Source organism: Lathyrus oleraceus, chromosome 6 (assembly GCF_024323335.1).
Source record: "Lathyrus oleraceus cultivar Zhongwan6 chromosome 6, CAAS_Psat_ZW6_1.0, whole genome shotgun sequence".
Lineage (NCBI taxonomy): Eukaryota > Viridiplantae > Streptophyta > Magnoliopsida > Fabales > Fabaceae > Lathyrus > Lathyrus oleraceus.
The window spans coordinates 338,762,057-338,822,211 of NC_066584.1; the positions used below are offsets into that span (position 1 = coordinate 338,762,057).

The window sequence follows — 60,155 nt, forward strand, 5'->3', positions numbered from 1 at the left end:
ACTTAGGCTAACGACACAGTTTTAAAGGACTATATTGTAATATTCGTTAATTAAGAAACCAAAGCGAAACAATAAATTAAATTAAGGGATCAAAAGATGAATTAAGTCTATATATTCTAAGTACTAACACTAACATTCATGTTGGAAGACACACAATCACTTTGATATGGTATTATGAGTCCTTACAAAAGAAAAATGATTTGTAAAAGAAAAAAGGTTGATAGAATAAAAAACTTATTGATTCTTTAATTTGCAAGTGACACATCTTCGTAGTATATCATTTAAATTCAATTATTGTTGTATCTAACTATTAACATATAAGTTATTCTCTAAGTAACATTTTAAATTATATTTACAACAAATTCTCTAATTCATAGCATTACTTAGAGATAACATTCCAATCATGTTCTTTTTGCAACTTCAATATCTCACATGGCTCGGTAAGAATACCATCTACATACTCCTTGAATCTGTAATATTTTAACATCAATTTGCTATTGCTCACTTGATTTCTTATGAAATAGAATCTTATTGCTTCAGTCATGTTTCCAATGTAGCATCTTTATAAGCTCGAAGTTTTATGTTGTTATAGGTAGTGGAATCGCATCTCATATGTTATCTCTAATATATATAGTCAGTTGAATTGATCTGGATAAAATTGCATTTTGTTTCATATTCAATTTGTCTACACAAATTTTATCTATTTGTCATGTATACTTCCGGCGCCGAAGGAATTCTTGCATTTTAACTTCACATGCTTAATCATTAGGGATTGAATTTACATCTCATGCAAGGACGACTAAGAGTTAAGCGAGTATAAATTTAATGTATAATTCAATGGTTATGTCTTAAGAATAGAAGAGTGTGTTCATGGATTTGCATCATAATTGCATTTTAAAATACAATGATGTCCACAAAAAATGTTATATCAATTTACTACTTAACAATGTTTTTACATAATTTGATGATAAATATTGTGTAATCCAATATGGTATGCAAATTTTTCTTTGTATGCAACTAATGCAGTTTAATTTTAAATACAGAAATATCTTAACTACATTGACACACAATTCTGAACTCTAGGATAAGTATTGTATATTCCAATAGGATCAACATATTTTTCAAAAAATACAATTAATAAGGTTTAATTTTGAAAACTCTTATAAAGTTAACTACATCATTAAGATTTTGAAAACAAATAGACATTAAATGTGTCATCATTATGATACTTAATACATTGAGATATCTAATGATCCTATTGGAATGATATTGTGTTTTTCGAGCTCAACAAAGTGAAGACTAATCAATTTTGTCGTCTTAGACTATTTCCATGTCTTAATCATTCAACTCCAAATTATATATTTTCAATGTTACAATTTTATAAGCTGAAATATTATATTGTTATAGATAGTGAAATCACATATATCCTCTTATCTCTTATATATAAAGTCATTGTAGTTGATATGACCAAAATCATATTTTGTTTCATATTCAATTTGTATACACAAATTTTGTCTGTTCGTCATGTCAACCTCCAACGTTGAAGCAACTCTTGCACTTGAATTTTGCATGTTTAATCATTGGGGGATGAATTAACACCTCCTACAAGGATGGTTGAGAGCTAAGTAAGTATAAATACAGTGTATAATTTAATGGTTTTGTCTTACGAATGGATGAGTATGTTAATGGATTTACCGCATAGTTGCACAATAAAATACATTGATATTCACAAACAATCATACATAAATTTACTACTTAATATTGTATGTACACAATTCGAGGATAGATATTGTCATCCAATATGATATGCATATTTTTTTATGTATGTAATTAATAAGATTTAATTTTCAGTACGAATATATCTTAACTACATTGACACATAATTTTGAACTCTAGGATAGGCATTGTGCATTCCAATTGGGTCTACATATTTTCAAAAAAAATATAATTAATAAGGTTCAATTTTCAAAACTCATATAAACACGCCATTCAAGATTTTAAAAACAACCCTACACTTAAATATGTCATAATTATGATACTTAATGCATTGAGATAATTAATGACTTCATTGAAATAACATTATGTGCTTTTCGAGCTCAACAAAGTGGATACTAATAAACTTTTTTCGTCTTTTAGTTTTTCCATGTTTTAATCTTTCAATTCAAAATTGTTTGTTTCCAATGTTGCAACTTTATAAGCTCAAAATTCAATATTGTTATAGATAGTGAAATCACATCTCCCATGTTATCTCTTGAACATAAAATCGTTGTAGTTGTTCTGACCAAAATTGAATTTCGTTTCATATTCAATTTGTGCATAAAGCTTTTGTTTGTTCATCATGTCTACTTCCAGTGTTGAATAAACTCTTGCACTTCAATGCCTTGGAGGTTTGATTTCAAAACCTCATTCATTGGTATTATAGTTTGCTAATTTTCTGGTGTTATCTCATACATATTGCATCTAACTTATATATGAAATGTTTATTGTGTTTCAAAATCTTTGGATTCATGTCCAATATGTGATGGCCATGATCATATTATTTCAGTCAACATGGAGTTTAGAACATACTACATGAATTCTCATATCAATTTAATTAGTTTTAATTATATTATTTTTGGATTTCACATATCAAATATCTAATTTTTAAAATTTGGAACAATATTTATATTCAACTTTTCATTGTCAGATTTAAATGTTCTATTACAGGAATATGGGAGATTGTCTAGGATGTTTGTCTCAAATTTTGATCATAAGATAAGTCGCTTTGTTACATTGATTGATACATGAGAATTAATTCAAGATATTGATAGAGAATTTATGTTGGAAGTATGTTTTTTTACTAGAGGTTGGTATTTGTTGTGTGATTTCTATAACATATGTTTTGGTGCTTGGGTGACATTAACATACATTATCCCAAGCCGATTTGGAATAACATTAAGATATAGGTTTGGGGCCTCAATTTTGTCTTCTTCTCATGACATACCAATAATATTTATGTTGAAAAAATCTACAAGTTCATCATCATTTTTTCTTCTTCGGATAGTGGGTGTTCAATTTCTACCATAACATGTCATATTCGGATGATAAGTTTTGCTTATCCTTTGTGAAGACATTTTCAATAAATGATGTAATCAATGGTTATTTTGAGATTCCAATGATAGGGATATTACATGTGATATCCCACACGACTTTCCTGTTTCAACAAATAACAATCCTCTTGCAATAATTATTGAAAGCATATATCCTTATATTTTAGATGATATTAGTGAGGTATATTTTTTCTAAAGTAGAGCTACATTATCTCCCAAAACTTACATTGTTTATATGATTAATGATTATGTGTTGGATTTATTTTCGGACAAAGAAAAACATATTTGAGCTATAATAGTCTGTATTCATCCAACTCCGAGGTCGATGTAGTAGACGACATCACACACTAGAATTCTTGAACATAATTAATACTTATAGACTTCCAAACCACAAGTTGAAATTTAAAATTATTGATAATTCTTTAGGATTGTGCAATGGAACTCAGCTGATAATCACCAGGTGAGAACATATGTTTTTGGAGGAAATGTTATCTCAGGAACTTAGCTATTTTTTCCTCTTTCTTTGGCCTTTATTCTTCATTTTTTTCTCCTCTTTAACTTGTTTTGATCTGTTTCTTTGACCGAAATCATGCAATGGCAGAGTGTCATCACAACCCTAAATTTGAATTATTACTTGTCCTCGAGTAACTTGCATGCACTGCCAATTCCAAACAGAAAACAAGTTGCACAATAACAATTGAACATCACCATATAACTTTTCTTTACTCGGCCATCATTCTAGCTTCCAACTTCCATCCGGCAAATTCAAAAAACATCCTCAAATTTTGACAAGTACTCAACTTGTCTCTCATCTCACCTTGATCCACTCAATGGATAAGATAGTCTTTCAATCAACATGCAAAATAGTCTATACTGAGTTTGATCATGCTCTAATATAATTCATCAAAGAAATCAAAACACACATATTTGAGGTCTTTTTCGGTTGTATCTTGACTTATACTTTGGTATGATAGTTTTGGGAAAATAGGTTTAAACCTTTGGAGTTAGGTGTCTAGTTCTCCTTCTATTATCATACTCATTCGTTCCTTTTTTATGGTACTAGAGATATTCCAATTATGGTCCTTAATATGCATTTTGCATTCTTTTAATAATTTTTTTGAAGAAACTTCTTTTTTCCACTTCTTATTTTCTCAAAATTTTGAATTTTTGACCATTTCTCTCTAGTATCCCAAACCCAAATTTAATCTTTTTCATAGTACTTAAGAACTACAATTCTACCTAATTCCAAAGAGAGGGTGGAAATATAAGATCTCTGAATTCATCTGGCTAATAATTAAGGCTAAGTCACCAAAATAAAGGTTAGACTCAAAGTGGTTAGAAACGAATGTACCTATTACTACAGGGTGGTTTTAAAATGTTTAAAGTTAAAGAAAATAACTACCTCAGTGTATGTGAATCAAACTAGACAAATTTGAGAGGAATAGTTTAAACCTAATAAAACAATAATGTATGGATACACTCAACAAAAAAGAATAGTAAAAACTTAAATTTATTTGGCTCAAAACTTACTAGTTAAGGTATCTAAAGGTTGATTACAAGTCCTTTTATTCTTTTCTCATCCTTTGCCTTCAAGTTGTAAGTTGCTTTCCTGATGATCAAGTTTCCTTTTGGTGCATTTGTTCAATGCTATAGTTGCAAACTTTGTACATTTGAAAGAAACAACAACTACAAACTTGTTAGTTAAAGACAATATTCTGATTAATACATTGGGGGAAGAGTACTTATAGTTGCTATTACTATTCTCTAGGTATACATTTAAAAAATAAAAAGAAAGTCATTTAAGAAATAAAAATAAACTACATGTCTTTTCATATGTTAGCATTGCAGAAAAGATATGCATGTCATTCATCGTGTTGTTGAAATTGTTATTCTACCTATTCCATTATGCTCGCATATGGTGTCTCCTTCTTGGTTGTTATTGCTCTTGATTGGTGAAGTAATTCTCCATCTCTTCAGCTATTGCAAACCGCGCTCTTAAGCTCTGAGCCATCATATGGTTTTTTTGTTGGTTGTAAAAGTCTCAGAATACAAGAGTGAATCTCAGAGGTTCAACATACAAAGTGGGTGAAACTTCTGTTATCCACCTCGTAACCTCCACTGCATGAGCTTTCATTCTTCATTGAAACTCTAAAGCTTATTGACCTTGCATTTGCTCTGGTTGGTGTTGCACTTGCAGTTGGTAGAATCCTTTGTCATTTCCTGCTGGGTTTTCCTATGGATCATGATGAGAAGCTTCTGCATGATGCATATGTTCCAGGCTCCTTATAGCTAAAGCGTTGAGAGGTGCTTTTGGATTGATCATTTCATCATCGGGGTACACGAGCACACCTACTCTCCTGCATAGTTCATTAATATCACAAAAGTTCCCACAAGCTCTTTGTGCAGCGTTAGCCATGTATTTTATATTTTCAGAAATTAAACGCCCCAAATCAATATTGTCCCCCCTCAAAAGATCTAAAAGTCTTAAACTTTGCTTCACAATAAATTGTGATTAGTTAAACGCGGCTTCTAAAGACTGTACAAAAAATGAGGCCCAAGCCCTCAGAATTTGACGAAACTTTGTAGTTTTGAGTCACAACACTAAGCCACGCTCAACCACCCATTTTCCCCCTGGCCTATAAAAAGCTTCTATCATATCTTGGGCCATTGCCTCATTTGTTACTCTGTGCTCACTTTTATAGTTCCTAAGAGCACATACAAGGGCATGTTGCAAGTTAAAAAGAGAATTAATAGCACTAGGAGAATAATCAACATACTTACATCGCACATAATAAGTGTAGGTGCCTACCTCACCAAATGTTGCATTTGCATAAAATTCTAGGCCTATGTTTTTGTTTGCTTCACGAATCAAATTGTTGAAACATACCCAATGGCTTTGTTGCAGTACCTCCACTACTTCTCCAAAACCTTGAAGATCTTTGCAAGCAAATGCCTTCTACCCTACAATATGGTAATCCACTAATTTGAGGTACTTTTCAGCACGAGCCTCGAAAAGAAATTTGAGGTTGGGGGAAGGTAAGAGCATTTGGATCCGGGGAAACTCTTGAGGATGAACCTCTTGTAAATCTTCCTCTTTTTAAAGCCATTTGTACCTACAATAACACAACATAATACTACACAAAGAAAAAGAATTAAGCAGAAAGTAGGCTCATATGAGTTTGTCAGAAGCAGAATGAGAAGAAAAAGAATGATGGGAAAAGAGATTTCCCAAATCTCTATTTATATGCTACATATCCATTGCCATCACGCATATTATACATCTATCACGCGTACAATGGTAACGGTCTCCCCAATGTCTCTCTGTAACATCTGTATTGTGTGCGTTATGCTTAAATCATGTGAGATGCTAACAATATTCAGATTATCCCTAACGTCTTTATCACACGCATTAAGCATACATAGCACGTGTGACGGAGCCCTATCACGCGCGTGATATCCTGCATGATTATTCTAGGGGCTTAAGCTTTTTCTTCCTTTTTTTCTTCTTCTTTTCTTCTCCTTTGTTCTCTTTTCTTCTTTCCTTTTCCTTTATATTCTTTCATCTACTTACTTTTCTAGAAACATAACACACAAATTGGACATGTTTAAAAATCAAAATTAACTTAAAAATAAACTAAATACTTATTGATGGCTTTCCTCCCATCAAGCGCTTCTTTTTCGTCATTAGCTTGACGGTCCGTGCCTAAGGCACGTCAGGCGCAAGGGATACCCTCACACCGGTCAATTCATGTTCACTTTCTCCTTTGTGAACTTTGTTACCTTTTTCTTCAAATCGGTATCATGTCTCCAAATCCTCTACATGTGGTGTCCATTCATACACATCAAAAACCTCTTTTGTTGAATATCAAGCTAAGTTCACCAATTTTCACATCTATTAACGCCTTCCTGGTTGCCAAGAATGGGGGTACGAGAATAATTGGCCTTCCTGAATCTTATTTCATATCAATCACCACAAAATCTGCAGGAAAAACTAAACCATCAACATGTACTATCACATCTTGTAAGATACCAAGCAGATGAGTAATAGATAAATCAACCAAAGTGAGAGTCATATTACTCGGCATGATCTCTCCCAAGTTCAAATCCTTAACCTTATTCAGTGGCATTACATTAATACTTGATCCTAAATCACATAAAGCACGTGGGATCTTTACTCCACCAATGGTACAAGCGATTGTGAACTTACCTGGATCCTTCAGTTTTGGTGGCAATGTTGGAGGCATTATCGTCTCGTCTTTCTCGGTCATGTTTACCTGTTCTTTGACCAACTTCTGTTTTGTACTCTTTAAAAATACCTTCATAAATTTAGAAAACTTAGGCATTAATTTTAAAACTTTATGAAATGAAAAACTTACCTGAAGTGTAGCAAACATCTCTTTAAACTTCGCGAACAAACCCTGTTTCATCTTCATGTAACAATTTCTTTTTTATTATGGTATAAGGAACTTTGATATAACTAGGTAGTTCTTGATTAGGATCATTAAGAATCTACTTCTTAGTTCTTCTCCAAGGGGAGTGTTTATATATTAATTGTTCAGTGGTGAATCCTCTCTCCTCTTGGTCAACCTGATTTTTTACTTTCCTCTCTTTCAATTCTCACCTCTTCCTTTTCCATAAAATCCTCTTCCACAACCTTACAAGACTCATTTTTAGGATTATCTACTATTTTACTTATAAATCCTCTACTTGATCCATGTAAGGCAGTTATTTATCTAGATAGCGAATCAATTTGTACCTCCAAATTCTTTATGGATGCATCATGATTCTTGCTCATTGTTTCATGTTGTTTGTTTACCTGAGCAAAGCTATTATAAGTTGCTTGTATGAAGTTTTGCAGGGCCTCTTCCAGTTGAGACAATTTCCTTTAGATATGAGCTTGTTGACTTTGCTGAGTCCCTTGATTTGCACCTGAATTTTGGTTATTGCTCCATCTGAATTTTGGATGATCTTTCCATCTGAGATTGTAGGTTTTGGAATAAGGGTTATTTCTCTATAAATTATCAAATTGAGCCTCTTCACTTGCATGTATGACTCTTGAGACTTTTGATGAAAATTTGCATTGCTCCATATTGTTCATATTATGACTCGGGCACCTACACAATACAAGTTTAAACCTTTCTCATGAGTCATATAACGATTTAGTTTCCAACTGCTCAAAATTTGTAATTTTTTCATTTTGCTCAGAAAACTGAGTGGTGGTGAAAAATCTCTCTAAGAATTTATCCTCCAACTCTTTCCATGTCTAAATAATTCCATTTGAAAGACAAGCTAACCAATTTTTATCCCTTCCAATTAGCAAGAACCCAAACAACCTTAACTTGACTTGGTCTTCCATGATGTCGGTTGGTCTACACATCAAAGCTATTTCATAGAAGCGAGCGACATTTTCCATGGATCTCTAATTGGATTCTCGTCGAACGGATTGTCTCTTAGACCTGAAAGCACATAATTTTTTATATCAAAGTTAGATGGGTTTCCGGTACAAACCCTCTAGAAACATGTCCTTCGTTGGTCCTTTTACAATAATCTCCCATAGTGGGTAGTGGTACAACTGCCATGGTGATCTCTTCTTCAGCATCTGAAGAGATTAGTGGATTGTCTTTGACTAAGATCCTTTGAGCTAGAGTTGCTTCTCTAACTTATCTCATGATAACATGTGAAGTTCTTTCAATTTATGGATCAAACGGTGTTAATGTCGATCCTGGGATGCACATACACAAACAAGAAATAACCCAGAAGTACGGTAATTAATGAAAATAAAAACAAACACCAAAAACGAAATAAACAAACGTTGCCTTGTTGAAATTATCAATAGTCCCCGACAACGACGCCAAAAACTTGATGACTTCTCGGCAAGTGTACTGATAATGTTGCAGTAATAAAATAAGATCGAATTCGCATGGACTGCTATTTAACAAGATATATTATGCAATGCGTAAAAAATGATTAAATTGGGGGGGGGGGGAGGGGGTTTCGAGTTTGAATGCAAAAAGAAAATAAAGTTGTTTGACAATAAGAAGAAAGCGGTCAGGTTGTGTATAGAATCCCTTATTTATCTATTGTTGATGTTTGATGCAATACATGAATAATAATGGCACTATAATCCCACAGTGAGCTAACAAAACCGTTATAGCCAATCCCTTGCAGTATAGCTCACAAATCAATACTATGAGTTTTCCATCCCTAGTCCACCAACGTAAGCATGATTAGGCAATGCAACAAAGCGTTAATTCCCAAGCCACTACTCAGGGTCTCCTATCCCTATTCAACTAGCGTAAGCATAACAATTGCCCTAGGTCCAATACATAGACAAATGGTCAGTATTCCCTATGTTCCCAAAATCAGATCAAAAGAGTATCTCACATAAAAAATCATTAAGAACAAGGTACAATTGAATATAATTATAGATTAAATTACTCATGCAATATCAAATCAAACATATGTTCTAACAATATCAAAATAGGTTCATCAAACACATTCTAACCTAGAGAGAATTAGCTACTCATGATTCAAATTACAATACCAAAATAAGAATAAGAGATTTGCATAAGACCTCCCTTGAAGAATTGACCTCCAATGGCTTATGCTCTCCAAATATGACTTATAGTGCTGCAAATCGTCACTTTTGATGTAAAAATTTGTAACCCTTAAAAAAGTACCATCATTCCTCTTAAAAAGCATTCATAATGGATTAGAACGCTCCAGAAAAGCCCAAAAAAGGGGTCATCATGCGCGTGATGATCTGCGTCGTACGTGCGATGTAATTTTATTTCTCTATTGCATACGATGTAACTTTTACTTCCCTATCGTGCGCGTGATGTTGCGCGTGATTATTCCAGTAGCTACACGCTTCTGCTCCTTATTTCACCTGATTTTGACTAAGTCTCTATTTCTCCACACTTAGCTATTTTTTCCTCTTTCTTAGATCTTTATTCTTCATTTTTGCTGCTCTTTAACTTGTTTTGATCCATTTCTTCGAACGAAATCATAGAATGACAGAGTGTCATCATATAGCTATTCATTCAATACTCCATTTAGGGATGTAAAATTCACATCTAATTGAGATATCTTCATCCTTTATAACAATCCATAAAAACTACAAGTATCATTATCTTAATTCTTGCAGTTAGAGTAAATATGTCACCAAAGTCTAGACCAATTTCTTATAAGAAGTTTTTTTTGCCACAAGTATATCTTTGTACCAATTTCAACATAGGATTGCATCTCGATCTTGTAAATTCAATTTGCATAAGTTGAACTTCTTTTATGAGGAAATGACATTAGCTCTAGAGTATTTTTTTTAATTTTAATTAACTTGAATTAGTTAGATCCTCGTAAAATTTTACAAATTATGATTTATTAAGTAATACAAAATGTACATAAATCTCCAACTACATTAATTGTTATATCAAGCACCTCAAGTGTATTCAAACTCAATGTCCTCAAATTATGCCCTTACTACTAAGCTTCCACCTCAAATATATATCAAACAACACTTTTATAATTGTTTAACATTATAGAAGGTTGTATATCCTTTTTATATTTACTTAATTAGTTTGTAATTTATTGTGCCTCAAAATCTTCATTTTAGTGGATCCTAATCTAACCACTGCAATGTTAAGATTGATTGTAGCATCAAACTCCTAGTCTAATATTTTTCTTTCATCTACCAACACATCTTTACTTATTCCGTATTAGACAGATACTCAATCCACTATGGATCAAATAAAGAGATGGTCCAAAAGGAATAGCAAGCCCAACTACTTCACGGGATAAGTCAACTTTCGAATACAAAGGTCACACGTAGTGTAGAAACATTTGGCATATGAGACAAATATCCCTTTCAAACCATAGGACCTCACTATAAAGTCTAACGAAAGTCTCAAATCCGGGTACACATATTTTTAATTCTAAAATCTTGCAATTTCTATTATCACTAACTTGAGTGTCTAAGTGTTTATAAGTACCCCTGTCCCTGCCAGACCAAAGGAACATCAAAAAATTTCATCAAATCTTCGTTAATCAACTACTCTTAAAAAAGAAGGCATGTCACCATATCATTTGGTGTCAGCATGTAGGTATTGGTCTTTAACATTTATGTTCCTTTTTGCAAGGAAGTTTTTTCTCAAAGATGGTCAGGATTTGGACGTCATTGGTCTGAAGATTGATCCTGACATAAAGATGCACACCAGAGCCAGACACTTGTTCATCTTCAACCATCATATCGAATCCAACAACCTCCCGCGATCCACACCGCATCAACCGAGAGCATATTTAACCACAACTATTTTTAATTTTGGTTCCGTGTCATAACGGGTACAATTCTTCCACTCTTACAAAGTTATATTATTCTGATCTCGCTAACTTGGACGTTAAAGTATTAATCCTACATACGCCCCCCATTTCACTATACTGAAGACTCACATCGTTGTTACATAGAGAATTTCACATCAACACGCTATCAATCTTATGTTCACATTATAATATTTATGATATCGTTGTCCATTATATATTTTTTTTTATCAAACTCTTTATCTTATTATGCATATCAAATGAATCTTAGGAAAGAAGGAAAAAAATAAATAGTATATAAAAAATTCATTAATAATTCACAGATATTAAAAAGAAATTTATAACTTGTGACACTTTTAAAGATGGTTTACTATATTTGGGCAGAGCATGGACACATCTAACTAACAACAATTCATTTCAAATACTCACAAGAGAGGACTTATCATTACAACCTTCACACCAAAAATTTGTATATGAGATGACGTGCAATATAAACACACGTTCAAAAAAAGGCACACAAAGGTTAATGGTGAACCCCAACACCGAAATAAAACACACATATTTTTATCAATAAAAAAGAAAAAGATAGCATGAGTGAGTGAGTGGGTTCATTTCATTTCTTATGCGAGATCTAGAAGCACATGTGCAAGACACACCTAACTATCCCTCATCAAATCATCACCCCTATTTCCCACTTTAAATTCCTATCTATCTGTTTTCACTTTCCACAATATTATTCAACCATCGCCATCAACTTTATATTAAAATAACTACATTTCAACTATCATTAATTAGATACAACTTTAAAAATTAATTAATATGAAAGCTCATGTTATTTTATACTGATCTAAAGGAAGTCAAGGTAATTTAAAAAAATGTGACAAAAAACAGAATCCATGTACTGTTAATAATGAGTAGAAACCATCCAGATCTTGAAATCTAAATCGTACATATTTTATTCAACTCATTTGTTTTTCTTCTTCTTACTTTTATTATATCTTTTTATTTGTGTAACAAAGCTTGCATGTTTCTACACATGGTATGTTTCTTCACAAAATTCATATTGTATAAATAAGGGAATAAGGGAAAAAGGATGGGTATATCATGCAGCCATGCACGACAAGATTCCTCTCCTTTTTAGTATTTTGACCTATCTTTGGTACGTTGTAACGTTTCTCAAAAGAAACTCTAAAAATCACGAATGCAACTTCAACACAACACAATACAATGAACACTTGACAAGTTAACATTTTTTATTTAAGAGGATTTACAAAATTTTAATTAAGAGGAATTAGCCTTACCAATTAACAATGCATGGTATAATTTTTGTTGATGATCACGGTATTAGATTGTTTTGAGTATGCTATTCAATTGCATTCAAATATTTAACTGTATTTATTATGTAGTTTTGAGGTAAAATTTTGGCATGAAGTTTTTGAGTGGATGGGGTGGATGCTCAATTTTAAAATGGTATAGGGGTGCGAAAAGTGTTAATGGTGAGTTTCATGGTTTAAATATTTTTTGGTTGTTATATTTAGGCCTGGTTTTGGCCCATTGTTATAATATTATTTTGAATTGAGTTTTTATTTTGTCACTCTCAAAATTTTATCCGACACCCCTTGCCTGTTATACTATACTTAATAGTTCTGGATTTAGAAAATAAAAGGATTTTTTAAAAGAATACCAGTTTTTTTTTCCATTTATATGAAGAAATATTAGATATTATAAAAAAATATTAAATATTAAAATTTTCTTTTAAAGTATCAAAAATTTCAAAATATTTTATAGTTTTTCAGATTTTTGAAATTACCTATAGGACCGATATGAAAATTTGTTTTAACATTATCGAATTTTTCGAAATGTTTTATAATTTTCTGACATTTTTTGAAAAATGTAAAAGAACTACAAAAACATTTCAATAAATCCGATAGTTTTTCAAAAAATTTAGTAGTGTTAATTTTTTTCCCTATTGAATATGAACTATTAATTTTTTTTAAAATCTAGAAAATTATCAAAAAATAATATTCATCAAAAAATCTAGCATGTTAAATTTATTTATTCTTGAAAAAATCAGTACAAAATGCATATAAGACTTTTTAGATACACTATGACCATATTTCAATTTATATCGAATTTTAAACTTTTGAATTTTTTCGTGCGTATTTTTTTCTAAAATTTTATTAAAGATAATATAAAAATTATGGAATGTCAGATCAAATTTTAGGAGTGACAAGTATAAAAACTCATTTGAATACTACCTCAGAGAAATCTATCTCACACTTCTATAGCTACACTTAGTCGCCCACACCCATTAATGAAATGAACATGTTTTTTTCTAGGCAAAAAGGATCTATTAAATCAAGCATTAAAGTAGATAACGGACAAGAGAACCAAGCAAATCTACTTATCGACAAAGACCATTTGGCTCTTGCACATAACCAACTCTGAGAGAGGTTTTTAGAAAGCAACACAATATTCATTACACCTTTAACGCCTCCTTTGAAACATAAACAAGGGATAACCAAAAGAGAAGTTTTAGCCTTTTGGACAAACTCCCTTTAACCTGATCAACAAAATGCAACAAGTGGTCTTCTAAATTATCAAAAAGTACATTTGAATTCAAATTCAGTCAATCCAAGATGGTTCTTCAAACTGAACCAGCTACCAGACAAAGAAGAAAAAGATGAATATGAGATTCCTCCGGCCAAAAACAAAGTGAGCACGTCAAGTTATGTTGCCCCAATAAAATACCACGCTTAGCCAATTCGTCCCGTGTTTGCAATCTTTCAAGAAAAAAATCTCCAACCAAAGAAAAGAATGTTACTGGAAATGTTGGAATCCTAAAGAATCTTAAAAGAAAAATTCCTTATTGATATCAAAAGGAGTAGTAACCCGATGAATATTATGAATAATTTCGTAAAAATAAAATAAAACGGTCAAACATAATTAGGATATCTAGATTTTTAAAATCTTTTGTAAGTTTCAAACTTCTATAGACTAAGACAAATATTTACTAGTAAGTCTATTTTTGTATAGCTTTAATGGTCAAAGGTTTGACACACTAAATACAAATGCAATAATCATATGCATTCATATCGAATTTGTAATATATCATGTATAAAAAGGGTTAGTTTTCACCAAATGTTTGATCAATTCGATGTAATATGTGGGGTAACATTAAGTTTTAGAAAATCCAAAATAAATGCATGGACTTCTGCCAAATTATATATAATATCCAATTTAAATGCAAAGTTGATACCAACAATTTTAAAAAATTCGATATAGCATTTAGATTGGCACTGAACTTTACGATTTAATTTGTATATGTAGGGTGGCACCCAATTTTTTTAAAATATGGTAGGCTTTTTTTAATTACTAATAACTTTATTTGTTTGTTTATTAATGAGATAAAGAGGAAGAAATGGTAACATCAGCTTGAGTAACAAGTTTGTCACTGCTGCTGCAGAGAGATACGTCGATGATGCAAATGATGTTGGTGATGGTTCTTCGCCTACTAGGAAAAGTAGAATAGCTCCCATCACTTCTCACTATAGGGGGCAAAGAGATCCATGAACCACAAACCATTTGTCGTAAAGAAGGTAAAGGAGGCATTCCAAAGGCGGTGATGATGAGGCACATGATGAGGTGCCTGATCATATTGATAAAGGGACACGTGCTGAGGTGTTCGATCATATGGTGTTGCACAAGCACGACACAATTGATGGGTTGAGCCTTCCAACCTGACAGTATCGACATGGTACCTTGGTCATGTTATCTTCTATTTATGAGAATGATATGTATAAATACCTTACACCCATTTGTTAAGTGGACGACACTAATTTGCTGTCTCTAGTGTGATATTCACTCACCATCGACATCCATTTATTATTTGCTTTTATAGAGTGATGACATAAGAAAATATCTTCATTCCATATTTTTTCTTTTTAATGATTTTCTAACATCACAAGAAGCATATTTATATAAGTTTATTGTCGACCATACAAAAATGTATGTGCAGTCTCGGCCATAAAAAAGGTTAGCCTATCAGATTTTTAAGGGTGTTAAAAAAATTTGATGCACTAGATTTTATAGAAATCCAGTGTCCATGTAAATACGCATCGAATTTTAAAAATGATATAAACATGTATTGAAAGTTACATTTACCTTAAATTTTTGGTTTAATACGAACAATTTTTCAAAGTGTTATGCTTTCTACATGATATTTCCTAAAACTATCGAGTTTTTTTTAATGATACTTGGAGAGTAATTTAAAAACCAAAAACATGAAAAATTTGTAAGAGGTAAACTTTTGAGAAGGCCACAATTGACATTTTAAAAATACGTGAAGGTGTCAGGTATAATATCCTTACCAAATAATTGAAACTTTATTTATTTCATAAATTATTAAAAATAAATTGATAAAAGATAAAATGAAATTTTTTATCATATAAAGGTAATTGAGTAATTTTACAAGAATTGTTTCGACTAATTCAAGGGAAGGTAAAATGATCATTTTACCTTAAAGAGCATTTTAGTTATTTTTAAAAGATTATATGATATTTGGACTCAAATTAGACTAATATAGGTTTATGGAAAATCATTAATCATGAATTTAGAGCAAAGAATGAATTACGAGTTTCATTACGAAATGAGGGCATACATGTAATATCACATTTTGTTAATGAATGACATAAAGATAATTTGCAATGACATTATAAATAGAAGGAATTCAGCGGAAAACATAATTTTACTTCTTATCTTCCATCTCTTTCTCACTAAAATGTTAGATCACAAGCATATACAAATATATAATATTTTCTCTCCATTTGTCACTATCAAAAAGAAAGGATAAATATAATTGAAAGGTAAAAAAATAGAGAAAGTAGAAAATGATTAAAAAATTAGAGAAACTTCACAAAAACATATTGTCTTTCTCATTGTTGAGGACAAAACATTTTCATCCAAATATATGAAAGTGAGCAATGTTTGATTTTCCTTCTTTGAAGAGTTCATATGGAGTTATTGGTCTTATAATTACTCAATTACTTACATAGCATGTCGTGTTTACCGCATCCGACCAAAATTATTTTGGTAGATTTGAATCACTAAGCATTGTTCTTTCAAGTTCTACTAGAGATAGTTTTTTTCTTTCCACCACTCCATATTGTTGTGGAGTCTTTGGTGCTGAAAAATTATAAAAGATCCCACGCTTTTCATAAAACACTTCAAAAGGAGTATTTTGAAACTCTCCACCATAATCGTTTCTTATGGAGACAATTTTTTGTGATTTTTTCATTTTGAATTTGATGTGCATACTTCTTGAACGCCTTGGATGCATCAATTTTATGCACTAAAAAGAATATCTATGAATATCTAGAAAAATTATCAGCAATAACTAAAACATATGCATTACCTCTGAAGCTTCTCGTTCTTGATGGACCAAAAAAGTCCATATGCAACAATTATAGTGGCCTTGAAGTAGACACCACATTTTTGGGTTTGAAAGTTAATTTGGCTTGTTTTCCCTTTTGACAAGCCTCACATAATTTATCTTTGACAAACTTTATCTTAGGTACACCAATAACAAGATCATGCTTGACTAGTTTGTTTAAATATCCCATATGAATATGAGCAACTCTTCTATGCCATAGCCATGAGTCATTGTTGTTTACCATTAGACATTTTACTTTCAAAGATAAATCATCTAAGAAAATCATAAAAATATTATTAAACCTTTTACCTTTGAGTTTTACCTCATGAGTGGTTTCATCTTCAATCAACCATTCATCCTTGGTGAACTTGATCTTGAAGCCTTTGTCATAAAGTTGGCTTATGCTAAGAAGATTGTGCTTTCTTCCTTCAGCATAAAGAACATCTTCAATGGATGTGAAAGGTGGTGCTCCAACTTTTCATATGCCAATAATTGTTCCTTTGTTGTTGTCTCCATAAGTGACATATTCCTTAGCTTTAAGTACTAGATTTGAAAATTTGTTGATTTCTCCCGTCATATGCTTAGAACAACCACTATCAAGATACCAAATATTTTAAGTGGTCTTCAAGCAAACATACAAAACAAATTAAGTTTTGTTCGGTACCAAATGTACTTTAGGTCCTTCATAATCAGTACCTTTCTTAACCCACACATAATACTCACTTGCACCACCAAAGTTCCTTACATAGCAAGAATTAGGTGTGTGACCAACTATACCACAATAAAAGCATGTATGAATAAAGTTACTCTTATATCTAGGAACATAATTTTTCTTTTGAATATCCCTCTTCTTAGGATGAAGATGCACATGATGCACTTTGTTCACTTTCTCTTGTATTGGTTGATCACTAGCCTTAACAAAGATAGTTTTGCTAGAATTTGGTTTATGAAATTTAGAGTAACTAAGTCAACTTTTATCATTGGAGTATCTTTGATGGCTAAGAACATCATCCAATCCACTTTGTTCTTTTTCATATATTTCTAAAACTATTTTCAATTGGAAAATTTGGAAGGAAAGTAATTCACACTCTTTGCATATAATACTATTTTTTTCTTTTTCAAAATAATTTTCCTTTTCAATGACAAATTCTTTTTGCATGGTGTCAACTTATTCTTCAAGGGATGAAATTTGTTTCTTTTGAGATGACACCATTCTGTACAGAGTTTTACATTCACCAAGTAGAATATTTATAGCATTTTGAGCATTATCATCACAAGAAGGTGTTTCAATACATACCTCTTTGATGGCTTCTTAGAAAGTATATTGATAGTGTCGCAGTAATAAAAGATTGAATCCATAGGGACTACGTTCGAACAAGCCAATGATTGTGCAATATAAAGGAAAAACAGTAAATGGGGGGTTTCCGATTTTAGAACGGAAAAAACAAATTACAAGTTTAAAACATAATTATTAAGACGGTTAGGTTGTGTATTAGAATCCCCTTATCCTCTCTTGTTGATGTATGATGCCTTGTATGAATGGTCTAATCCTTATAATCTCACGGAAAACTAACAAAACCATTATAGTTGATCCCTCACAAAATAACTCACTAACCATTACTCAGAGCTTTCTATCCCCAGTTTGCCAATGTAAGTAGGATTAGGCGATGTACATAACGTTAATTCTCTAGGTCACTACTCGGGATCTCATATCCCTATTAAACCAGCATAAGTAGAACAGTTTCCCTAGGTCCAACACATAGGCTAAGGGTCAGTAATCCTTATGTGTCCAATATCAGATTAACAGAGTATCTCAAATAAAAAGCATTAAGATTAAGAAATAACTAAATAAGATTATAATTCAAAGAATTTATACAAATTCAAACCAACATATAATACCAATAAAATTGAATAAGGTTCATCATCACACAACCTAACCTATAGATGTTTAGTTACTCATAGTCAAAATTACAATAGCAATTGAATAAAGAAGAAGAGCATATGAATTCCCTTGAAGGATTAGCCTCCAATGACTTCCAATGCTCTCAAAATCACCCTTGATGTTGTAAAACCGTGCTCCCAATGCCAAATTTTGTATCCCCTTGTAAAAGTGCGGAACTTCCTCTTTTAAAGGCGTCGGAATGTACCATAATATGTCAGGAAAAGGCCCCGAAAAGTGACCATCGTGTGCAAGATACCCTGCATCACGCACGATGCAGCTTTTAATGCCCTATCGTGTGCGTGATGCTGCGTGATGATGGATGTGATTATTTTCGAAGCTTCACTCTTTTTTGCTCCTTTTTCACTCAAAATTTCACTAAGTCCTCAATTTACGCATTTAGCTATTTTTACCTCATTCTTTGGTCATTCCTTCTCATATTTGCCCGACTTTCACTTATTTTGCTCTGTTTCTTCAACTAAATATATGCAATGACGGACTGTCATCACAACCCCAAACTTGAATCGTTGCTTATCATCAAGTAACTCATATGTAACTGCGTATTTCAACAGACAACAAGTCGCATAATAACAATCGAACATCACCAAATTAAAATTTTCTTTTACCTGACCATGTTCTAGCTTCCAACTTCTATCCGAAGAATTTATAAAATCTCCTCAATATTGAAGAGTATTCAACATGTCTCTCAGCTTACTATAACTCACCCAATGGATGGGGTGATAACTCAATCAACATGAAAAAATAATTAAACTTAGCTTGATTATGTTTTTTAAAAGTTCATCAAAGAGATCACAACGCACGCATTAGAGGGATTTCTAAGTTGTAACATGGCTTATGTTAGGGTAGGATATATTTAGGAAAGTCGGGTTAAACCTTTTAAGTTAGGCTCTTAGTTCTCCTTCACTCATAATACATTTTTGTTAGTACTAGAGATTTGTGATCCTTCGTACAATGACATTCTTTTTCTTTACTCACACATTCTTTTTTTTTAAAGAAGTGACTTTTTCCACTTCTTTTTCACAACAATTTTTTTATATTTTGGATCATATTCTCTAGTACCACAACCTCAAACTTAAAATGTTGCTCACTTCCATGAGTAAACCCAAACTTAATTTTTTTTCATAAACTCTAAGAACAATATTTCTACCTAACTCCAAAGAGAGGGTGGAAAGAAAAGATCTTTCAAGTAATATGACTAAGAATTTAAGGCTACGTCACCGAAAGAAAGGCTTAGGCTCAAAGTGTTTAGCAAAGGATGCATGGTGGTTTAAAAAGGCTCAAAGTTATAAACAAAAAAATTGTCCTAGTGTGTGTTGATCAAACTTGATAACTTAATCAGAAATAAATCAAACCAGATAAAAAATAATGCATGGATACACGCATAAAGAAATAAAAATGAACAATGAAAATATTTGGCTCAAAACCTTACCATATAAGGTATTTGTAGGTTGAGTGCAAGTTCGTCGATTTTTTTCTCTTCCTTCGCCTTCAAGTGGCTAGTTGCTAATTTGATGATCAAGTCTATTTTGGATCATTTGCTCGATGCTAAAGTTAGAACTTGCAATATGAAAAAAAACATACGCAGCTACAAACAAATTTATTAAGAACAATATGGATCGTCATGACAGGGTTATTCTTGCGTATCTCATTTCTATTTATGATGGTATTGAATAGAAATAAAATAAATTATGTAAAATAAAGACTGATTAAAAATTGATGGATTATCTTCCATCCAACGTTTCTTTTATGTTAATAGCTTGACGCTCATTGCTCAAAACACATCAGGCGCAAGAGATACCCTCACGCTGGTAAAAACTCAATTTTCATCTTCTTGAGCATTTCACTACCTTTCTCTTTCAATTGATATCATGTCTCAAGATCCTCCACATGTCTTGTCCATTGATATGCATGAAACACCATTTTCTCCTTATTAAATTTCAAAATTAACTCACTGGTCTCCATATATATTTTTTCCTTCCCGGTTACCAGGACGCCCAAGAATCATCAATCCTTCCGAATCATTTTTCATGTCGATTACCTTAAAGTATGCAGTGAAGGTCAAACCATTGACATGAACTAGAACATTTTGTACAACACCAAGCACACAAGTCACATATGAGTCGGTTAAAGTTAGTGTCATGTTGCTCGGTACAATCTCATATATCTCCAATTCCTTAAATTTACTCAGGGACATGACCTTAATGCTCGATCATAAGTCACATAAAGCATGGAGAATTTTCACCCCCAAGAATCATCAATCCTTCCTAATCATTTTTCATGTCGATTACCTTAAAGTATGCAGTAAAGGTCAAACCATCTATATGAACTAGAACATCTTGTACAACACTAAGAGGACAAGTCACATATGAGTCGGCTAAAGTTAGTGTCATGTTGCTCGGTACAATCTCACATATATCCAATTCCTTAAATTTACTCAGGGACATGACCTTGATGCTCGATCATAAGTCACATAAAGCATGGGGAATTTTCACCCCCAAGGATCATCAATCCTTTCGAATCATTTTTCATGTCGATTACCTTAAAGTATGCAGTGAAGGTCAAACCATCGACATGAACTAGAACATATTGTACAACACCAAGCGGACGAGTCACATATGAGTCGGCTAAAGTTAGTGTCATGTTGCTCGGTACAATCTCACATATCTCCAATTCCTTAAATTTACTCAGGGACATGACATTGATGCTCGATCATAAGTCACATAAAGCATGGGGAATTTTCACCCCCACCCCCAATGGTGCAAATAATATTGAACTCTTTTGGATTGTTCGTCTTTGGTGGAACGTCTAACGGTTCTCCCACCTCCTCTTTTTCAACCATGTTGACCTGTTCTTGAGTCAACTTCTGCTTTCCACCTTTAAGCAATACTTGCATAAACTTATAAAACTTGGGAATTAATTCTAAAATTTCATGAAAAGAAAGACTCACCTAAAGTTGTTTCAACATATCTTTAAATCTCTCAAACATTCATGCATCATCCTCTTGTATCGGTTTCTTCTTAATGATGGGATATGGGAGTTTAATATAATCTAGTAACGATGGATTTGGTTCATTCAGAATTTGATCTTTTGTCATCTTCCAAGGAGAATTTTTATCAATGAAATAATTGTCATGTCCCAATTTTGATCCTGAATCACCGATTCAATTCATTCATCATAGTTGTTGTATCTCTACATAGCACAACATGCATTCCATACCGCATAATGCCTAGAATATCAGGTGAAATAAATTTTCAGATCTACAGGCAAACCGTTTAAATCAATTGTCAAATATGTGTCAAAACAGCAGGCGAAGAATTTCAAAATCAAGTTTGCAAACATCAGTTATATTAATCTACGTTTCGCGTAGTTTAACCTGGTGTGCTCGATTTATTTTTCGGCTAATTTTTCGGTCATATTTTGAGTCTCCCTTTAAGTTACGTGGTATATGTTGGAAAACAAGAAATGGATATTTAATGTTATATGCCTCATGTAGGAAGAGAAGGAATGTGTTGCAGACAATACATTGAATTTGGTTCAACCAAAAAAATATACTTACAACCACCATCTCAATCGGTAAAAAGGTGCTCAAAAGAAGCTCAAGCCTACACCGAGTGACAGTTCAATGGTGCAGTTTCCTTCGTATTTTTAACATGTTGGCAAAGTTTTTTCAGGCTCACCAACTCCAAAATCTCAAAAAAAGTATTTTCAAAGGAGCTCGCATTAGCAAACCACCTTCTTTGCAGCCTCTACCAAAGATTCCATTTTATGCATAAATACATCGAGCAGATCGTCAATGTTGAGAGTGACAATAATTGTGTTTATTGAGTTGTTTCGGCTTTACTCGGTAAAAGAGAAGATATTCATACACTTGTCTTTCATCAACTTATCCACGAGTTAAGGATTCATAAAGAATCATACACGTGTCTTTACGGAAAGAAAGAAAATTTTGATGTGATTTATGAGTCTCTTGTTCCTTGTATTAGTGGACTGACATCGGAGGCAAAATGGATGTGCTTCCCTAAAATGGTTCACCTCATAGCAAGTGCGTAAGATAGAGTGTGTATTGATCTTACATGATACGATTTTTAGGAAACCTTTTTCTTACTGCGCACCGCCCCACCTCAAAATCCAAATGATCGTATTATGTGTATTGAGTGGTTTTCAAAATCATGACACTTTGTTCAAGTTTACTCGAAACCGGGATTCCCTATACCACTTACATCACTGGATTGGGCATCTCATTCAATAATAAAAGTCAAAACTTGGTCGGACCAATTTGTGGAAAGTATGCAAGAGTTCAAGAAATTGAGCAACATTGAAAGAGAATCAAATGCACAAAAGTCAATGGGGGTACCACTCATAATTATATATTTAGCCGACGGCAGATCTTTTGATTCTTTTTAGTTTTCTGTTTAGTCAGACCAATAAATGTATGTAACTGTGTCTTAATATTAATGAAGTGTAATATATATATATATATATATATATATATATATATATATATATATATATATCTATATATATATCTATATATATATATATATATATATATATATATATATATATATATATATATATATATATATATAATTTCTAAATATTTTAATACATGTTTGATCTATGCCAAAAAAATTGTTCATTTTTCAAACAAAGTTATCGATTGGGTTATGTTTTCTGCCTGGTTCGTTATGCCTGGTTCAGGATAGGTTCGGAAGATGTATTTCTAAAACAAGATAATAGAGTGTCGTACCAGAGATATATCTCTAAAACCAACACTAATACACGTGATAGAATGTTTTAGGTCCACATTTGTCCACAACTACTATAAAATAATGGGCTCTTGTTTGTTTGTTTATTGCACACAAACAGAAAATCTCTCAAATGTCACAAATAAACATCATATGATATGTTACAAATGTCTCATTCTCCAACGCGACACTCGGATGAAAGTTTAAGCTCAATGAGTACAACTCTTTTGTAGATCTGAAATACAAAGTGCATAATCTCCTAACTTAGGAGACAATCTAAAAATTGTCAAACTCGAATACCATTCACCGCCGATTGACAACGAAGGAAATATTGAGTTCAACAACTTTGAGCTCAAGACGGATGCAGATGTAAGGGCTATGTGAGTACATTTTTCCGTTTCGAAACAAAAGTTATGCTCGAGTTGGAAGCAACGATTTCAATATTGGTCGAAGATATTGTGAAGATGTTGAAGTGTCCACATGGATATTAAAATATAATGTTTCATTTTATGTTGAAATCACCTATGTAATGCTTATTTTATGTTATGAGTGGTAATTATATTTTGTCAAAATACAAGTTTGTGGTTTCTGCTTCTGATTCTGTTGCATATATATTTCGGAGAAGCATCTACGGATAGGTTATGGAGATGCATCTCCGGGTTAAAAAACTAACTAATAGGGCGTCCTTCATAATGGCCTAAGTTATATGTGTATTGAGTGTATCGGTAGATGCATCTCCAAAATTTGTAAAAAAAAAAATTCTTCAAATGATGTCTAAGTAATATATAAAGTGTATTAAAAAAAAATCATTTTAAAAAGACTCAATATGTAACCATTAACTCTATCTTATTATTCTATTTAATGTTATTTTTCAAAAGTGTGTTCAGGCTCATTTAAATTTAGAAACCCAATTATTTAAGTATAATGTCGATGTATTAGATTTTAGTCAATGAAAAAAAAAAAATTTTCTTTATTTGCAACTTAGTTCTATTTTAGTATTACCTATAAAATATCAACTTTTATACCATCTTTATAATGGGATTAATGTCAATCTTCCTCATAAACGATGCATCACATGGTTGTTGCTATAGTTGTTGATGTTGAATCAGAGAAAACAAAAAACATTATCCCTTATGAAATGATCATTGAGAAATATCTTTCATCATTTCAATGTCTTTCTCGACAATGAACTCTATATTTCCACATACTCTAATTCCACATGGAAAAAATATGGTATCACCATATGAAAAAAGATCCATGAAAAATCAAAATCTACAAAGATTGTAAAACTTTCTCAATCGAAGTAATATTTTAAGAGTTTGTTTGCAAGTTAATTTTAAAGAGTTTTGGAAGGCGGTATTTTAAAGGATTATATCTATATTTTAATATGTATTTGATACTTTAAAAATATAAAAGATAATATGATATATTATCATATAATATCATCATTTTTTTAATACTAAATACATATTAAAACATATACATAGTCCTCCGAAGTCTTATTTTCAAAATCTTTGGATAATAAACCCTAGAAAGAAAAATAGAAGAAAAATTGCATGATTTGTTTAAAATTATAATGGAAAAAATCATATATTCTTAAAATTAAATGTTTCCGAAAACGATGTCTAAATTCTGAAATTCTTAAGAAAATTAAAGAAAATCTTAAACTTGATAATTGATATTTTTCATATTCTCTTACTTTATATACTTCTCAATACTTTGATTTCAATTTCCTATATCACTTTCATAAAACAAAAGATGTCAAAATCTTAGACGGCCTTTCTTTTAAGCCGTGTATGAAAACACCTACTATTAATGTTGGTTAAAAAATATACATTTTAAAGAAATCTCACATTATAGTATTTTGTTATAAGACCTGTCGGTCAAAAAGCTTTAAATATATATTTAATATTTTATTTTCTCTTATACTCTTATGTTAAAGTATTGTGATATGTTGTTAATATTTATTATAGAGAATGTGAGTGTATTGGGGATCATGACAATGATTTATGATAGTTCGTGTGTTGTTACACTTCACATATTGTTATCTTTTGGCAGTCATTTGACAACGACCGTAGTCTTTTTCTTCATATTTTAGAGTTGTCATATTATATATTTGTAATGTGATTGTGTTATTTATTTTTTTTATGTTGGATTTTCTCAACAATTAGTATCAGAGTTATGGTTTGACTTAGTGAAAAATCGGGAACTAAAACCTATATTGGATTTTGTTATAAGAAGCGAAAACTTATACTCATGAGAGTGATTATTATGAATGGTTAAGTCTTATATCACCTATAAATGAATGAAACGTTGGATTAATAAGATATACGATTCATATTCATAATGTGTTAATATTTTGATGATGTAACAATTCTCTCTCTTCTAATTTAGTTTCAGGTGATGTTTACTATTATGTTAGAGTATTACTTGTTTTGAGATATTAAATTAAGACGAAGATTGTTGATGTTAATTAAAAATATAAATGTTCAAAGATTTCATAATTATTACTATATCTTAAAAAGATAAATTGTTACAATCTGTCCGGATTGCAAATTAAAGATCTTGTAATGATTTTTTACATTGCACATTTTCATTTTACAACCACTGTAATTTTTTCTTCAATTTTAAAGTTTCTAAGTTACCTTCTTACGCTATGAACACCTATGAAATGTCTCTATCATTTGTCATTGCAATTGCAAAGACAAATTTAACGTCACAATTTTACTTTGCTCTTTTTTACTGTGCAATATTTATATTTTTAAATGATATATGTAATAAAAATTATATAAAAAATTTTAAAAAATAAACGGAAATACACTGGTTCATACTCTCTTTGATTTCAAATATAATTGAATATTGATAAAAGAAAATTGATATATTTAATTCAATTCAGATCAAATATATGAGTTAATAAATATGGTGTAAAACTTTGTGTGGTAAAAAAATGTGTAAATATTACAGCGATTTACGGTACACGTGTGTGTGGTAAAAATTTGAAATTAAATTGTCCTGTAAAGTGAAGCGATCCACAGTTTCAAACACAAAATCGAAACCCCACCACCAAATTCCAACTTCTACGCTGAAAAAACTGAAAGCAATAGTATTACTGTCGTGATGACTTTAATATAGCCTGGCAGATCTGGGAAGAAGAAATTTGAGGCACAACCAAGTCCATTTTTACCATGCTCGGGTCTACTATGATATTTTCATTGTAACATGTTTCTTTGGGGAGATATTGTTATAATTTTCATTTACTACTCTTTATCTTTTTGAATAACAATTATTAAATGACTTTTAGCCATGTTATTAAATGACCACTATAAGACTTCTTATTTCTATAGCTTCTTTTCAAAAGTGGTTTCTTTTCAAAAGTGGTTTTTAACCAATTTGAGGTTAACACTTTTTTTTTTACATGTGAAGTCTCTAACCAAAACCTTGCACGCAAGCTAAATAGGTTAATTTATGGTCTCAACCAAGATATTAGACAATTGAGTCATAATTTCACTCAAATTTTTATTGAATTAGTCTTTACGTAATCCAAATCAGATTATTCTTTTTTTGTTTACAGTAGTTAGACTATTCCTTATTCACTAAGAAAATTGACTTCATATTTACTACATTTTTAGTATGTGTTGGCGACTTGTTTCTTGCAAGAAATAATATGCCTGTAATTAATCACATGAGGAGTGTTTTGGATGTCACCATTCGAATCAAAGATCTAGAAAATCTCAAATATTCTTTAGTATTGAAGTTGCAAGATCTACCCATGGTATTTCTCTTTATCAATGCAAGTATATCTTGACCTTTTAGAAGACACATGCTAACTTGCAGCCAAATTTTCCTCCATGCTCATGGATCTTAATCGCAATTTATAATCTGATATTGTCATTCCTCTCCCTGATCCAACTTAATACAAAAGTATCATTGGTAAGGTCATATATTTAACTCATTTTCGCCTGAACATTAGCTTTTCTATTTGAAGGCTCAACCAACATCTTTCCAACCTGTCATACCCCAAAATTCACCATACCTTTCACAAGGTTCATCTAGGTCATTAATCCTAATCATATGCATATCTTCATATCATTCATTTCATCTACATATCCACGGTCTAATACAAGAGGATATGTATCTTGGATTTAAAACTTTGTGCTTGCACCTAGTGGAAACTAGGGTTTCTCTGCAGCTAGAGATAGCTCAAACTATCAAACCCTAATTGGAGGTGTCTCTTGAAGCTTGTGCATTATGCTTGACAGGGAAGATTCAACTGTGACTTCTTGATGAGGCAAAACCCTCATTTCAGATCCTCACGTGATGATGGCTCCATAAACCCTAATTATGTCTAGCATCCATTGTGTAGCCACCTAACCCTAATTTCATTTGATTCCCCATCATCCACTGTGTATGATGCATTGGTTTGGTTAAGATTCATCACATGGCCTTTTGTTTTTAGCCATTCATGTTATTTCCTTGGTTTTAATTCCATTCATTGTGTTCATGGCCATTGATTATAAGTTCTTAGCCCCACCACTTTCATCTACTTCCATTCACCCATGGCATTTCATCTGATCATTTCCCCGTGCTTAATCCAAGTTCATATCTTGCTTAGACCTAGTCCATTAGGCCATTTCAAGTGCCTAGCCTATGCTTTGCTATTTTATCTAGTCATTGTACTTCAAGTTCATCTTTTGCCATGGTCATGCCATTATTGTGTGGTTCATTGTATCTATGCTTAAGCCATACTTCACGTTACATCTAGGTTTGTCCATATGCTCATTGGTTCATACAACTTCATTGTACATTGACCCATGTTATCCTAAGTTCACCTATGCTTTGTACCATTCATCATTCCCATTGATGTGGTTTTGGCTTACTTATAATTCACTCATGCCCTTTGGTTCATGTTTAATGGTTCATTCAAGATTTGTCATGGTCCATTCTCTCATGTTCATTTCATTGGATCTTTATCTTGGATGCTAAGCCCATGGTACTGTCAAATTCCTAGGTCTTTGGTCACTGATTCATGTTTGCATTGATCTTTTAGTCCAGTGCTTGTCTTTGGTCCATTGTGATTCATAAGAGCATTTATTCTTGGATGATCTATGTATTTTAGTCCATTTGGTTTATGCATTATCATATGCTTATGATTCAATTGATCAAATTTATTTATTTCATACATATGTCAATTTGGTTTCTTTAAAATTCATTCATTACAATATCAAATTCGTACAAGATTCAATGTTCATGTTCAAATTCATCAATACATGCAAAACCAATGTCATTCAATTCAATATCCAATCTTACTTCATTCATAAATATCAATTTCCATTACAAAGTATAAAAGTGTTTGTTACATGAGGAATTACAAAAAGGTGGAAATGTTGACCAAATGTTGACTTTGGTCAACAATTGACCTTTTGGTCAACTTTGACCAAAATCAACCCAAATTTCCTAAGATCCCAATTTCTATAACCCTAATCCTAATTCCATGCCTAATCTTTATTATTTTATCCTTGACCTTTGGATTCTTGTCTTTTGTACATGATCCAATCTTTGTGTCATGTTGCATTGTTCAAATTACCTACATAAGCAAGAGGCAAAACATGAGCCAAATCAGAACATGAACTCTATAAATTGTGGCATGATGAATGGAGTTAGAATAAATGAAATGCACAAATGAGAACCATGGCCATGAACTAAAAGTAAATCCATGATCAAGACATGCACTCCATAACCATGCTACAAGCTGCTAGAACCAAGTCTACCCAACCATGGACCAAGGCAAGGCATGAAATAAACAAAGTCAGAATTGAAATGGATATGCCATCTGCAGAATGCACCACCAAAGTCAAAAGCTATAAAGCCATGACCAAGTCCACCAAGCTGCATTGACCCTACATGAGCTGCAAAAGAAGACCATTCAACAAGCAGCAATACAGACATGAGAAAAACAACAATGCAACACTTCACAAAACTGAACCAGCAAACATAACTCACTGAAATACCAAACTAAATCCGAATTGAATAACAAACTCGACATATTCAACCTTTAAATCAAAATCATAATAGAACGCTAACCAACTTCCAACTTCCAAAAACCACTCCCTTAACTGATAAGTCCCTGAACTGATAACTGGATCCACCATATAACAGAACCTTGAACTCAACAGAATTTCCAACTGTCAACAGCTCTCAAGAGCTTCCTAACTTAACAACCTTCAACAAATCATATTTCTCAACTCTCCATAACCCCTCAACTCATCACCCTCACAAAACTTCGATTTCACATTCAACCAACATCCTGCATAACACTCACTCTTCACTTCTAAAACCTTGAATCCACTTCTAACAGAAACGCATAATCCAATCTTCAACAAATCCAACTCAGAATACACACAAACCTTCAATCCATTACCAACCTTCAACCCGGCAGAACCACACACCCACATTCGAATCTCACTCATCCGCAACCTTCATACAACTCACAACAACAGCACAATTCACAAGAACGACAAAAACAGAATCCAAACAAAAAAAGGAAATCGAAGCAAGAAATGTAAATAGAAGAAGCGAAGAAGAACGGAAGAACAAATATCCAAGATGAACCACCTGGAGTTTACGTCAAATCCGGTATGTTATTCATTCTTCAACTGCTTCTACTTCGCGCGTGATTTGGTCCTTCAGTCTCGTTTCTTCGTGTGAGTTTGAATGAAGTTCTTGAGCGCATGTTTTGAAGACGAAGAAATCGAGCTCTGGCAAGTGGTGATTTGCGGCCATTTCATCATGTCGCGTTTCATGTTGAGGGAGACGAAATAGTTCTTCGAGTCTTTGGCTGGATCCGTTAGTTCATGGTGGGATCCGGGTTTGGAGACTTGGGCCTTTGGCCCAAGCAGTTTGTTCACACCCCTTGGCCCATTGAATGTTTATTAACCTTTTTCTTAATTCTCTCTTAATCCATAATTAGGGTTTTTTATTCATTTTAATTTTGTTTAATTGTTAATCTTGATGCTGATTAGAATCCATGTTAGAATTAGAAATTTTATTGATTTTAGATTTTAGATGTTAATTCATTTATTTATTTATTTATTTATTAACCCTTTAGGTTGTTTTGCATCCATTTCTAACTGTTTTCCCCCCGATTGATTCAGATGACCAAAGTTCACTTTGATAAATTAAATCCTTTGATTGTGCTTAATCCCCTAAGCCTATTTAAGTGATCAAAAGACCATTGATCACTTGATAGGAAAAGTCCTTTGTGCTTAAGTTGTACTGGATACTGGATCTCAAGACTTCAATACTTCAAGATTCAAAGATCAAGACTCAATATTCCATACAATTCAAATCAGTACAAGACAGGTTGGACTACTATTCAAGCACAACAACGATCAATTTCAACAGTCATCAGTTATGATGCAAATTGCACGTCATGAGCCTTAAGCAATAGAGAATGAGTGAAAATGGAGAATTCATATCCTCATTTTAAATATCTTTGGGTACGGGACGAATGACCCAGTTGCTCATCGTATTCGCCTCTATTCATAGACTTTAGTGTAATTTAAATTGAATAATTGATAAGTCCTTCTACACATATATAGGATACATACTGAAGATCAGATTTCAACCGTCCGGGGGTTTCTTCTCTTTCCTTTTTGTTCTCTCTCAGTAAAACTAAAACCATTTTGTGAATAAACTCAAAAACAATTAAGAATACAATTAGGATTGTACGCTACGAGCCTTAAGCAATGGAGAAGGGATGAGAGTGGAGAATTCCTATCCTCATTCTGAATATGTTTGGGTACGGGACGAATGACCTAGTTGCTCACTATATTCATCTCCATTCATAGACTTTAGTATGATCTAAATCATGACTCTCTTTTCAGAATAAAAACAAACTCACCTCATCAAACTCAGTTTTGTCTTTGGGCTTCATTTTCAGTTTAAAACCTTTTCAGAAAGGACGTTTTACTTCCGTTCTACCGTGAACGACGCTTAATGCTCCATGTGTGAGCAAACAATGTTTAACTATTAGAGTGCGATCAGAGTTCATCCATTCTACCGCTAACAGACAGGCGCTTAAGACTCCCATGCTTGAGCATACAAACAAGTTAACAGTAGAACGTGAACGTTAATGTTGTTCGTTAAAAACAACTAACGCATTCGTCTTAGTTCCACGAACTACGGACCTTTGATTTCCTCATTGCACTAATGAGGATACGTAGGCAAGAGGGCCCAAATCCTTGGCAAACACATTTATTTATATCCTTTTTTTTACATTAATTATTACCCTCATTCCCCTTTTCGCGAATAATCTTCAGATAGTAACACCTATTCTTGCAAAGAACATTCAAAATGGTTCCCATGGAGTACCATCGATGTTAGGGGTGTTAATACATTCCCCTTTCATAACAAACTTCCTTACTTTTTTCTCTTTCACCTGGGTTTTATCGATGTTTTCCCTTTCCTTCGGGAATAAATAAAGTTCAATAACAAATGTATTATATTTTTGAGCATGCAATACGCTTGGGTATAATTCGTGTAGCTTCAGCTAGCGACTCTGCTGGGGAACCTTTCCTAAGCAAGTCGAACCCAGTTTTGTTTGTTCTCTTTGCGTGTTTAGGTGTTTATCTTTGTTGCTTTACTCACTTTATTTATGTTATTTATTTCATTACTTTATTACTTTAAATATCCATATGTTGTTGTATTCTGGATATTATCTGCCATATTACCTTTTGGGATGGGATGATACTATATGAGAGAAGCTTTACACTCGATCTTGAATATATACACATGATAGATTCGTAGATAGTCGTGTCGGTCTACGTTTTACGTGTTGGGTTGTCACGAGAATCACACCCAGACTAGATTCACTTGGAAGTACTTTTGTCCTGCGAGAATTCTCTACGGCAGGGTATCTTCATTTGAGTCAATGACTATGAGAGACCTTTTAGAGACCACCTTTGAGGAGTAGTACACACCTGTAAGAGGGACTATTGGGTTTTTTCTGCAGGAAACCAAGACCCTTCATACCATTTATCTTTTATATACGTCAGACCTTTGATCCTATATTGAGTTACATGGACAATCTATATTATCCAGATTTCTTAGATTATATTAGACTTTTGATCCTGTACTGAGTTGCATGGACAGGTTACCCAGATTTTCTAGGTCATGTCGGACCTTTGATCTTATGTTATGTGATATGGTCAGATTATTCAGAATCTCCAGATTATACTGAACTATTGAATCTATGATGTTACATGCCATTTCATCACATAATTCTGATGCTCCAGATTATACTGAACTTATATCTCCAGACTATTCAGAATCTCCATATTATACTGAACTTATATCTTGATACTTCATGACAACTTCAGATGTTTTATTATAACAATTCTGATTCTTGAGATATAACCCTGCAAAACACTTAACAAACTCTTTTTTGAAGTAATTGTTAGCATAAAACATTAATCAATGTTTGGATTTTTAATTAAGGAATTTAGATATCAAAATAAACGCTAATTATTCACCTTAGGTGCATTATGTTTTCTCCCCCTTTGTCATCAATCAAAAAGACATAGACAAAATAGTAAAGTAAATGAAGAGAAACTAACATATTTTCATTGAAAATGCCAAAAAGATAGTGAAAGATACAATCAATAAAACAAAAGTTTTTAAGAAACTAAAAACAACTAGGGGTTCTGAGGAGGATGAGAAGGTGGAGGAAGTCTTGAGAGAATCAACTGAAACACGAGGTCCTGTTTGTCCATACGCTCATTGACTCTCACATTATCAACCTTGATTCTCTCAATAATCTTCAGAAGTGCAACATGAATAGGTTGAGAGGCAGAAGCTTCAAATTGATGAGTCTCAGAAATGACAACCTGAGCAACAGTTGCTTCCATAACAAGTCTTGAGGTTCAGAAACAACATCAGCTTCTGGAGCAGTCACAGCATGCTGAACAACTTCAGTTTCTGGAGCAGTTTCCTCTTCAACAACTTCATAAGTTGGTTTCCTTGACCTCTGGAGCAGGAAGACTTAGTTGGGAGTTTCTTAACTTTCAGATTTCCATTAAGGGAACGAACCCATAACGAAATTTTCTTTCAGCAAGTTTATACCCAAAATCTTTCAGCTTAGAGATCTTGGAAGCAACCTAGCTTCTATAAGCTTCCCATGCAGAACCACTCGCAATCGAATTTGCTGAAGAATGATTGATAGTCATTGCTTCATGGTCAGGTGAAATTGGTTATGGTTCAAAGTTGAACATACCATCAGGAGTTTCATCAAACAGATGTTCATCAGAAACTCTTAAGGGAGATGTTATGGGAGTTGTGATATTTTGGATTTGTTGGTTGGGGAGCAGAAATACATGGTGGTGGAGTGGGTGAAATTTGTAACTGTGAAGGAGATGGAGGTGATGGTATCTGTTGTGACAAAGGTTCAAAAACTAAAGGAGTTTTTGTGGTAGGATTTATAGTGGGTGATTGAGGTGGTGGTGAAAGTAGGATAGGTTCAGAAATAATGGATTGAGATGAAGGAGGATGTTGGATTGATAAGATCCTTTCAGAAATAATGTAATTAAAAGTAAATTGAGTGCTAGCAGTAGGAAGCTTACCAGACACAATGTCAGAAGCTCTTGAAGATGACTGGACAACTCCAGAAGTATACTTCAGAAGCACTGCTTTCTGACGCTCACTGGGAGGCACCTCGTCTTCATCCAGAAAGACAACAACCTTCATCTTCTTCTTCTGAGGCCTAGAAAATCCTTCTCCTATGGATTCCTTCTCCCTCTTCCCATGAATATCAGGATAAGTCTTAGGTAGGTTGAAGGGATCCACCATTGGGTCAATTCCATCCCTCAGACAACTTTCAAGATATGCCATAAGAACCTCTAGTGGATCAATCTTAGTGAAGGTTGGGTAATTGTCAATTGGATTCCTTGTTCCATAGATATCATCCTTAGAAAGAATGAAACTTGACCTTTCAATTCTGAAAATGAGACTCATACTCTCAAGATTCTTCCCCCATAATACCTTTCTAGCATCCTTCACAAGTTCATCCGTTAATCCACTAACCATAAGCATGAATATAAAAGTTTGTTGATTTTTAAAATACTCTTTGGTCAATAAAATAGGATTGATAGATATTCTTTCTAGTTTGAGAGAAGGTATTAAACTATAAATTCTATAGTTTAGTTATTTTTCAATCAGTTTATTAGTCTTAGTTTTACTAACTAATTATGTTACAATAAGTCGGAGTTGTTAAAGTTTTTCTCTCCACTTGTTAGTTAGTCATTAGAATATTTGTGGCTTGTGCAGGCTTTTGTATTGGTTAAGCAATAAGTGATTTACTAATGTTTCAATATATCAATATTTTAACTTTCCTTAACTTTTCTTATTCTTATCCTGTAAATTTTTTATTTCATATTAGTAAAGGATTAAAAGTTGACAAATAGAAATACACTTTCTCTTTTCTCTCTTAAAACAATTAGTGCAAAGTTACTCCTCTACCATAGATAACTTAATTCACATGTAAATAGTTTTATGCAAACTTCTACTTAGACTTTATTACCATTTATAAGTTGTATTAGTATTTTAGGAGGAAATAATATTTGTACATGGTGTAATACATGTATATAAATAAAGATGGTGTTAATTGTTAAAGTATGCCACTAATTTATATTTATATAGTAATATTTATGATTAAAGAAAAAGAAGAAAATGAAAGAAGAGAAAACCTTTGACTCTGAACAGACACAGAGATGGTGCCAGAACCAACAATAGTACAAATCAATTATACAATCACACATATAAGATAATAGAAATTTCAACCACTTTCTATTTTCACATTCAATCTTTACCATACACAGCCTACTACTACTATTTCCTTAACATCAAATCATATCTTCAACAATTTTATCTATGCTTCCATTCTTTCTCTTTTCCATCATCTGTTTCATCAGAAGAAGAGGGTCCCTCAGTATTGGCTTCACTCGTTTGGCTACTTTCTTTGGCCTTACCATCATGTTTTCTTCCACCACCAACCATTAACAGAGGCGTTTCACCTAATTCCTTTGAGTTCATCTCTGAATTGTTACTATCTTCAGTTTTGTACTTGTACCAAGAGGCCCAATATAGGAAGTTAAAGAAATTAAGACAGCTCAATATTGCTAAGAACCAATAGAACAGGTTAAGATTGTTTTGATTGAAATCAAAACCATGTAACCAACCTTGTTTACTCGGCGTGATTCTTTTCGTAACGGAATTAATAATGTTAACGAAAATAGTACTCAGGAAGTAACCGAGCGACATGGACAAAAATGTGAATGAAGTTGAAAGTGATTTCATGGTTGAAGGTGCTTCTCTGTAGAAGAATTCCAATAGTCCTACGAGTGTGAACATGTCTGCGATACCGAATATAGCATACTGAAAAGATAACCAAAATAAGCTTATTGGTTTTGAAGGGTCTTTTCTTCCTTGGTCTCTTCTTTTAACTTCTATGATTCCGGCTATTGTCATTGAGATTGCAGAGAGAACTAGTCCAACACCAACTCTCTGAAGCTGTGTAATACCTGAAGGGTGGTTTGTGATTTTTCTTGCAAATGGTACGAAGAAAAGTTCGTAAATTGGAATCAATGTGCATAGGAAAATAAGCGGGATGACAGGAATGGATGAAGCAGGTACTGTGAAGGAACCAAGTTTAAGGTTCATTATGTTCCCTTGTTGGACTGAGAATGTTTGAAGCTGTGCTAAACATGTGTTCATTACAATTGTACTGGCTAATATAGGTAACATTCTTGTTAGGATTTTTACTTCTTCAACTTGTGTCACTGTGCAAACGTTCCATGGTTGTTGAGGTTCAGAGTTTTCTTGAAGAATTGCTGCTTTATCTAGAAACCTGACTCAATTCAACAAACCAAAATCATCATTTGAATATACATGCATGCATTTATTTATGTCTGTAAAGGGAATTAATTGAGAATGAATGTTTTCTCAACCATAAACAATAAATGATAATCAATTATTGTGCATGTGAAGTTGGTTCCATAATTTCATCTTAGCAACTCCACCTCTCAAAATAAATAAATAACTCTTATGGCCTGTTTGTTTCTGCGACGAAGAGGTAAAAAAACGTACGTTTGGCCTAATGCTCCGAATTGGAGCTTCTATGTTTTCACGTTTTCTGAGCCTCGCAAGAAATACAATTGAAACATTGTTCCAAACACATGTTTAAGTGCAAATGGTTAATCATAATTGCGGTAAACCTTACAAAATTGCGGTAACACTGTGATTTTGTTGATGCTATGGTTAATCATAATTCCACCAAACTGATCATGATTCCAAACATGTACATGTAGTAAATAGTACATGTTTGGATTGAATCATAGTACACTCTATTGCGAGTTCGGCAAAAGCTACACTTTAAAGTTTCAACAAAATCATCGGTGCGATTTTTACCGATTTCACAGGCAATTCAACAGGAAGTAAGTTAAAAATAGGGAAACAAAGATGAAAAACCAAAAACATTGGTACTAGACGATTGAAAAGGAAATTGCTTTTCACTTTCCAATCTATCTATATCTACAAGGTAAAGGTACTGAGCCAAAAACCACAAAGAAAAAAAGAAAAGAAAAGAGTGAAATAATTTTTCTGTGAGTTTGTGTCAGAAAATTTATGATTATCACTTTTTCTTATATTTTGGTGTTAACTTAAAAAGCATAAGAGAGGACATATTTTCCATGATCATTCTCTGTATCTCTGCAACACCGAACGTGTAGAAGTGAGTGATAAGTAGGCCCAAATTCTTGGCATTACTTAATAGTTAGTACTTGTAGAAAAAGAATCTTAATAATAATGTTCTTGACAGTGTAATTGTTCATTGTCATTTTGCACATCAACATTATCAACACAAAAATGTCAATTAACCACATGAAGATTTAGAAAATAACCTGATTTGATTTGTGTGTGAAATCTTCTCTAAAGTAACATCTTTATACACTTCATAAAGTTGTTCATTAGTCTCTGGCAGGGGTAGCTTTCTGTTCTTAAAAGCCACAACAATAACCTGCACCAAACAATAATGGTTCATCAATAAATGAATTTGTTAAGAATTAACACTCGTTAACTATTTGACATCGGAAACACGACATTGACACTGACACTGACACGTCGATATGGATAATAACTACTGACCTGAATAATCCTCAAAATTGGACTTTCGCCGGGAACTTTGATACGGTAAAACGGTTTACCAAGAGCAAGTGTAACAAAACCAATGGAAGAAGAAAGTGTTATGATGAAGAATCCCCAATGCCAAGCTTTTTGTGTGCTAACCCAAACAACACCAGTAACACCAACAACTGAACCTAAAGTTGAACTAAGTAAAAGCCAATTGAAAAAAGTTGCAAGTGATTTTGCTTCATTAGGTTCCTTTTCATCAAATTGATCAGCACCAAATGCAGTCATGGAGCCTCTTACTCCACCCATACCCAAAGCATATAAACACAATGATGTGTAAAACATCACAGCCACACCTCCTTTCACGCAGCTTGATTCACCACATGCTTCTGGGTGTAAATTCTTCAATGCAGCTTGAACTGTTATCATCACCAAAGCCTGCACAATTCAAGTTCTGAAAATCAAAACATGCACAGTACATGTTCGACGAAATGACTGACCCAGTTGTTTCTTTTATTTTATATGATTGGAACATGGCATTGGGATTTGGAATTTGGAGTTTTTGAGATATAATACTTACAATAACTTCGAGTGATCCAAAAAGCAAACATGTGGTTAATCTGTTGAAGTAAGTATCTGAGATGAAACCACCCACAAGAGATAGCAAGAAAGTTGAGCCCATGAAATTTGTGAGAGTGTTTGCAGAGCTTGAAAGATCAAAATGCATCACTCCATAAAAGTACAGAACTAAGCTCACCATGTTTGCAACAAAACCCATGTTGTCCAATGCTGACAAAACTGCATCATCAACAATGAAGAAAAAAATGGTTATACATGAAAAACCATCACCAAAAAGTGTTAATTTGCTTCAAAAAGTTTTGCTTGCTTTCTTACCGAAGATGAACATGGAAGCTCTGAATCCACCTTTCTGTTTCTTCCATTGAATGATAGGTTTGAGTTCTTCTTTTACCTCTTTGTCTCCCTGTATAAACATGTTTCAAGTTCAACAAAACAAAACAGAAAAAAAAAACAGACAGAGAATGATGTAATGAATTGAATGTGTTTGGTTTACCATTATGGAGAAAGTGTGAAAAGTTTCAATTTTTCAAACAAGAATGAGGAGATGTTGATGAACATATAACCCAAAATGAAAACTTTTGAAAGAAGCTTTGAATTTTGATCATAAAAAACCAACAAGTTTTTTAATGTCTTACACTGTTTGGTTCTGTTCTTTGGTATTTGTCTTCCATTCTATTTAACATGTTTTGTTTCACACTTTTTCTACTCTTCTTTTCCTTGGTTTCTGTGCTCACAAAAAGTAATGCTTACGATTGATTTTAAGGTTGTTGTTGTTGATAAATTGATAATTAACAACTAATGATGATTAAAGGATGCTAATTCCATCAATGATTTGAATCAAAATGAATGAACAAAAACATATATACCCCACTGTCTTGGTTGAATAATTATGCTGGTGTGGATTTATGTATTTGTAATTTTGTTAATTGTTATCACTATTCCTAAATTAGAAGGTTTCAGTAAAGTTTTTGGGTCAAATTGAAAGTGAGATTTTACTTGTATAAACTGGTAACACTTTTTTCTGCTTTATACATAGCATGTGAATGTGATCTAGTGTCTGTGTCTCATTTATATATCTATTTAAATTCATATAGTACTGTTTGTGAAGTGTAAAGTTTAATTATACATGTTTCTTCACGTGGGTTCGTTAATCATTTCATTTTAATTTTGTCATAGGAATAATACTCTTGATAACTTGGTTTGTCATTGTGGAGATATTAATCAATTTTTGTGTGAAAGTGTTTTTTGATAGTTAAGTGGGAAAATAGTTTTGTGTAAATGATATACTGAGATTGAAATTTGTTGCTGGTTATGCAACAGACATAACACAACATTGTCAGATGAAAAAGGATCCTATATTTTCTTGCAAATGAGAAAAACCATAAATACCCCTGAAATCTTCATTAAAAGTGGTTGATTTTTTTGCTTTGTTTCAAACTTTGAGCATTCAAATTTGACTTTGTAGGAGTAACATGTTTTGTTGCTATAAAGTAAAATTGATTAAAATTGGTAGTTTTTAAATCAAAATCTATTTTTTATATTAGATTTTTCTCTTCAATTCATTTTTTAGTGGAATTGAATTTATTTTAAAATTTTATTTTAATTTAAAATTTATATTTATATTTTTTGAATTTAAATATAACTTTTAGGCCAAAATTAATTATTTAAAACTTTAAAAAATAATTCAAATTAATTAATTTAAAATTAATTTTTTAATATATTTAAAATAATTAATGAATTTCAATTAAATTGACTTGAGAGAAATTCAGCTGATATATCTTATTTACTTTTCACTTATCAAATTTAAACTTTATCAAAATTCATTTTTTATGTGACCGGAGAATTAAGACATAAAATAAATAAAGTAATTTTTTTAATGTGAATAAAAGAGAAAAAATATTAACAAAAAAAAGTAATTCTATTTAGATGTGGATAAGATAATATTTTAAAGAGAAAAGGGTTTAAAAGGTTTATTATTATTAATAAAAATAAATTAGGTGGGTATGTGAAGCTCCATAATGTTGAAAAATAAAAAGCAAAAAGGCATATATTCTAGGGTTATAGGTCAAATGTTGAAATTATGGGTCACATGATCCAGCTCATAGAATGTCCTTTATGTCTCTTGAGCTTGGTTGTTATATACAAAAATCCATAAACTTCAGTTCTCCCTTCATTGTCTCAATGAAATTCAGTTTAGCCTTTTTGTAATCTCATTTTACTCATAAAGTTCGTAGTATCTCAGTTTTAAAATGTCACTTTCAAAATCTACACTATCTAACTAACTTTTTTAATCTCAAATTCTCAATCATTCTATTGGAAAATCACTATCAATTATAAAAGCTACTTTTTTTATGGCTATTTGATGATGTATTAACTAACTAGTCTAATATTTGAGATTTTTAATTATTAATAAAAGTTTAAAAATCTCAAGTGTAAATTTTTGTGGACCTATCCAATCTTTTTCTACTCCACTCATGAGCGATAATTCTAAGTTCAAACTTTAGATCCTAACACGAATGCACTGCCACCCTGTGCAAAACTAAAAAGCTTCATGTGCCACCAAATTTATATTCTAAAACCACTTATTGCTGCTTATTTTATACTCAAAAGTACTTATAGCTAGGTTCATGTATATTCCAGAATCCATTCTCTAATTATTTTCTTGTACAAAATAAATATTAAATTCAATTTTCCAAGTTTACACTTTGTTAAAAAAAAAAATACACATAGCCACTAGCGTTAGGTCCACACACCACAGCCATTGAAAATTTTGAACTAACACATTCTATTGCGTGTGAGTTATAAAAGCCTATAATATAGATTTTTGTCTTTTAAGTTATGGTCCTAAATTCATAATGTTAATAATAATAATAATAATAATTGTAATAAAAGAATGATTTATTAACCCTACACTTACATGTTACATGGCTATCAATGACAACATTTCAATCACTTTTTCTCCTATTGAGTTTTCTTCTATGACTTGCTACTTCTAGACATGCACCTTGTACAAGTTGTTTTCAACGTTGGCAATTCTACTATTGTTAGCATTCTCTTGTTGTTCACGACATCGTTGTCTTGTTTTCTTAGTATTATTATTGTGCCAGGAATATGTCATTTCTGTTTATGCGTGTGAGACTCGTTCAATAATTTCAATAGTTTGTGGTAATTTGAAAAACTTGTTAATTGTAAGATTTTATCTTCAAGACTTCAACTTGTGTGCACTGTTTATTTTAAATTATTGGTTTGCTAGAAACTTACTACAAGTAAGAATTTTGTAGGTAGAGGGGACTGACGTTTCTGGGATCTGTAATCTGTAAAATAGATAGGTAGCTAGTGGCAATCTAAAGTCTAGAATTAATTGAAATGAAAAATATGATTGTGTTTCTGCTTTGCTATATATATATATATATATATAATTATTATTATATTAACGGAAAAGGGGAATATAAGATGAGGTTGCATGTGCATTGTGGGAGATATAGTTTGGTCCACCCAAACAGCTGTTTTAGAGTATATGTTAATTATGTTTGGATATTATTTTAGTTCATATATTAGAAGAATAATCAAATCAATCATGACTAGTGTATCATGGTTCGGCGTTACAAATTACTATCTTATTACTTCATCTTTAACAATTTTATTTAAAAAATTGATGCCAAGTAAACTCTAAAATTATCTACTATAGAATCAAAATTTGAAAATCAATTTTCATTTTTTTTCCGGAGGCCTAAGGAGGAAGGTCAAATTCGAAATATTCAATTAGTCAATAGGAAGCAAGACGAAATGTCATTAAAAATCAAATATTTTATCGTAGTTGTTAGTTAATGTATGTTATTAAATTTAATTTATATTGGATTAGACGAAATCAGTTTTAATTGTCTACTATATATTGTCTCAATAATGTGTTATTTTATTTATTATCTCACTCTCAAACTATTTATCTACAATTCCACTGACTTTGGCGTCTAAGTGCTAATTTTGTAGGCCTTCCCTACTCCGCCGCATTTAATGAGTTCATTCTCTCGACATTACGTATTTCTCGTTCCACCTCAGATCACTGATATCACCTATGGGAATAGACATTTGATTCCCTCAAATTCCCGCGAAGACCAGCGATTTTTCATCTTTGCTCCACATATCTTTGTTCAATTATAGCTCTCAGTCGATTTTGTTCAAAATATGATAATGGCAAAATCCACTCGACTAGTTGCTCGGCGAAACGTTGTTGTTGTTGCTATGAGGGTTAACATAATTTATCTTGTTGGACTCCACCTTCTCCAACGGAAGAAGTCGATTTAGTCATAATAACCTCTCATTCTATTCTGACTCCTTTGATTCTAGTTTCTCTGGCCATCAGCAAGAGTACTTTCCAAGTTTTACTAATCTTCCAACCTTCTCAATAGTTGCATCAAGACCAAACTTCCAAACAATCCCTACCACAACCACATATACTTGGATAAGAAATGATTTAAAGCCTACAACAACTCCAAGTCGACCAAAGCATGCAAGGAGCGAGTGAACTACTTAACATGATCTACAACTTGGTGCAGCAACAGAACTCACACCTCTTATTCGGAAGACTCCTTGGGATTAAGGAAATTTTACAGTATGTTCCTCATAGTCACCATTATGTGCGTGAGCTGATGTCGCATAGTAATCATAGAATCGCACCACAAACGATCCTCGTTAATACAATCTCTACGTCAGGCAACTCTTAAATCACTAAACCTCATATATCTTCAAGGACGTCAATCTCCTTTTCATGGTTCAGAGGGTAGAGACAGTAGTTGCACTCCTCTAGAAACACAGAGGGATCTCAACTTGCATCTGATAGTGGGGATCCCCATAGGGAATTCTTTGATTAAAGCTTTTATATGGGATGGACTTTCGAAACTAATATTGGTTTTAATATCGGGTTGACCAAGAACCTATGAGATTTTGTAACAGGTTAATCTTGAACTTAGTTGGAAATGAATCACACAATTCTCAACCCATAGATTTTAACGGGTTTAACTTTTAACCCAAATAAATCTCTAATTAGATAGTATTCAACCAAGGTGTATACAAAAGATTCCCTTGGTGAATTTACAATTATACACTTTCCAGAATTACAATAATATCCTCACTCACAAAATGACTTTTCTCACAAAAGCACATTGGCTAAAATATTAGTGAGAAAAAGTTGAAGAAAAGTTTAGATAGAGAGATAGAGATAGGTAGAGAGAGAGAGAGACAGAGTGTGTGTGTGTGTGTGTGTGTGTGTGTGTGTGAGAGAGAGAGAGAGAGAGAGAGATGGAGACTTGAAAGTGTCAAAACACAATTATGGATTAAATGAAATGAGAAATGGACCACTATTTATGGGCTAGAGGTTGGTTCAAAAAGTAATTTCCAATAAATGCATTTTATCACTTTCCAATCAATTGGCAAGTTTTTACAAACGATTGGAAGCATGAAATACAATTGATTGTAAGTTCAAAATAGGAAGGAAAAGATATATAGTCGTTGCACATTATGAAGGTGTTATCCCAATCACTTATGGCTCTATTTTGAATTGATCCAATCGATTAGAAAATGCTCAAATCGATATGAGAAGTCAAAAAAATCCTATAGCTTTTTTGACGGCTTCTAATTCATCTAGCACAACTTCAAGATATTTTTGAAGATGTTTTATTTGGTAAAAACTATTTTGAAAAACATTTTAGTGTGTTTGCGCTTTTAGTCAGCGCTTTTACGATAAAGCTCTTTTTCTTTACAATTTATTAACTCACTACTAAAATAGAAGGTACCATACTACTTCAAGACTTTGCCAGATGTTTTCTCTTATGTGAGCACTTGCATAAGTAGCTCGAGATGAGTCGTTAGCCTATATTCCATTTAGATTGTCATCTTGAATTGTCAAGTTCATTAAACTTTAGGTTTGCATCTTTGTCCACTTATTTACTTTTTACTTATCATAATAGTTGTCATCATCAAAAGTAAATGTGCTTGTTAAAAGCATATCAACTGCAAAACAAGGTTCCACATTCTCCTTCTTTTTTATGATGACAACATGTCTCTTAAGGGACGTGGTGAAAGAAATAATACAAATATATTTGGAGTGGTTAAAACCTCCATAAGTTAAATAGTGAATATACTCTACTCCCCCTGAGAGTATATTTATCCCCCTTTGTCGAAATAAAAAAGGCGAGTAAAAATTCATTATGTAAAATAAATATGCAGACAATGGAAGTTTAAACATTTAATAGAAAAGAGAACATCACACTCATATTATTACTAAAAAAATTAAAATTAGATAAGGGAAATTTAAACTATATATGGAGATTTTCTTAATTTAAAAGTACAAGGAAGAAAATGTAAGAACAAAAACATCTAAAGAAAATACTTAATTCATATCAACATCGTCGTCCTCACTGGAAACTGCTGGAAATATAAGGTTTCTCCTTGCCATTTTCTCAATGAGCACGTTGATTTTTCCATTTATCTTCATTCTCTCATCACATATTTCATTGTAGGAGTTCGGTGGAGGAGTGTTTATATGCTCATTTCCTCTTATTGGTTGATAAGGAACAAATTCTCCATGTTGAATTACATATCACATTTTGCTTAAGGCAACTTATTTTATCTTTGTGTGCTCATAGGTAGGCTCTTCTTCTACAAAGGGATAGTCGGTGTAGTGAGGATTTTTGTGATCAGTTTGGCATAGGGTAAGATGCTATTTTTCCTTTTATTATCAAGCATATGGTAAAGAACTGCATTTGCCTAGTTTTTTGGGACTTGATTTTTTTTCAAAGAACTAGATTGCATGGATGTCTGAGTTTTGAACAGTGTTATAGTTACCCTTCCTTGGGAATAAACACGACTCATTGTGTAATGGATTAATCTGATGTTGGGGCGAATGCGTCCAACGTTGAAGGGATTTGGAATAATGAAGGTAAGATCTATGACGAGTGGATAGGCAAGAGAGAGACAAAGTTGAAGTCGTTACCTTCCAGATCATTTTGACCATAATCTTGTTCTATGAATGGTAGGTTGCAAACTTCAGCAAAGTCTTCAAAATATAGGGTGATTGGTCTGAGTGCAATATTCACTTAGGTAGGTTTTTTATGGTGTGAAAACTAGGTAGCTTAGATCTTTGTGTATTTGGACCTTTCAATCAATGTCTAAAATGTGCATCATCTTTATAGAACATGTAAGACTAGATTACATAAGTCATTACAAGTCAAAATATGATATTTTCACAAAAAGTCATGCATGGCTCGATACACCCTCGGTATGGGTCGATACATACTGAGTGTGTTTTCAAAGAATTTGGATTTACCTCAAATGGGTCGATACAAATGAGCAGTGGGTCGATACATTTTGTGAATGGGTCGACTCATTCTTGGATGGGTCGACTCAATCTAAAAGGTGTTTTAAAGGATTTTTCAATGCCTTTAATGTATCGATACATTTAAGGAATGGGTTGATACATTAAGTGAATGGATAGACTCTCTCGTGTTTGGAATCGACTCATTCTGATTTTTTTAACTAATTAGTTGTTGCCTTCAGTGTATCGACTTTATTTAATCTCGTATTGACTCATTCAAATTTAGAGTCAATACATTCTTAAATAACTTTCAAAATTTTCATTTTGACTAAAAATATGTTTGTTTTTGTTTCTTTTCTACACATACACATGCATATAAATATGCATTCATGTACCATTTATAAGCATTGAAACCTGAAAGATACAAATAACTCTCATCATCTTCAACCTCTCTTGATGCATTCATCACATACTCATAATCATTTTTTATTGTTTGTTGACAAGAATAAATTGATAAGGTCCAATTTAGGTAGATGTAATCAAATTGGGTTGAGGTTTTCTCTAGGGGTTTCAAGGATAAAACTATTAGGGTTTTTACTCAAAGATCAATGGTTGATTTAGATGTTTTTGCACAAGTCTTGTCTACTTGGATTCAGCTGAGCGAAGGCTTTGAAAAACACGGGTTCTTGTAAGGAGTAGCGATAACTGGAGGATCAATTGAAAGGCTTGAGGCAAGATTTCGCAATTTAGATTCAGCCGAGTGAAAGTTTGAAGAACAAAAGGTTCGATGGATTAGTTGTAATTGGATGATCATATCGAAGATCTTGTGTGACTTAATATTGCTAAGATCAAGGGTAGAGAATAAGCTAGGATCAACATCAAACATAGGATTTAGGGTTTTAATTTCTATTACTTCTCTTGTAAACTGATATTTCAAAGGTTAATTACAATATCTCAATTCGATTTCGAATTGAGGGTAAACGTACCCATAGTGAGGATAATTGGAGAATTTCTTGAATAAGTCTTGGTGCTCTCTCTCTCTCTCTCTCATATATATATATATATATATATATATATATATATATATATATATATATATATATATAATATATATATATATATATATATATATATATATATATATATATATATATATATATATATATATATATATATATATATATATATATATATATATATATATTATATATATATATATATATATATATATATATATATATATATATATATATATATATATATATATATATATATATATATATATATATATATATATATATATATATATATATATATATCACACACACACACACATTTTCTCTCTCTCAATTTTCATTTTAGAATTTAATCACACTTAGTGTGTAATTTGAATTATTGGAAATTCAGGTTATGTAGGAGTGTTTAAAATGGTTTGTGTAAAATCATTGCAATTGATTTGTTGTAACTTCAACACAAAGAGAACCAAGCTTGGTGTATTGCACACCAAGTGTTCGATAAAATTACTGCACACTAAGTGTTCGACAAAATTCCTTTGTCAAGTTTATTTTTACCTCTCATTGGAAATCATTTATCTTAAGTGTGGTTTATATTCAAACAAACTATATTTAACTTGTTGATTGGATTTCCTCATCTTTAGCATGTTTTATATTACGGTTTATACGCATATTTGATCATACCAATAACGGTTCGGATAGACGGGAGACTATCAAAATTCGTTTCCGCATGCCATAGAAAAATATTTTTCAAAGCATAATTTTTATAAGAAAAATTTATTTGGCGATTTATTCAACCCCCCCCCCCCCCCCCTCTAGATCATTGCCCTCTTCTAACAAGTGGTATCACGCGCATCAGTTTATCTTGTGCTTCAATTTTACTTATTAGATTATGGCTTCCGAACCAAAGGGAGTATAATAAAGCATCGATTTTCAATGGCAAAAACTATTGTTATTGGAAGGATTGTATGTGTATTCATATCAACTCTATTGATATGAATGTATGGAAGGCCATAAAAAATGGTCCATTCTAAATAACTATGACCAATGTGGAAGGTGTTACCATGCCTAAACCGGAAGCACAATGGAATACGGAAGATGAGAAAAAATGGTCTTGTGATTGGAGGGCAAGGAATATTCTAAACTTTGTTTTATGAGTTAATGAATATTATCGTGTCTCTCGTTGCGAAACCACTAAAGTTATGTAGGGTTCATTACAAGTTGTCCATAAGGGTATAAATAAGGTCGAACAAGCTATAACCAACACTTTAAATCAAGAGTTTGAACTCTTTCACATGAAGCATGGTTAAACCATTGCCGATATGTAAAAGAGAGTCGCTCATCTTATAAACCATTTGAATACACTTGGTAAGTCAATTTCTAATGATATTGCTACTAACAAAGTGTTGAGATGTCTAAATAGGGAATGTAACCTAAGGTCACTGCCATCAAGGAAGCCAACAATTTATTGACTTTGGATATTACAACTTTGTTTGAAAATCTTGAAGATCATGAGCAAGATCTCATTAGCTTGGAGAGGCATGAGGAGAATGTTAAGAAAGAAAAGAATAAAAAAAAGAGGTAGAAAAGAAGTACATCGCTCTTTTGGCTTCTAGTTCCAATTCCTCGACAAAATAGCATGATAAAAGTGGATCTTGTAATAATGAGAAGTTGGACGATGAGAAAATGGTGTTGTTTCTTAAACAATATCATAACTACATTAAGAGAAACAGAGCAAAGCACTCTAACAACAATCTCATCAACTTTAGAAGACAAGTTGACTCCTTGAAACATGATGAGAATAAGAGAGGAAAATCAAAGAGTTCATGTTCTAATTATGGTAAACTCGGACTCTACAAGCCGATTTATCCATAATTTAAGAATGATAAAGATAAGGGCAAATACAAGAAGTCTATAAAGACTAGAAGAGCATACATAGTTTGGGAAAGTGATAATGAATCCTCGAGTGAAAGCAGCTCAAGTGAAAGTGACGAAGAAGCAAATTTTTTTCTCATGGCCTATCATCATAAAAATAAAAATGTAAGCCATTCTAAATATGAACTTCATGATGGAATGCCTTATTCTGAGTTAAAAGTTGATTTTGAAAGTCTATATGGTGAAGCAATAGATTCCTTTAAAAAGTTAGCTTCAAACAAAAGAATATTTTCATATTATGAAGCTATAATTTTAGAAACTGGAAAATAATTGGAAGCTCTTAAGCAAACCATGTTAGATGTTCAAAAAGATAAGATTGGGGATGAGAAACCCTATTGGTTTGGTTGTGAAACTTGTCACACTTGGAAAAAGGAGGTTAATACTCTAAAATACAAATCAGATAAGGTATTAGAACCAAAGGTCACATTCGTTATTAATCTTGCTAAATTCAAAAGATCTTTAAATGTTCCATACAAGAAGTACAATTATGTGGAAAAGCAAACTAATAGCGAAAGTCACGTTTATCGTCATTTGACTTGTCATTATTGTTGTAAGAAAGGCTATATTATTGCCAAATATAAATTTAGGAGATTTTTTGTTCCTAAAGTTTTAAATGGTTCCCCAAATGCAAGAATAGTTCCACTCACTCCTAATGACCCAATGAAAATTGGGTACCTATCACTCTTGTTTGATTATTGTAGGTTGAATGTCTTGGCTCCACTGAGAGAATGTGGTTTCTTGATAGTGGTTCCTCAAGGCATATGACGGATAATATTTTTCTATTCATTGACTTCAAGCCAAATAAGAAAGGATTTGTGACCTATGAAGATAACAATAAGGGTGCAATACTTGGTAAAGGTATTGTAGGTAATCCCTTTTCTACTAATATCTCTAACGCAATACTTGTTGAAGGTCTTAAATATAATCTGCTTAACATTAGTCAACTATGTGACAAAGGCTATAAAATTACTTTTATAAATAGTTGTTACATAATTGAAAACAATGATAATAAAGATTACTCATATAAAGGTTTGAGGGTTGACAACATCTATATGCTTGACTTGAACGATGTATCATTAACAAGAACTGGGTGTTTAATAACCATGAGTGAATACTCTTGGTTATGGCATAAAAGCTTATATCATGCTAATTTCGATCTACTCAATAAAGTGGTCTCAAAATATTTAGTCATTGGTCTACCAAAAATCAATCTTTCAAAAGATCACATATGCGATGCTTGGCAAATGGCAAAGCAAACAAGGGTCTCATTTTAATGCAAATTTATTGTTTCAACTTCTAGACCCCCTAAGCTTATCCATATGGATATTTTTGGTCCTTGTAGGACAAAAAACCTACGTGGAAATTGTAACACCCCAATAAAAATAAATAATTATTTAATTTAAGCTAATATTATATTTATTAACTTAATTAAGTAATTGGAATTATTGGATTATTATTATTATTATTATTGGGATAATAATATAAATTGGAAAATATATAAGTGTGAAATAAGGAAAAGGAATCCCATTTGGTAAAAAAGAGTTTTACGTGAAACAGAGAAGCGGCTGAAAAGTGGAAAGTGGAGAAAGGGCAAAGAGGAAGAGCAAGGGCAAAGGTTGGAGAAGGGAAAAGCTTGGAGCTTAAAGATTTGCCGGATTAATCAGGTAAGGGGGGTTTATCGTCGTTTAATGGGTATTATGGGTTAACATGTAATGGGTAGTGATAAACCGTTGATTTGACCCTAATTGGGATGTTGAATGCTGAGAAATTGTGTTGGATAAGTTGTGTTAAAGTTGTACTTAAATCTGTATTTGGGTGTATTGTGATTTTCCGAACGTATCGCTTCTTACGGAATTGGAATCGGAGGTCCGGAAGTCCTCCAACGGCGGAAAATGCGGAGAATTCTGCATTCTGCTTCGTGTTAGCGCAGGAACAGCTTGCTGTCTTGCGCTAACCGGTTAACCCAGGGTGTTAACCGGTTAACACTGTTGTGTTTTGTGAAAATTGTTGTTCTGTCTGCGTTAACCGGTTAACCCAGGGCGTTAACCGGGTAACACTGTTGTAGTTGGCCAGAAAGCGTGTTTTGTCCTGCGTTAACCGGTTAACCCAGGGCGTTAACCGGTTAACACTGTTGGAAATTGGAAAAATTGATATTTTAATGTTGTGAACATAATTGGTGATTGGCCTATTATAGTTAATTGTGATGAGTAATTTTGTTGGGTTTATGTTATGAAGTGTTGATACAAGTATGAATGAGTTGTGAAGTTGTTTCCGTGTACGAACAGTTGTTGAAAATACTGAGTTGTAGGCTTGGTGAGCCAAAGTTGATTTTAAGTTGATTATGTTGAAAACATTGTTGTGTTGCTATTATTATTATGTTGTCGGAATTTTAAAGTCGCGTATGCCATATACATTCATATGCATTAAGTCGGAGCTTTGCTCACACCACGTTGGCCTGGATTGGCAAATTGTAAGTTGAAAGTTGAAGGCTTATGCCTTGATGCCCAATAAAATGGCAATGATTTTAAGTTGGGAGTTTTACTCCGATTGGTACCACATGCATGACGAGTCGAGTCTCATTTGAGTTGCATTGTTGTTGGTATTGAGTATGATTTGAGATTATATATGTGTTTGCGTTGGTATTGAGTATGATAATTGAGTTGATGTGCCGTTACTGAATGCGTGATATGATTAGGGTGATTAATGTGTGAATTTACTTAGCATTACATGATGATTTATAATGCTTATTATATCGATTGAGGAACTCACCCTTACAATTATTTCTCAGGTAACGAGCAGTGATTGAGTAGAAGCTAGTGCTTGGAGTCTAGTGTAGTCTCCGTAGTGGGTCATGCTCTGATAGATGTAACATCGGGACGGGATGTTTTAATTGTTTTATTGTTGGTTGTTGAACCATTTTACATGTAATATGTTATATGTTTTGAATGGTTGGTTTGATTTCTATCCGCTGCGAATTATGCAAAAATGTTATTTTGATTAAATAAAGAGCATGACAGTTATTATGATGTGAAGTAGTTGTGTGACACCCTTGATTGCATATTTACTCTGATTGATATGTTGTTATTTTAATTATATATTCGGGGTATTTTAGAAGGGTGTTACATTAGTGGTATCAGAGCAGGTTGGTCTGTCCGGCCAGTTGTCGTGTCGTTACTGTCTAACAATTGTGTATTGTTACTAATCTAACTTTAAGTTGTGTTGTAATGATAAGTTGAAATGGCTGGAAGGAATGACGCTGCAATGGCTGCCGCAATGCAAGCGATGGCACAAGCTGTGCAGAACTTGCCAAATGCTGGTGGAGATGCTGGATCACGTAGCTTGGCGACTTTTCAAAGAGAGAATCCGCCGGTGTTTAAAGGGAAGCATGATCCAGATGCAGCCTTAGGATGGTTGAAAGAGATCGAGAGAATCTTCCGTGTTATGGATTGCACTCCAGCTCAGAAGGTTCGGTATGGTACTCACATGCTAGCAGTCGAAGCTGATGACTGGTAGCTAGAGACTCACGAGAGGTTGACCGTGGCAGGCGAAGTCATTACTTGGGATGTATTCCGTAGGGAATTCATGAGGAAGTATTATCCGGAAGATGTCCGTGGTAAGAAAGAAATTGAGTTCCTTGAACTGAAGCAAGGAAACATGTCTGTCACTGATTATGCTGCAAAATTTGTGGAGTTGTCCAAATTTTATCCTCATTACACTGGTGCTGGTGCTGAATTTTCAAAGTGCATCAAGTTTGAAAACGGACTGCGCTCTGAAATTAAGAAGGCTGTTGGGTATCAGAAGATACGCATTTTTACTGAATTGGTTGATAGCTGCAGGATATTTGAAGAAGACAATAATGCTCATTACAAGATTGTCAGTGACCGCAGGGGCAAGCAACATCAAAACCGTGGCAAGCCGTATGATGCCCCAGTGGGAAAGGGGAAACAAGGAGCTGCTCCGACTCAGAGGACTAGTAGGGGAGGTGATCCTGCTGGTATAGTTTGCTTCAAGTGTGGTCAGGCTGGTCATAAGAGTAATGTATGCACTGCTGAAGTAAAGAGGTGTTTTCGCTGTGGTAAGACTGGCCATGCAATAGCTGATTGCAAGCACAAGGAAATGATTTGTTTTAATTGTGGTGAAGAAGGGCATATTGGAAGTCAGTGTCAGAAGCCAAAGAAATCTCAAACTGGAAAGGTGTTCGCACTGACCGGAACTCAAACCTCCAGTGAGGACAGACTTATCCGAGGTACATGTTTCATAAATAGTACTCCTTTAATTACTATTATTGATACCGGTGCTACACACTGTTTTATTTCTGCTAACTGTGCTCGAAGACTGGGTTTAAAATTGTCCGCTTTGGATGGTGAATTGATTGTTGAGACTCCAGCTAAGGGATCAATAACTACTTCCTTGGTATGTTTAAAATGTCCTTTGTCGATCTTCAATAGAGATTTCTATGTTGATTTAGTATGTTTGCCGTTGGATGGGATGGATGTAATTCTTGGTATGAACTGGTTAGAGTATAATTATGTTCATATAAATTGTCATCATAAGTCGGTAAGGTTTTCCACTCCTGAAGAGGAAGGAGTTGACTTATTACCTTTCAGAGAATTGCGAAAATTGATGAAAGAGGGGGCTCAGATGTTTTCTTTGATGGCGACGTTGTCGGTTGAGAGTAAAGCTAAGATTGAGGAACTGTTAGTGGTGAAAGAATTCCCTGAAGTTTTTCCTGATGAAATTCCTAGTGTGCCGCCAGAGAGGGAAGTTAAATTTACTATTGATCTGGTACCTGGTACTAGGCCTGTTTCGATGGCACCGTATAGAATGTCGGCATCCGAATTGTGTGAATTAAAGAAGCAATTGGAAGACTTACTTGAGAAGAAGTTTATAAGACCAAGTGTGTCACCGTGGGGAGCTCCAGTGTTGCTAGTAAAGAAGAAAGATGGTAGTATGAGGCTTTGTATTGATTATAGACAATTGAATAAGGTAACGATCAAGAATAAGTATCCACTACCGAGAATAGATGATTTGATGGATCAATTAGTGGGTGCTTGTGTGTTCAGTAAAATTGATTTGAGATCGGGCTATCATCAGATCAAGGTGAAAGATGAAGACATCCAGAAGACAGCGTTCAGAACTTGGTATGGACATTATGAGTATTCTGTGATGCCTTTCGGTGTTACTAATGCGCCGGGAGTATTTATGGAATACATGAATCGTATTTTCCATACTTATCTGGATCATTTTGTGGTAGTATTTATTGATGATATTTTGATTTACTCTAAGTCCGAAGAAGAGCACAAGGAACATTTGGGATTAGTGTTGGAGGTTTTGAAAGATAAGAAACTTTATGCGAAGCTGTCCAAGTGTGAGTTTTGGTTAAGAGAAGTCAGTTTTCTCGGCCATGTAATTTCAGGAAAAGGTATTGCTGTAGATCCTTCCAAGGTCGAAGCTGTTTTGCAATGGGAGACCCCTAAGTCGGCTACCGAAATTAGAAGCTTTTTGGGATTAGCTGGATATTATAGAAGGTTTATTGAAGGATTCTCTAAGTTAGCACTTCCGTTAACTAAATTAACTGGTAAAGGTAAAGCTTTCGTGTGGGATGTTCAGTGCGAAGAAAGTTTTAATGAATTAAAAAGGAGGTTGACGTCGGCGCCGGTTTTGACTTTGCCAAATCCGGAGGAACCGTTTACAATCTACTGTGATGCGTCATTGATGGGTTTAGGAGGTGTGCTCATGCAAAATAATAAAGTAATTGCGTATGCGTCGCGACAGTTAAGAATTCATGAAAAGAACTATCCTACGCATGATCTTGAACTTGCTGCTGTGGTGTTTGTGCTAAAAATCTGGAGGCATTACCTTTATGGTTCCAGATTTGAAGTTTTCAGCGATCATAAAAGTTTAAAGTATCTATTTGATCAGAAAGAGCTGAACATGAGACAACGTAGGTGGTTAGAATTGCTTAAGGATTATGATTTCGGTTTGAATTATCATCCAGGAAAAGCAAATGTTGTGGCCGATGCTTTAAGTAGAAAGACCTTGCATGTGTCAGCTATGATGATTAAGGAGTTGGAATTAATTGAGCAATTTCGTGATGTGAGTTTGGTTTGCGAAGTAACCCCACAGAGTGTAATGCTAGGAATGCTAAAGATTAATAATGATTTTATGGATAGTATCCGAGAGGCACAGAAATTGGATGTGAAATTAGTAGATATCCTTAATCGTTGTGGTCAATAAGAGAAGAGTGACTTTAAGATTGATGCGAGAGGTGTGTTGAAATTAGGGGAAAGAATTTGTATTCCTGATGACGCGATTTTGAAAAGAAGCATTCTAGAAGAGGGTCATAGAAGCAGTTTGAGTATTCATCCAGGAGCTACTAAAATGTATCAGGATTTAAAGAAAATATTTTGGTGGCCCGGAATGAAAGAAGATGTGGCTCGTTTTGTGTATGCGTGCTTAACTTGTCAGAAGTCAAAGATTGAGCATCAGAAGCCGTCTGGGCTAATGCAACCGTTGGCTATTCCAGAGTGGAAGTGGGATAGTATCAGTATGGATTTTGTTTCTGGTTTACCGAGGACAAGTAAGAGTTTTGAAGCTATTTGGGTGATTGTTGATAGATTGACGAAATCGGCTCATTTCATTCTGATTAGAATGGATTATCCGTTAGAGAGATTAGCTGAGTTGTATATTGAGAAGATTGTAAGTTTGCATGGTATTCCGTCGAGTATTGTTTCGGACAGAGATCCTAGATTTACATCGAAGTTCTGGGAAAGTTTGCAGAGGGCTTTGGGAACTAAGCTGAGATTGAGTTCTGCATATCATCCGCAGACTGATGGTCAGACTGAGAGGACGATTCAGTCATTAGAGGATCTTTTGAGAGCTTGTGTTTTGGAGAAGGGAGGCACTTGGGATTGTTATTTACCTTTGATTGAGTTTACCTACAACAATAGTTTTCATTCGAGCATTGGTATGGCGCCGTTTGAAGCTTTGTATGGTAGAAGACGTCGGACACCGTTATGTTGGTATGAGGCCGGTGAGAGTGCTGTGGTTGGACCGGAGATTGTTCAACAAACTACGAAAAAGATTAAGATGATTCAGGAGAAGATGAGAATTGCGCAGAGTCGTCAGAAGAGTTATCATGATAAGAGGAGGAAGTCACTTGAGTTCCAAGAGGGAGATCATGTGTTTCTTCGTGTTACTCCGATAACTGGGGTTGGTCGAGCTTTGAAGTCGAAGAAGTTGACACCTCGATTTATTGGTCCTTATCAGATTCTAGAGAGGATAGGAGAGGTAGCCTATCGTATCGCTTTACCGCCGTCACTTGCGAATTTGCATGAAGTTTTCCATGTGTCTCAGTTGAGAAGGTACATTCCTGATCCGTCGCATGTAGTCCAAGTGGATGATGTACAGGTGAGAGATAACCTGACTGTTGAAACATCACCTATGAGGATCGAGGATCGAGAGTTGAAGCAGTTGCGGGGTAAAGAGATTGCCTTGGTAAAGGTAGTTTGGGGAGGACCAGCAGGTGGCAATGTGACTTGGGAATTTGAGAGTCAGATGAAGGAGTCTTATCCTGAGTTATTCGCTTGAGGTATGTTTTCGAGAACGAAAACTCTTTTAGTAGGGGAGAGTTGTAACACCCCAATAAAAATAAATAATTATTTAATTTAAGCTAATATTATATTTATTAACTTAATTAAGTAATTGGAATTATTGGATTATTATTATTATTATTATTGGGATAATAATATAAATTGGAAAATATATAAGTGTGAAATAAGGAAAAGGAATCCCATTTGGTAAAAAAGAGTTTTACGTGAAACAGAGAAGCGGCTGAAAAGTGGAAAGTGAAGAAAGGGCAAAGAGGAAGAGCAAGGGCAAAGGTTGGAGAAGGGAAAAGCTTAGAGCTCAAAGATTTGCCGGATTAATCAGGTAAGGGGGGTTTATCGTCGTTTAATGGGTATTATGGGTTAACATGTAATGGATAGTGATAAACCGTTGATTTGACCCTAATTGGGATGTTGAATGCTGAGAAATTGTGTTGGATAAGTTGTGTTAAAGTTGTACTTAAATCTGTATTTGGGTGTATTGTGATTTTCCGAACGTATCGCTTCTTACGGAATTGGAATCGGAGGTCCGGAAGTCCTCCAACGGCGGAAAATGCGGAGAATTCTGCATTCTGCTTCGTGTTAGCGCAGGAACAGCTTGCTGTCTTGCGTTAACCGGTTAACCCAGGGTGTTAACCGGTTAACACTGTTGTGTTTTGTGAAAATTGTTGTTCTGTCTGCGTTAACCGGTTAACCCAGGGCGTTAACCGGGTAACACTGTTGTAGTTGGTCAGAAAGCGTGTTTTGTCCTGCGTTAACCGGTTAACACTGTTGGAAATTGGAAAAATTGATATTTTAATGTTGTGAACATAATTGGTGATTGGCCTATTATAGTTAATTGTGATGAGTAATTTTGTTGGGTTTATGTTATGAAGTGTTGATACAAGTATGAATGAGTTGTGAAGTTGTTTCCGTGTACGAACAGTTGTTGAAAATACTGAGTTGTAGGCTTGGTGAGCCAAAGTTGATTTTAAGTTGATTATGTTGAAAACATTGTTGTGTTGCTATTATTATTATGTTGTCGGAATTTTAAAGTCGCGTATGCCATATACATTCATATTCATTAAGTCGAAGCTTTGCTCACACCACGTTGGCCTGGATTGGCAAATTGTAAGTTGAAAGTTGAAGGCTTATGCCTTGATGCCCAATAAAATGGCAATGATTTTAAGTTGGGAGTTTTACTCCGATTGGTACCACATGCATGACGAGTCGAGTCTCATTTGAGTTGCATTGTTGTTGGTATTGAGTATGATTTGAGATTATATATGTGTTTGCGTTGGTATTGAGTATGATAATTGAGTTGATGTGCCGTTACTGAATGCGTGATATGATTAGGGTGATTAATGTGTGAATTTACTTAGCATTACATGATGATTTATAATGCTTATTATATCGATTGAGGAACTCACCCTTACAATTATTTCTCAGGTAACGAGCAGTGATTGAGTAGAAGCTAGTGTTTGGAGTCTAGTGTAGTCTCCGTAGTGGGTCATGCTCTGATAGATGTAACATCGGGACGGGATGTTTTAATTGTTTTATTGTTGGTTGTTGAACCATTTTACATGTAATATGTTATATGTTTTGAATGGTTGGTTTGATTTCTATCCGCTGCGAATTATGCAAAAATGTTATTTTGATTAAATAAAGAGCATGACAGTTATTATGATGTGAAGTAGTTGTGTCACACCCTTGATTGCATATTTACTCTGATTGATATGTTGTTATTTTAATTATATATTCGGGGTATTTTAGAAGGGTGTTACAGAAATTATTATGGTTTTGTTGTAGTAGACGATTACTCTAGATTTTGTTGAACCATCTTTTTGCGTAGTAAAGATGAGACCTTTTCGGCTTTTACTTATTTTGAAAATTTATCCCAAAAAAAATTAAGCTCAAACATAGTTGATATTCGAAGTGATCATAGAGGTGAATTTGAAAACCACCTCTTTAAAGATGATTGTGATAAACATGGCATTAAACATAATTTTTCCGCTCCTATAACTCCACAAAAAATGGTGTTGTGGGATACAAAAACAAAATTTTAGAGGAGTTGGCAAAAACTATGATTAATGAGGATAGTCTACCAAAATATTTTTGGTCCGATGTTATTAGCACGACGTGTTATGTTTTAAATAGGATACTTATACATCCTATTTTGAACAAAACACCTTATGAACTTTTAAAAGGTAGAAAGCCCAATTTATCACATCTTCGTGTCTTCGAATGCAAATGTTTTATCTTAAATAATGGTAAGGATAATCTTTGAAAGTTTGATGCAAAAGTTGATAAAGGTATCTTCCTTGGATACTCTCAATCAAGTAAATCTTATAGAGTATACAACAAGAGATTACTTATTGCTGAAGAGTTGATTCATGTCACATTTGATGAATCTTGTTCGAGAAATGTTGCAAAAGGTATTTCTTTTCATGATACATGTGTATCTTCAGAAGACATACTCAATCACACTGAAAAGAGAATTGATCAACCTGAAGCGGTGAAGCTTTGGGAGGATGAAGATGACAATCTTGAAAAGGAGAAGAATGTGAGCTCAACCAAAGTGAACAATCTTCCTTGGGCTTTGAGGTATTCCAAGGACCATCAAATGGATAACATTCTTGTGGATATCACCAAAGGTGTGACCACACACTCTAAGCTAGGTAATTTTTGTTATCACTTTGCATTTGCTTCACAAGTTGAACCTAAAAACGCAAAAGATACCTTGATTGATGAGCATTGGTATCGCGCACAAAAATACAGAGTCGTCACCGAATTTTATTTATTCCAAAGGAAAGGGAAAAATAGAGATAAAACCCCAAATGAGAATGGTTACATAACCAAGAGCGGGTTCGGAAGTCGGTTATGTAAGGGGGAGGTATTAGCACCCCTCACATCCACGATACTCCATGGGAACCACTTGCTTGTATCAATGTGTATGAGTGTTGTTTATCTATATGTTACTTGCTATCGGGAAATGAGATGAATAAAGTAAGACGAGGGAAAAATAAGTTCTAAATTAGTGTGCTCACCAAGGATTTGGGCCCTTATGCCTACGTATCCTCATATGTGTAATGAGGAAATCATAGCTCCGTAGTTCAGCTCACAAAAGGAGTATGTGTTTAGTTGTTTTTACTGAACAATGTTGATATTCATGTGATACTGTTCACTTGCTTGTATACATTGTTATGGGAGCGGAAAGTATTTGCTTATTTGCGGTAAAATGGATGTGCTTGGATCACACTCTAGCAGTTAAACATTACTTGCTCACACATGGAGGCTTAAGCGTCGTTCACGGTAGAACAGAAGTAATGTAACACCCCGATAATAATAAAATAATTATTTGAATTGAGTTAATAATTTATTTATTAATTTAATTAAATAATTGGAAATTTTATTATTATTATTATTGGATTATTATTTTGGAAAATATATAAGTTGGACTTAAGGAAATATCCCATTTGGTAAGAAAAGGTTTTACGTGAAACAGAGAACGATCGTGAAAGAATAGGAAAAGGGCAAAGAGACAGAGCGAGGGCTGAAGGTTGAAGAAGGAAGGGCTTGAGCTTAGAGATTCGCCGGATTAACTCAGGTAAGGGGGGTTTATCGTCAATTAACGGGTATTATGGGATAATATGTCATGGGTAGTGATAAGCTGTTGATTGACCCTAATTGGGAACTGTGAATACTGAAATTTTGTTGGATGAACCGTGTTAGAAGTTGAAATTTAGTCGGTAATTGAGTCTGTTGTAATTTCCCGATCGTATGGCTTTTTACGGAATCGGATTCGGAGGTCCGGAAGTCCTCCAATGGCGGAAAATGCGGAGAATTCTGCATTCTGCCTTGAGTTAGCGCAGGAACAGCTTCTGTCTTGCGTTAACCGGTTAACCCAGGGTGTTAACCGGTTAACACTGTGTTGGATTATGAATATGTGCTGTTTTGTCTGCGTTAACCGGTTAACCCAGGGTGTTAACCGGTTAACACTGTTGTAATTTCTGA

At 33.4% G+C, this 60,155-nt stretch overlaps 2 protein-coding genes and 1 long non-coding RNA gene across 4 annotated transcripts; all 3 read right to left on the bottom strand.

Annotated features, from left to right (window-relative positions):
* Window positions 1–7,042: 7,042 nt before the first annotated feature.
* Window positions 7,043–7,522, bottom strand: LOC127095543 (uncharacterized). Its single transcript, XM_051034219.1, has 2 exons — window positions 7,466–7,522; window positions 7,043–7,405 (listed from the first exon to the last, which is right to left on the bottom strand). Exons 1-2 carry the CDS (start codon window positions 7,520–7,522, stop codon window positions 7,043–7,045), a joined length of 420 nt encoding a protein of 139 aa, XP_050890176.1.
* A 21,303-nt stretch (window positions 7,523–28,825) lies between these two features.
* LOC127096878 (uncharacterized) lies at window positions 28,826–30,423 on the bottom strand. The gene is made up of 2 exons (XR_007792848.1): window positions 30,154–30,423; window positions 28,826–29,447 (listed from the first exon to the last, which is right to left on the bottom strand). It is a non-coding gene; the product is annotated as an uncharacterized LOC127096878 (long non-coding RNA).
* A 4,840-nt stretch (window positions 30,424–35,263) lies between these two features.
* Window positions 35,264–39,143, bottom strand: LOC127092533 (protein NRT1/ PTR FAMILY 4.5). 2 transcript variants are annotated; one of them, XM_051031433.1, is made up of 6 exons: window positions 38,934–39,143; window positions 38,614–38,701; window positions 38,300–38,517; window positions 37,735–38,157; window positions 37,491–37,606; window positions 35,264–36,439 (listed from the first exon to the last, which is right to left on the bottom strand). In XM_051031433.1, the coding sequence occupies exons 1-6, from the start codon at window positions 38,979–38,981 to the stop codon at window positions 35,458–35,460; spliced, it is 1,875 nt and encodes a 624-aa protein (XP_050887390.1). In that variant the 5' UTR covers window positions 38,982–39,143; the 3' UTR covers window positions 35,264–35,457. The 2 variants fall into 2 exon arrangements, with proteins under 2 accessions (XP_050887390.1, XP_050887391.1); XM_051031434.1 differs by having other exon boundaries at window positions 38,792–39,142.
* Window positions 39,144–60,155: the final 21,012 nt, after the last annotated feature.

Excerpts from the sequence above, each read along its gene's own strand:
- LOC127095543 (XM_051034219.1), bottom strand. The coding sequence starts at position 7,522 with ATGAAGATGAAACAGGGTTTGTTCGCGAAGTTTAAAGAGATGTTTGCT. Across the intron at positions 7,406-7,465 it reads AGATGTTTGCTACACTTCAG|GTATTTTTAAAGAGTACAAA; the intron begins GTAAGTTTTTCA and ends AAATTTATGAAG.
- LOC127092533 (XM_051031433.1), bottom strand. The coding sequence starts at position 38,981 with ATGTTAAATAGAATGGAAGACAAATACCAAAGAACAGAACCAAACAGT. Across the intron at positions 38,518-38,613 it reads AGCTTCCATGTTCATCTTCG|TTTTGTCAGCATTGGACAAC; the intron begins GTAAGAAAGCAA and ends TTGATGATGCAG. Across the intron at positions 37,607-37,734 it reads CAATTTTGAGGATTATTCAG|GTTATTGTTGTGGCTTTTAA; the intron begins GTCAGTAGTTAT and ends TGTTTGGTGCAG.